General features: G+C 47.2%; 4 protein-coding genes across 5 annotated transcripts in view; 1 reads left to right on the plus strand and 3 right to left on the minus strand.

Moving 5' to 3' along the window:
* LOC144147030 (uncharacterized) overlaps positions 1–12 on the plus strand; it is a 3,048-nt gene extending 3,036 nt beyond the window's left edge. The window contains exon 3 of the mRNA XM_077679055.1: positions 1–12. This exon is cut by the window's left edge and continues 129 nt beyond it. The gene's annotated coding sequence lies outside the window, so the exon portion shown is untranslated.
* Positions 13–31,223: 31,211 nt separating this feature from the next.
* Positions 31,224–34,396, minus strand: LOC144147044 (uncharacterized). 2 transcript variants are annotated; one of them, XM_077679073.1, is made up of 4 exons: positions 34,316–34,396; positions 32,356–32,499; positions 31,866–32,310; positions 31,224–31,361 (listed from the first exon to the last, which is right to left on the minus strand). In XM_077679073.1, coding segments are annotated over exons 1-4 (594 nt in total). In that variant the 5' UTR covers positions 34,319–34,396; the 3' UTR covers positions 31,224–31,359. The 2 variants fall into 2 exon arrangements, with proteins under 2 accessions (XP_077535199.1, XP_077535198.1); XM_077679072.1 differs by having other exon boundaries at positions 32,341–32,499.
* Positions 34,397–44,516: 10,120 nt separating this feature from the next.
* Positions 44,517–46,232, minus strand: LOC144146545 (uncharacterized). Its single transcript, XM_077678488.1, has 3 exons — positions 46,213–46,232; positions 44,976–45,474; positions 44,517–44,569 (listed from the first exon to the last, which is right to left on the minus strand). The coding sequence occupies exons 1-3, from the start codon at positions 46,213–46,215 to the stop codon at positions 44,517–44,519; spliced, it is 555 nt and encodes a 184-aa protein (XP_077534614.1). The 5' UTR covers positions 46,216–46,232.
* A 5,581-nt stretch (positions 46,233–51,813) lies between these two features.
* LOC144147043 (uncharacterized) lies at positions 51,814–54,301 on the minus strand. The gene is made up of 3 exons (XM_077679071.1): positions 54,163–54,301; positions 52,393–53,017; positions 51,814–51,943 (listed from the first exon to the last, which is right to left on the minus strand). Coding segments are annotated over exons 1-3 (630 nt in total). The 5' UTR covers positions 54,166–54,301; the 3' UTR covers positions 51,814–51,941.
* Between the last annotated feature and the right edge of the window lie 17,283 nt (positions 54,302–71,584).

Below are 71,584 nucleotides of genomic sequence, written 5' to 3' on the forward strand. Positions count from 1 at the left end.
TTCCATATTTGATTTGTGGTTCTCATTTTTATTGTTGTATTGACGCTTGTATTTTTTTTTCAGAGCCACAGCGACACAAGAGAATTTTTATTAGTTCTCGAACAATGGGTGAAAATGCCGTTTTAGAACGTTGTTTTAATTTGTTCTGAATTTACGTCATTGTTTTTTCATGCAAGAAAATTGTTGTGACTTTGAATTGAGTTTAAATATATCAACATTAGCTCTATCAAATCCCTACGTCCGAATGTTTAGGGGTTATAGTACATAAGAGGAATGAGGCCTAATTTCGACACGAATGGCCCTGATCAACACAACCTAAGGCTGACATTTCAGCATCTAAGGAAAGCAAAACCCACAATTTTGTGCCCAATGTTTCCCGAATGGCTCGCCGTATAAAAGGTCTCCCCAGGAATGCTTGGATAGTTATTACACATCACAAAGTCGCTGCAATTAGCATCGAGAAGTTAAACATTGTTTTCAATCAAGGTTTATATTATTGTTGCGCTTGGTTGAAATGCCTTTGTGGTGGATATTTATTTAGTCTACACCCTTGCGATTCGGAGGCAATAAAAAAAGGTCCCATCTGGAAAGACAATTTTCTACTCAACTCCAGCAGATATTCCTAAATTTGTTACTACTGACGCTTATTAGCAAAATGAAAGTGAAGGTCTTTTAAACCATTTCCATTTGGCTTCAATTCATACAAAATTACCTGTTACAGTCTTGAAAAAGAAGCTATTACGAATGCTTGCTATATGTGTAGTACAGTGATTGCAGCTTTCGAGAACAGCTCCTGGTGATTGGGTAATGCATTCTTTGTGGTATAGGACAGTACAGATCGAGATAAGTACTAGCCTAGGGAGAGCCACGTTCACAGCAAAATTCATGAAAACGTGGAGGGGTGCAGAACAAAAAACGTTTAAGTACAAATCAGTGTAGGACAGCTATTTGAAACTGAAAGCCTGATGAAGAGTTTTGCCATCCTGTTAGGGGTTAGGTCGTCGGTGAGCCGAGCCAGCTGTTTTAAATTGTATCAGTAGTAGTAGCGTGCGTGAGACGAAGCGAGGATTCGTAACTTGTTTTGTCCTCAGCCGCAAATAGCTAGATGCTGTGCTCTCGTTATTTCATCTAAAAGATAACAAAAATACTCTACTCAGTCGAGCCGTTACTCAATTGATGAAAATCACGATGGCAGCTTTAGCCTCCTTAGGATGCACCGATTGCAAAATAATCAGTGCAGAATTAGTGAACCTGTCCCTTCAATATAATATCATCATTCCTTTCCCTTTGCGTCATTTTCCTATTTCCTCCGTATTATGACTTGGCACACAAGCGTGTTTGTATCGCCAAGCTGAGAGTAAGTTTCGCGCGAACGTGTTTTGCTACTCGCCTTGCATTCCTACACTCTCTTCAGATATTAACTCTGTGCAGCTTTTAGTCCTTTCGTTGCAGCGGGTAAATATTGCACGCGCTTTCCTGCAACGCCTAACCACTGCTAACTTCGAAACCCTTGCCCGGACGTCAACCCGAACATCATTGAAGTTTAAAATGTCCGCATTATTTAATTATCCTAGGATTGTAGAAAACATGTATATGATGATGTCGAGTTCATGAATTAGCATTCAGAAAGCCGTAAATTCACCAGCGCCCTTTAAAAATTGCCCGAATATTATCACCGACATGCCCATCGCCTGCTGCAAGTCGGGAGTGGGCAAACATTCTGCCCGCTGCGTACGAAGTTTAAATAGGACGGAAGCGTACATTTAGTAATTTCAGTCAACCCACCATAATTTGACAAGTAAAAAACTTTCAGGGCGCATCACCCTTACCAGCACCCATTGCCTCCAAATTTAATCTGGATGCACTTCTTCATTCTCGCAGTAATGCACAAAACATGCGGGTATAACGCTTTTCAGCACTGCAGTCACACTGGTAGCTTTCCTGTAAAGGAAACGCAAATTGTGAATGCACTTGGGGTCGACTTATGAGACAGTACATGTGAAGGCATGTGTCCAATTGGCGAACGCGTCGTGCCAATGCAATCATCATCGTTACTCTGTTACTACGACTGAGAGCTTTAGAAATTGCAGTCGCTAGTTCTGTATCAAGGGTTAACGTTATGTAACCGTAACGGTGCGCCACGCGACGGGCCAAACAATGTCAAACTCATCGTACGAAACGCTGCGCGCACCGGCTGACGTCGTTAGGGCTTAAAGCGTAACTCTAAGGCAAAAAAAAAAAAAAAAACTGGCTGCACATACCTGCCTTCACTAAGGATTCTGTAAGGCAGGGGCCTTAGCGTTCACACCGCTAGAGCGCCATCTATCGGGGCAGCGCCGTACGATTGAAGGTGACAGCGGATGCCGCATGGTGGCGCTACTAACACAAAGCCAGGGAATAGCCGCTTCCGTGTAGCCAAGCAAAAAGTGCTTTTATAAGGAACGTGCTTTGCTCCTTATCCGATTGCTGCTTCTGTGACATGCAAACTCAGATTACTCATGCAGGCGTCAGTAAATCTCTCCAACACAACTCTCTATGTCGAATGGCCGAGCGCATTCTGTAGGTCCCCTTTAGTCGGGCAGACCCATCGAACCGTCGTCCCATTGGGGATGCGCTCTCGCATCGCTTTTCGGAGCCCTTCGGTTAGATTCCCTTACAAACAAAATTCTTCCAGTTTTGTTAAACTCAATCCTTTCCCATTAATCATTCGGCGGCAAAGGAGGGATTTCACGTCCGAAATGGTTGGAGGAACATGGGGGAGTCCTTTGTCCTGCAGTGAACACAAAAGGGCTGATGATGTGGATAATGGGGCCCTTGAGAAGCTAAGATTAGATAAAAACTTACAAAAAAAATGAAACCTAATTAACACAAGGATAGCGACTCGGCCTAAGCATGGGCGGGAAGGGAGGGTGGTGTCAAATAGGTCGGGACAAGTTTACATTCTCAGATAAATGGCAGTAGCGAGAGCGCAGTCCCACAAGAAGGCAAACACCTGCTTGGCTGTGGCGGCGGGTGGATGAAGCCAGTCCAAAAAAATAAATGCAAACTACACGCCGAGGGCACAGTATATAAACGGTCGTACAGCTTTCTGCCAGAAGTAGACACCCTTCTAACGTGCTCCGTCCCACCGCGTACACGTCATCACCTGTCATACTGCAGCGTTAGAGAGGAATGCCCACTGCGTAGTTCGATCACAGCTTAAACTAGTTCTTGCTTCGAAAATTCCGACGGTAACACGAGAATATGGTGAGGTGCACAACTGAGAGGATTATCTCAAGGTCATAAAATATTTAACTTTTACACAAGATTTCTTACGGCTTCTAACTTGGTGCTCAAACATTAAAACCTCGATTGCAATAACAGACGGCAATGCGGGACGAGAAGCCACAGCTCAGTTCCATCTTGCCTGTAATGCTGCTGATTACGATGCTGATGGCTACAAGATTGCTAAGTCACTGAGGCAACGTATGAAGGTGAGAAGAAACGCGCGGACGGACAAAAGAGGAAGAAAAGAAAATCAGGAAGGAGATGCGGTGACTGCCCGTTCTGTCAGGTTCTTGTGCTTGTCGTCTTTACAATACATGTGTTTTTGCATTCCTGCCTTCGCAAAGAATGTCTATTTACAATCTTTTGGAGCTCAGGGCGTCTACAGTTTTTTTTTTGGAATTCACCAAACTATGAACTGCATCATACACCTATGTGGTTTGCACAACTGCCTATTTGGGAGGGGGGGGAGGGGGGGACGTGTCAGTTTTTTCCAATTACTACAAACATTAATTGTTCTATGTTGCCAGGCTGCGCAGACGAAAAGGGAACATAAAGTAGCTTCATAAAACAATACTTTAGCAAGGCCTGTTATTCTTTGTGGCACGGAATCAGTGCACAAAATATTAATATGAAAACATCAGCGCAAAAATTATCAGTGCGAAAATTGCGTAACCGGCGGAAATCTTTATATACTGTGTATGAAAGTTTCGTTTCGTCGATTTTAAAGCAGCTACTTGAGATATGCCATTTTCGTAAGAAGTGCAAGGCCTTTATACAACGGATGGCCTTCACGTATTCAAGTAACGGCGTCAAGGTCGGGGTGGCTCTCTGCGTCGTCCGTGGTTTCCTGGCGCATTAAGTTTGTGCGGCGATTTGCCCCCATTTATTATTCAGTCAGCGCGCAGGGCGCTGAAGCCAATGCTTCTAAAACATTTTGTGGTCCAAGCTCTTGCTCGAACACGTTCGTTCTCTATTTTTTCGCGTCATACGCTCGCGCTATCGTAAACAGAATACGAAAAATAAAATTATTAATAATATACTGCTATATTTTCTAATACTGGTGCAATGTGATGTTCAGGGAGCTCACATTATCAACATATTATTGTCGTTCAACTTTATGATCTCGGTGTTACACACAGCTGTTTGCCGTGGTTAAGCGGCGGTCCCGGGTTCGAATCCTGGAGCAGAACAAATTTTTCTTCAACTGGGAAGTTTCTGAGAAGGCTGTGCAGCTTTTCTTTGTAGCCGCACTGCTGCATTGAGGGGGATTTCAAGATTTTCTTCGCAGTAACTTACTCCTTTTTGGAGATTCCCCCTAAATCTGGTTGATTGATTGTATATACCTTAATGACAGAGTGTTCCTTGCTATTTGGGGGGCTGACGACCAGCACAACGCAGGAAACGTGACCGAGCGTCGAAGCTTAACCACGCAGAAAACTTGGCTGAGTTTCCAACCGCAAACTTAGCCGAACCAAGAATAAGCTTCGTGGGGACGCCAGATTCCGCGTTTTTCGTCTTCGCGCAGCTAGTGCGATGCTGTCCCGACTACCGCCCCAGCCAGAACCCTGCTACGCCCTGCATTTCTACGGAAATGCAGATTTGGCGCAGGTCACACCTGTAATCGTGATAATAGCGTCAATGGAGATAACTGGTGAGACAGAAATTTGAAAACCCAAAAAACAGTTCAGTTCAATTCAATTCTTCATTTATATTTCATAGACAATGAAAGAAAGGAGCAATCACAAAAAAGCTACTGCGGTTAGTAACTTGACGGGGTGACTGCCCCCTCAAAACGACACCAACGGTCAATGAGTAGGACGTAATATAATAATAACATAAAAACAACAAAAACAAAGACAAAACGCTGGGAAAAAATGAGCGAGAAAGCGAGGTCCACAATGAGTGGTACACAAAAGGGAAAGTAAAAGAAAAGGGAAAGGGAAAAATTAGAGAACCGTGTAACGCTCTGCATTTGCACAAAAATGCAGATTTGGCGGAAGTAACTCCTTGAATAGTTGTAATATCGTAGACGGAGATAATTGGTCGGTCAGAGTTTTCAAGGAAGCAAAAAATAGGAAACAGAAAAAATAGCGGAAATGGGGAACCATGTAACGCCCTTCATTAACGTGACAATGCAGATTTGGCACAAGTAACACTTGTACTAATCGTTATAATAGCGTAACTGGAGATGATTGGTCGAACAGAGGTTTGAAAAACCAATAAAAAATTGGCTGTAAAGAACTCAGACCCTATACAAATGGTATGAGAATGCCACGCATTAGTAGACAATTCTCTTGCTGCATATTTTTTTTTTTGCTGTATTGCTAGGCGAGCCTGCTCTGACCCTCCTCCTTGGCCAAGCCGTGCGCTTCTCCCAACTATTCTTCTGAGCACCGCTTCCCCCTCCCGCACCCAGGTATCCTTTCCTCCGGCCTTTCGCTACCTTCTCCCAGGTCGGCTGTAACCGATATTGTGTCGCGGATTTTACACAAGGGGCACTGATGTGCGCCCTAAAATGGAATAGAATTGTGCGTGAACTCGCAGTTGGACCATCCCCCGCTTAAAGAAACCGTAATTTCTTGCTCTCTTGCGAGTCGCCTGAATACAGCTGTACTAGGTTTCGTGAGAAGATACTGCTGTCAGAGTTGAACTTCGCTGCATGGTATTTGGTTGACCGCATCGTAGCGGACGAATATAGATATTCAAGCAGAAAGAACGTTTCGGGTAACAGAATTGGAATAAAGTACAGCTGCTTCTCTCGTGTCAGTGGTATAACGGATTGACATGGTTGAAAACTGAGCAGTTCGATTTTGTTGAGAAAGAAAATGAAGTCATCCGATTCCCCCACAAATTAACGTCCCCCTCACTGACACGTTAATAGAATCATGGCTACCTCTGCACGCCCCAGCCTTTCGTCGTCATCTTTTAGATAACGCTGCTGCATGAAACTCGATAACAAATCCCGCTCGGCTATTCTTAGTGCCCGAAATTGAGTTCAGAGACTATGGTTTCCAGAGACCTTTCCGTTGCCGACAGACGGGCCTGCATGAAAGGGCCTATGAGAAGTGCTGGGTGAACCAGAAGCTTGTGGCGCGCTGTGGAAACACGACGAGTGAATTAAGAACAGCAACTTCAGTTTCAAAAATCCAATGGAAGATGGCGGAAATAAGCGCAGTTCATGAAATATTTGTACTACCAGTCTCTACGATAAAATGACAGGCACTTCGTAGATCAATGCAGAGAACTTGATACAACTATTTGCGCCACAAACAGCCGAAACCCTTATGACGTAGCCCTCAAAAGTCTTGTCCACCAACTACAAGAAGATGAAGCCAAGCCGTACCGTTTGAACAAAGAGCCTGAACCGCACGCCGCCACCTATTCTCTCGACGAAGAGATTGCTATACGCTTTGAATGGGAAGAGATTATAATCGGCACAGGAACCAGAACATGATTCGAGTTAGAACGAGGAACCGAAACAGAATTCAACTGTACTACAGATGTATTATGCAGCGCCCCCATCCACCAGTCATAATGAAGTCCAAGAAGCAACTGCTATAAGGTCGAAGTCCACATCCGACACCCCTAAATTCTGACGCTGACCTTCTTGATGATAGAAACCCTTTATGAAGCCACTTGCGAGAAAGCTTCACCAGATCACTCCACAAAGCGAGGCCCAAATGCATTCGTCAGAAGCACTCAGAAAAGATGCCCAACGACAGTGACCAACAGCACAATCAGCTAACTTTAGCAGACCTTGGCTTGCAGATTCCACAAGACAGACTACAATGCGCTTCATCCTGCACATGTCACAAGAGGGGCAACCACAAAAGGGTGCCCACGCAAATAACCTCGCGAGCGTTGTCCTCCCCAAAAAGCCATGTGCAACCATCAAATAATCTTCTAGGGGCTTGGTTCATTTAACAGTTCAAGAAAGAAAGCACATATGTGCTCATATGTTTTACGGTGAACGGAAATTTAGTAGTCCACCGAAGCAGTTCTACGGAATTCTACCGAACAGACACAACTGCGAAGCGACAGAAGACTTGCCTGTTCAGGAAATACAGAATACGAAATATAAACAGCAAAACAAACAGGCGTGATCTAAACAAGTGCCGCCATAAATGGCTCAATGTGATCCCGAAGAAAATTGTTAATTCGCATCTGAAACGTATGTTCAGTGACAAACAAGCTGTGGTCTCGGTGTACAAGTCTGTGACCGGACACAAGCCTGCCTCCAGGAAGCACCACATACGCCGCAAACGTCGCTGGAAGATTAAGCTGCCCAGAACGAAATTGAAGGAACTTAGGAAGCGGCCGCGCCAGTGAAACGGACTACAGTGTCCGGCCAACTCGTTTACTTACTCTGTTGGGGAGAGGGGGAATGATGTCGAGGAACAAGACGAAGTCTTCGGATTTCGCGCATCTTTTACGTTAACGTTATCATCATCGACATGCAATAGAGTCTGCACGTCCAGGCCGCTTGTCTTCTGGTTATCCATAACGGGTGGGGCGTCTATGTGAATAGGTTGCGACTACAGCAATGACGCCGACGCGGCGTTTTGGCGCATTTCACGTGTTATGACGTGCGAATCGCGACTTTGCAAGCCTAATCGCACTTATCTTTTTGCTTTCACTAACGGAATGGGCTATATCTAAGCTTCTCAGTTACTGCAGGGCACATAGCAACCAGTTCATGAAATTCAAAGCTGCTCGTTTGAAAAGCTTAAAAAAATTTACGGCCCTTCCATTCTGTTAAGAGGGATGACCTGCAAAGCAGCATGTCCTCAACGGAGTGCATGAAACAAATCACGTTGTTTTGCAATTTGCGACTGAGCATAAATCCTAGCCAGTTAACTGAATGAAATCTGGAAAAGATCCGAGCTTTATCCTAGCGGACAACCGCAGAACTGTCTCCTTCCCTCCCGCGTCGTAAGCGTCTTACTGTTTGTGTAACCCGCCAACCCAATTCGCTCTACCACAGATGACACCGGATCGGTCGCATTGGGCTGTTTGACTGTCACGTTGAACCTCACGTAAACACAACGGACATGTCATCAATAAGGGTTATGAAACCTACATCTGCGTGTGCCTGCTCCCCCTTTTCATCCCTGCTCCCCTCGACCCATGCACGCATAAACCAGCAACCGGTCACGAGCGGGGGCTTAGCAGTGAAACAAACTGCCGAACATGTCGCTCTGAAAGCGCTTTAAGCTGAATGAGTGATATTGGCCCACGTCGGCGTTCCGAGCAAGCCAGTTGTTGTTCATCCGGGAGGGATTCGCAGCTACACGACCAGCTGGAACTTGAGGCGGCAACGAGGGCGGCAGCGGCTTTCCGTGGTTTTCGCGCCCATTCACGCGTATGTTCGGGCTCACGCTTAAGTTGCCACTCTTCTTCCTCCAAGTGAGTAACATTCATCCGTCCCATAGCGAGTCAACACCTCGATGGCTTCGACCTCTATACTGGTGGACACATACGTTGATGCTCCCTTTCGCTGCCCAGTCGTAGGCATCTCATTGTCTGTGCAGCACACCAACCCCAATCCAAGCCGCTCTATTGCGGAGGAGCGTTCACCTGGCGCATTGAGCCATGAGACTGCAACGTTTAAATTTCCCACCACCACAACGGGTACGTCATCGGTAGCGGCATTAGGCCCTGCTGTGCGTGCATCCCCCCCCCCCTCCCTTGACCACCAACTCGTGCACGGCTTAACCGGCAACAGGGGATCGGTGCCTAATTAGGCGTGAAATACACTGGCGAATGGAGAGAGAAATGCTTTATATGCGGCCAGACTAAGATATATTATTATTCTATCGCCAGAAAAATTATGACGACCTAATCAACGAGGGCACCCCACGCTCAATGTTGCTCGGAATGGCTTTCGAGCTAACGGAGAATAATGTTTTCTTTAAACCACTAAAAAATCGTCGACATATCTAAAAACACGCTGAACAACATCCTTGAGAAAACTTAAAAGCAAGTCCTGGTCGACACTCGCAAGAAAAATATTGCATAAGACCGGGGCAACACAGGTTCCGAAACAAATTCCGTTGTTTCTGAACGTACATGCGTCCTTCAAAAGAAACGAATGTTGCGTCCAGATAAAACTCCAATAAACAGTCCGCCGACATACGACAAGAATTCTGGAAATTGACCACACCGTTTAAGTCAGTGCATTGCCATTTTTACCCGCCCCGGGGGCTCAGTGGCTAAGGCGTTGCGCGCTGCTGAGCACGAGGTCGCGGGTTCGATTCGCGGCCGCGGTGGCCGCTTTTCTGATGGAGGCGAAAAGCAAAAACGCCCGTGTGTACGAGATTTCGGCGCACGTTAAAGATCCCCGGGTGGTCAAAATTAATCCGGAGCTCTCCACTACGGCGCGCCTCATCGCCTGCTTTGCATCGGCGTGTTAAACCCTACAATCAATCAATCGTTGTCATTTTTCTTGGCAGTGTCGATCGGGACCTGCTTTTAAGTTTTGACAAGAAGAATAATGTGCTCAGCCGACGCTTCAACGGGGCAAGTTGCTTAAAATCGGCAGGCGCGTGCAGCTAGTGAGCGAGGTGGAAGTTGAAGCGGCAACGGCCGCGTCTACATCCTCGGCCGCGGCGGTGGCAGCGGCTTTCGGGCGCCTTTGCACCCATTCGCACTGGTGTTGGTTCTCCGCAATCACCTCATAACGGCGCTACGGCCGCTGTAAGCCTACTGCGCAACTTTTGAAAGATGCATCAGTGGTGGCGAGGGGAGTAATCGTTGTGATAACCGTTGTAATAGAGGGGTGGGCGGTTACAAGGGGGAGCCCTGGAGCGGCGCAGAGTAAATCTGCTTCACCGGAATGAAAGCTTGGGGGCGAGACATATACTGACTTGCAGTGAAAAGCCCCAGGAAACTTAAACACTTGCTATACGTTGTGAGTGCAAAGGCATGGGTGTCAAGTTGACCGCTTGGCAGTCCTGATATCCACCTTGCTTTGTCAAAGGATTGATTGATTGTAGGGTTTAACGCGCCGACGCAGCGCAGGCGATGAGGCGCGCCGTAGTGGAGGGCTCCGGATTAATTTTGACCACCTGGGGATCTTTAACGTGCGCCGAAATCTCGTACACACGGGCGTTTTTGCTTTTCGCCTCCATCAGAAAAGCGGCCGCCGCGGCCGGGAATCGAACCCGCGACCTTGTGCTCAGCAGCGCAACGCCTTAGCCACTGAGCCACCGCGGCGGGTCTTTGTCAAAGGGCTTCGTAATCTCACCCCTTGTGACTTATGCTTTGCGATCCCAATTAGCGCTTTCAAATGTCTGTGATCTGTAGGCGACCTTAGGCGACGGCTCGTTTCTGCCGCCATGTGATGTGAGAGCTGATAATTATAGAACATTTTGCTGGCTGTACGTTAGCTCATTCGGCTGCGTTCTTCTGCTTCCTGCATGTGCGGTGCACTAGTGTGTTGCTACCTGTCGGCGTGGCTTACTTGAAGGCCGTGGTATTAAACACCTTGTAATATAGAACGTGTCCGAAAAAGCCGTTTTAGAGACGATAGTCTTTTTGTGCTACTTAAACGCGAGACGTTTGATCTGTCTATCTCTCTTGGTGTTTGTGTGTCAGACCGTCAATTCAGTCGCACGGATAGAATAAAAAGAGCTCTTGAACAAGACATATACATAGCCAAAATATTTCCAAACTGTTAAATATGGTGGAAATTGTCAGATTTGCCAACATTGTAGAGCGAAAGGATAACATTGGGCACATTTGAGGTAAGACATCAATACATATGTTACATTTGCATTGTTCTTTTAGTTAAAATACAATCCCGCTTGATTGTTGCGAAAGCAAATAAATAAACAAGCCGTGAAAAAATTGTTTTGACCTCAAAATACAATAACCGCTCCCGGTGCCCCTTGTGGCAGTGCTACAAGTTCAACATTAACAAAAGGTTCCAGTAGATGTACGCGAGCAGTGGAATGTGGCAAAATGTACTCGACTTGAGCACACCTCTACTGTGTCATGCGTGGGAGGAGCGAAACGGGAAAGAAAGAGTGTGATTGGTGAGAGGAAAACAGGAATGAGGCATTTACGGGGCAGAGGCCGCAGATGAAAATTCTCTTTCTGTGACATTTGCAGCGAAGTAAGCAGGCACGCGGACAATTTTGTAAAGTGTGGAGCACTTTATGGCTCGCCTTGTCGTCTTAGCTCTCTAACGGTAGATGCGACTGCTGGAATCAGGTGGCGCAGCGGGACAACTGACCGAAGCAGAGCCTTCTGTACCGGGGTCAGGAAGTCACACTGAGGCTTCGAAACCCACGCGGTTTCAATAGTCATAAGCATTCAAACCTCGTGAACTGCTGGCGCTTGTCATACATCTCCCCGTTATTTAGCGTGAAGAGAACTGCAGGTACATTTCATGCAAAATCTGTGTATATACCCGGCATCCCGCGCGTTCATTGAGTTTGGAACGCTGGTTGAGTTGGTTTTTACGATAGTAAGCGAAAAAAGTGGCCACGCAAGAAAGAAATGGCGCGTTTGAAATGACGCAGAAAGGCTCCAGCCGTGCAAGAAAAAAAATGGCGTGTTCGAAATGCCACAGAAAGGATACACCCGCGCAAGAAAAAAAAGGCGCGTTCGAAATGACGCAGAAACAATCCAGCCGCACAAGAAAAAAATTACGCGTTTGAAATCACGCAAAGTAGCTCCAGCATACGAAATTAAAGCAACCGCAAAAAGAACAGAAATCTCGCTGGCGCAGGTTCAGGCAGAGGGTGCGCGAGTACTGCGAAGGCGGGAAATTTGAAATGCATTGGGTGGCAGCAGGGAGCGGATAACGGTGTTGCAGCCCATTATGGCGAAAGTGCTCTGAACTTCCGACAGCTTTCACATTGAGTGGAACGGCTTTCATTTTTCACCACCTTCTGTCTGATATCGGCGCCTGCCTCGTCCTGGCTCAGGCCAGCAGTGAGTTCCCTAAATATGATGGTGTCAGGGGTTACTGTCTTGCTATTCTCTTGGCTATGGATACCTTGGCTACGGCAGTTGCGCCATTTGCCACTGCGGCTTGGCCAATAGACTGGGCTACTATGGTCTTTGTCTTCGCTACATCTACCTCGGCGCTACCCTAGGTGTTGCTAAAACGATGGCCACTTACCACATTCGACCGTGGTCCTCCATGACCCAGCGGTGGCTACCACGTCTCACGCTGCCATAGTCGGCTGCCCAAGCTGGTGTCCGGCGTTAATTATGCCACAGCGGTTGCTACCATTACTCTTGCCTACCCTGTTCTAGCAATCGGCTCCTATGGCAGCCACGCCACTCCAGTTTACAGCTATGGTGGCCGCTAGGGCTACTACATCTCCAACTTGCGGCGTCGGACACGGTCCTATCTTCTTCGGTTATAGATCTTCTTTCCCCCACGACGCACCCCATCGCAAAACGTGCGAGTACTTGCGAAGAGGCTTATTGGTCTTCTAACTGTAAACGCTCCCTTTATCTTGGGTGCATACGTTTACTCTGCGTGGGTTTAAGCTAATTCTAATACTGGAGCCCTGTTTTTTTTTCGGAAAGACATACTGTGTCGTGATTTGTTTTATATAAGAACTCGAATAAGGTATTTACGCAGCGAGCATTTGTCGATGTCATTAATAAAACATGGAATGGATGCTAGAATAAAATACCAGCCGTCCTTTTCAGTGCGTTCCAAATGTTTTTTTTTTATTTCTATGCGGCCTAATTCAGTGCTGTTGTAAATGCTGCCTGTCGCGGGAATGTTGCGCTCCACAGGCGTGCCGGTGATTAAAATGCAAGATGTTTAGCGCTACAGTCCTATATGCACGAAGGATTACCTATTCAGTATGGCTGGGGAACAGAGCTTTTATAGATCCTTGTCACGTTCATACACCGCAGGAATAGCAGTAAAAGCACGGTTCCCGTGCTCTTTGACATCGTCTTGCTCTTGAGGGACGGCACGTGTTGGGCGTATGCACCATTGACCTTCGGTTTTTTTGGCACACATTTCTTCACTGATTATCATGAAACGCCCACATTTCAAGCACAGCATATTCGTTCCTTTTCACTTTGCCTACTATCGCACCGGACAAACTTCCAACTCGGCAGTGAACGTTTTTATTGATCGAAAATAGCACCAGGGTTGCCAACTCTGACAGAGCGCATGATAAAAAAAAAGCAACCAAAAGGTAGCACTGATGTTACTGCATCATTTTTGGCTGATGGCAAGATGAAAATATCGGCGGAGTTATCGGAGAGCCCCCACCTATAAAGCACGAATAAAGTATACGAGTTGTTGAACACCAGCCCTGAATGTCAGAAGCAAAATGTCTTCTAACTTTTTAATTGTACCTCTCATCGTTGGGTGTGCATATCTAATTTAATGAAGGCGGATTTGATTGATTGATTGTGGGGTTTTAACGCGCCGACGCAACGCAGGCGATGAGGCGCGCCGTAGTGGAGGGCTCCGGATTAATTTTGACCACCTGGGGATCTTTAACGTGCGCCGAAATCTCGTACACACGGGCGTTTTTGCTTTTCGCCTCCATCAGAAAAGCGACCGCCGCGGCCGGGAATCGAACCCGCGACCTCGTGCTCAGCAGCGCAACGCAATGAAGGCGGAAGCACACGTCTATGTTTCTCTAAAATGCAGCACGTTTTGTCAATATTTAGTAGTAGGGCCCATCATTGGTGTGTGTTGCCGTGAGCGAGGTGTTGCCTGTATCACGGCGCATGCGCGGCCGAGCATATGCCCCAAGAAGCGATAGCTTTAACGCGGAGCTGTATCAGGCCAGGTTCCCATTCACTTTTTGGAGTTCTCATATCTAAAAATCCGACACTCCAAGTGTTTTTGAAGAGGAAGGCATTCGGTAGCGTAAGGTGTTCAGAGAAAGCCCTTGAACTCGGCAGCTGCCAAAGGAAACGTGCAATGGCTTAACGTGTGGGCGACAAATCGAAGCCATTTCAAACGTGAGGCGGAAGCGTATGCGAAGCAAATTGTTTCAAGCGGCAGTAGGAAGAAATCCGTCTTGGACGCAGGCGGTGAAAAGCCTCCCATGCCTTCAACTAGCCATTACATTTTCGCATTTTGAACGCTTAACCAGATCTTAGACATTATCGGACTGTCCTCGGAGCGAGGGTTAATGGCGATGACATCACCCTTGAGGTCGTTGTTGGTGATTTCAACGTGGATGTGTCGGGAATAAAAGACGGAGTCGTTGATGGATGCTTTTTTTTTTGTTGGAGATATTTGCCTTACGATGCTACTCTGATCCTACCCAGCCGACCACCCAGCGGTGTTCTGGCATCGATTTGGCAATATCCAAGAACGTGTTCACAGTTGCGAGTATGGGGATAAATGTATGTCAGTGCGACAGCAAATGTCGTTAATGAGTGACAATAGTCGTTAATGAGTGACAACGATCGATGCAATAAATTGTACAAGGTTTCTAACCATGACGTTTACAGCCCCTCTTGTTATTCCCATTTGTAGTGCAAATGGCACATAAGTTTTGACAGTTAGGCAGTTCTGTAGGCCGTCACAATGCCCCTGCGCGCAGGCACTGGGAATCATAACCAATCGACCACGAATCCTTGCTGAGAAAGAGTCACGGCAATTTTTAGGGGCAATATTATCATATTGTCCTGGGTGCTTCTTGTGCAAATGAAAACGACAACCACAAAAGTACTGTGTGACTTCACAGCTCGAAACCCACGCGGAAACTGGTACGACGCGGCGTATACTGGCAACCGGGGACCGAATAAAAGGGAAAGGTTCAACACTTCACTGTTAATATGGATGGTCATAAACACCAGGCTAGTACACACATATGACAAACTACCACGTTCCCGAGCTGTAGACATTTGGTCTAGTAGAGCCACAAATTTAGTGAGAAAACATTATCGTTGGAGCATCCCAGCTGTCGGTGAAGTGTTTATTCACTTGAATTTTAAACTGTTCTATGCCTGACCGATGCGACCGCCCCATCTCCAAAATGCTCTGCAGGGAAGTCAACGTTTCACAACGGTTTTCACAAAACAATGACGATGTTAAGCAATGGCCCATCAATTCGATTTCCGGCCGCCTTTCTGATGAAGCCGAAAAGCAAAAAAAAAAAAATGCCCGTGTGTTCGAGATTCCGGCGCACGTTAAGGATCCCCAGGGGGTCAAATTAATCTGGAGCCCTCCACTACGGCGTGCCTCATCCCCTCTGTAGTGTCGGCGCATTCAACCCTACAATTATGAAGGCACATCAAACGACTCAAGAAAAAAAAAACTTTCCCGTGGTTGGGATCGAAGACTAGCATATCGCGTTATGAAGCCGACGCCCATTCGATTGCGCTATTCCGACAAAGTCGAAGGAGCCTGGTTTTAAAATAAAGCTTTCTTGATATCACTGATGGCGACCGTCCGGTCACCAAAGCTCTGTAAACCCCCGCAACCCCAACGACATCGAACGAATCCATCACAAAAAAAGCTCAAGGTTCCAACCATTGTGTCCATAAGCAAAGGAGCGTTTGAATTTGTTGAGTTATTGTTTTTGGTGGTGGTTGTAAAACTTTATTTCCAAAAAGGGTCCTCAAGGACATGTAACAGGTGTCAATGTGTTGAAGACATCTCCCACGTCGGGAAGGGGGGTCCGATACTCTCCACCGCTGCGCGGGCCTTCTGGACAGTCCAGAGTTGATCTTGAAATTCACTGCTCCTGAGAGCACTGTCCCACTTGACCTTATCCTCCAGATAGGAAATTAGCGTAGCACAACAACACAGCATCTGACCAAAGCTTACACGCCTATCACACTTTGCACATGTAGCAGTTCCGTCGCAGTCCGGCTTGATGTGGCTAATCCTCCAAGGATTGCAGTATGAGTCCGTTTATGGCATGCGGAAAGTGACTGGCTACGCCCTGTTGAGTCCTTTGTTTGGGGGTGCAAATTTATGTAGATAAACGTAGACGTGCTTGGTGAGCTCTTTGTGGGTCTGAAGTTGATCCTTAAAATCCCTTTGGGGGGACGGGAATGGTTGGGAGGGAGCGCGGCTGATGAGTCCTCGCGCCGCCTTGTGTGTGGATTCATTGAAGTTCCGCTGTCCTCCCCCGAGGTCATCCATGTGGGCTGTGAACTAGTCTATGGAATGAGTACTAACGTATCTATTTCCAACGGCTTGAAGACGTTAGCATCAACCACTCTCCACGCAAAGGCTGAAGTGGCAGCCCTAGAGTCGCTATAAATTACCTTTGCTTAGGATCAAACAGGGCAAGTGCGACGGCCATTTGCTCAGCAATCTCCGGAACCTGGGTAAACACAAATTGCGTTGCACATCCTCTCTTGAGCGTTGATGGTCGCTAACGAGAAGACCTGTCTTCCATTTATCTGAGCAGCATCTGCACAAACTGACTCTGTAGTGCTCCCTAGAGCCGCAGGTAGAAGTGTCTTGCGAGGCGGTCTCCACCCTCGATTAAAGTCAGGGTGGACGTTTCTGGGGAAAGGACGGATCACGATCGAATCTCTGATTTCTCTGTTAAGGTGCCTGCCACTGTCTTTATTCTGTTCGGTAAAGATGCCCAGAGCGACCAGAATGTATCTGCCTGATGTAATGCCTACCAGTCGAACTACCTGCGCCGTGTGCCGGGCTTACGTGATTTCTGCTAACGTATTATGAACCCCCAGTTTCAGTAGGAGATCCGTGGATGCAATGATAAGAAGTCCCAAAGGTTCATTTTAAAACTCGATGAATCATAATTTCCCTGTTTTTTACTTCGGTTTTCTTGCAATTGAGCATAGCCGCAACGAAAGAAATGTGGCATAGGACGAAGGCGGGGTTAAGTCTGACGGCGCACTCCTCCCTTATACCCCTATTCGTGTTGAGAATGCGTTGAAACATGTGTACTTTGCCAATATTTTTCTGTTACATTGCATTATTGGATCCGCATCCTTCGATAATTAATCCCAGAACTCTGATAGAATTGACCTTCAGAATGCGATTGCCGTTTCCTTGATCTAAATAAACTTCCACGATCGAATACACAAGTGAACCTGCACTCCACGTTGGCATAACAAAGGAGTATTCGCTCTTATTTTTTTGTAACTTATCTAAATTAAAAGGGACTGGATAGGACCATTCTAAACATTAGTGGATATGAGTTCATGTCATCTACCTTTCTGTATGGGTCCCTTTAAAACCATTTCCTAAGCGAACCGCTCCTCCGTTCGCGCTACACGAAGGTCTCATTTTCAGGTCTATTTTGTTTAACACCAAGAGAGGAGCGACCGTTCCTTATTTAAAAAAACAATTAAAAACAATTTTAATTCATGGAAAACGTCGGCTCCATATTGCGGACCTTGACCGCAGTTGTAGTGTGGCTCCACCTGGGCTATTCAGAACAAAACACGTAACACGTGTCCGCGACAGCGATGGATGCGGCTTCTTGGGGTATTGTGTGTTTGGTAGCAAGCAGGACGAATCACGGAAGGCATCGCGAGCAGGACACCTTGTGCTCGGGTGGCCGCGCGTGACTTTTCCCGCCCCTTTATGGGACTCCTGAAACGAAGAATACAATGCATTGGCATGAAAAGTCTGGCTCGTTTGAAAGTAACGGCCATCGTTTTAGAGAATTCAGCCCCAAGTGTATCAAGGAAGAAAGAAGTGAAAGCGGTCTATGTTTCCATGATTATTTTATTACATACTGCTTTAAATCAATAGTAACCTCGGCTGACGCACGAAGCTTCGCAGGTCCCCTCGCCTATCATTCCCAAATTTTTATTCTCTTCAGGACCATCATGGCAATTAAAAACACGACGTGCGTTGAAACCCACGGAGTAAAATATTCTGGCTATATCAGAGATGGTTGTGGCTCTATTTTATATAGAACTCCTCAAGTACTTAATTTAAAACAACCATGCGTGGCTTCAATCTAAGTGGTTTGAAAGTTGGTTCGGTAAACTGCATGCCCACAAAAGGGAACATGGCATTGTCCGATAATTTCAATTGCTCGTGTCTAATTTAAGTACTTAACGTTGTGCAATTATTTGGTGAAAAAATCGGCTCATGTTTAAACGACCATTTTATGCGTGTCGTGAAAGAGATGTTCTCGGATTCCGCAAGCCTTGCCTTTGCTGAATTGCTCGTGGCTAACTTAAGTATTGAACGTTGTGCAATTACGCGGTGGAAAAAAGCGGCTCATGTACAAACGTATATTTTGGGCGCGTTGCGAAAAAGATTTTCTCGTATTTCGCAAACCTTGTCTTTGCTCTGCATGCGATTGGAATATCGATGCAGGGTTCGTTCTTAAAACGCCGTCGCATCAATAGCGCGTGGTTTGTATTCCTTGCGAGGCTAGTATTCTGCACCGGCCGCAGTGTCGTGGCTGCTGATGAGTGCAAGTTATCCTAGAAAAAAAAAAACTTGACAGAAAAATAATTCCCTGCTACTAATGCCGTGTTTCTACGAGTCCACATGTACGAAAACATTATCCTAGCTTTACTGACTGAACGTCGCGAAAGCTGATTGTCGCAACGAAGCTGCCTGACATACCTTAATCGGAAGGATAAGCTTCATAGAACTCCCCTAAGCCAATGGATCGATTCCCGTTTGCACCAATTGATTTTTGCCGTGTTCCACTGCTCAGGCTATTATCTACTAGAACCTTTTATTACTTATCAATCTGGAACCCTGTAACCAGGGCGCGCCGCGAGCGCTATCCGTTTTTTTGTATTTTGTATTTTTTTTTCTGGTACGCAAAATTCAAGAAGTCATGTATTTTGAATTAAATGAACAATGCAAAAGCACTTATGTATTCATGTCTTGCATTCAAATATGTGTAATGTTTGCTTCTTGCTCAACAATGTTGACAAGTGCAAATATTACCAGCAAATTTAGTTATTTAGAAGAGCTTTGCCTATATAACCGTCTCGTTCAGGCTTTCTTTGAACTTGCTTCATGTGTGCTTGGTGCTCGCTGTCTTCCTCGCTAGGCTACGCACTCTCCACATCGCTGCGACCGTGTTACCACATTTAGTTCAATAAATGCCTCGACCGTGAAAAGCCTCGCTGTTAAATGTACATGCAGGATAAAATTAGAGGAATGCTAAGGAACCCGTGTGATGCTAACTGCTCCGTTGCAGTTTACTATGCAGCGCGGCACACCTGCTTCGGGCAAGAGCTGTAATTTGAAACTCGGTTAAAGGGACACTGAATTGATATGTAAACATTGCGGGATTACTAGCGCAAATTGTAGTCCGGAGTCCCCAGGCCATGTTTCGACCACTCTGGGCGCGTTTACGCGATTTTATTTAGTAGAAAAATTAATTCGAAAATGCTGTCCTCCTCTCTTTACGCTCGCCCATTTTCTGTGGCGTTTTCGTGTGACGTCAGGAGGTGCCGAGCTCGCAATTGGCTGGGCTACTGCACGGCTCCCCGGCCTTCAGACAGAGTCAGTCGGCCCAGCGTTTCGTCCGCCGGCCGCCGACGGGTCGTCGCAATTCGTTCGCTCAGTTGAAACGAAGCCAGTACACGTTTGTGAATGAAAGAATGTGCCTTTCTTTACTTGGTTAGTTTGTACACTGTATGTAGCTCCAAGTCAAGGTCGCTTCACACAAGCGCTGCACAAGCGCTCATGCGACCCTTCGATGACTGGTACGCCAGTAGGAAAATATAAGGCCTCTTGAAGGCGGGAGAAGACCCAGCGAAGTCAATACAGGTACTAAGGAAATAAAATCAACTGATATTTTTACCGCACCGCGTAAAACTAGGGTGCGGGAAGCACTTTTTTGCGCTGGGCGAACAAGCGCAGCGGCCAGCAGCACGACTACGCATCCGCCGTGATCTGCGAACGCTTTTCCGTCTAAGAAATGCAATTGATAGACGTTAGATATTGTGGAAACTTGGGGGATGCTTACTGCACGAGCGCCAAACAACAAATAGTCACCTAAGCTGCTATTAATGCTAAAGCTAAATAAAAGTGTAAATTGGTTATACATTATATACTTTATATTTCTGAGACCAGCCGCGGTCGCCTGTGGCCGAGTGGTTTGGAGCGCTAGGAATGGTATCGCCGGCGTTTTGCAAGTCACAAGTTCGAATCCCCGCGGGTACATGCGTTTTTTTTTTAAGTTACCTTTTTCGTTTTCCGCCGATGTTTTCTATACTGCGTTCACCTTTTTTTGGGCCGCACCGTTCATTGCTTCACGAACTAGTTCACAGACGCGCGCAGGCTGGCACTGGCGCGCTAGCGAGTTCTCGTTGGCGTGCTGTTGGCATAAGCACCGACTGCTTGCGGGCAGTGGGCACGGGCCAGAATGAACAGACCCTTGGCCTGGTGCGAACACGCTTTTTACGGTACAGGCATGAGTGAGGCAAGGTCCAAATATGGGGGAAAAGCGCATGGTATTTGAGCGCCTGCGGGGACGCGGAGGGCGTTCATGCACTGCGTAGGCCTCGGCTAGTGAATGCTACGATTCCGAGCCATTCTGGGAGGCTTATCTTATTCATTTTACAGCCGACAACATGGCAGAAGCGCGGTACGATGATTACTGAGATATTGAGAATGCCCATCCAACAACGCCATCGGTTGTGTTTTACAAAACCGAAACTGAAACCGAAACTTGTTTGTTTGCTAACCTTGGGTATCGTCTAACCACGGTGCCCCTCCTCCCAACGTCACAGCCTTACTTGGTGCGGCCGCCGCAAACCGCGCATGGTAGTTTTTATTCTTTCGCGCTTTGTAAAATAATTACCGATTTGTCAACCGGATAAACGATGAAAAGTGTGCTAATTTGAGCCAGTCTACGCAGTGCAAGCAAAAACGGGAGCTTGACAAATTCACTTCAGTGTCCCTTTAAAGCTTTTCGGAGGACACAGAACACGCCTAGTGCGGCTGGAGCCTGGGTCAGTGGTATTTGTATGAAATACGTTTTGCACTAAATAGGCCCCAATGACGGCGATGAGTGTCATACGCGAGGGAGCTCTTGTAGGATTCTTAAAAACTTGCCCACTGGAGGCGAGAAACAACAGTTGGGCCTCTGCTGCCATGGGCATCTTCACTGAGCATGTTAGCCACCCTCCACGTTGTTTTGGGGTTATGAAGAGCCTCCAGGATGAATAAGTAAAATTTTGTTAGCATAAAGTGAATCCATGCTTCTTGCTAGCATTATAGAGGAGGCCGCAGGGTTATCCGGGCGGCGAAGTAGCAGTCTCGTTTACAATGTATTCCTCGTTTAGGAATACATTGTAAGGGGCATATGGATGACCCAGTGCAGTGACCATCGCTGCGAGGGAAGCTTTTGGTCTTCTCTACTGTTTCGTGCACCTTAGGATGATGTGGATAATGTGGGACAGAACAAGTACGTATTTCTCTCGCATGAATTTCACATGCGAAGGGTTGCAGTTGAACTTCACGCCCTCAGTTTCCATCAGTGTATTTTGCCCTGTCCATTTCGTTGAAATTTTGTTCGTTGTCTTGACTACCTCAACGCACCTGTGTTTTGGTTATATGTTGGAGCACTGAAATGTAATACCTTTTAGGGGTAATATAAAAAAGAAATGCGACCCGCCACGGTGGCTCAGTCGCAAAGGCGTTGTGCTGCTGAGCACAAGGACCGGAGTTTCGATTCCCGGCCGCTGCGACCGCTTTTATAATGGAGGGGAAAACCAAATTAAAGCCGTTTTACTCAGTGTGAAAGCTGTCGGAAGTGCAGAGCAGTAATTCGCCATAATGGGCTATACCGCCGTTATCCGCTTGCTGCTACCACCCCATGCAAATCGAATTTCCCGCCTTCGGAGTGCTCGCGCGCCCCCTGCCTGAAACTGCACCAGAGGGAGTTCTGTTCGAGGTTGACCAGTTTCGCGTAACTCCTGGAGAGCCGTGCTGCGCAAGCGCGAGGATGAGATTGGATTACATTGCATTGGATTGTATTGGATTTGGATTGGATGATAAGCAGCAGTAAGCATGATAATCAGCTAATCCTAGACAACCAGAAAAGCTAAGAATAAGCAGATTAACTTTAGCTCACGCTACGTGTATCCTGGCATAACCGAGCTAACCCACTGCTAATCGCCAGCGGTTCACGAGTTTTGAGCGCTTATGACTATATAAACCGCTTGGCTTTCGAAGCCTCTGGGTTTCGCCGCGGCGAAGGGGCCGTGACAGGCTACACCGTAACTCCGTTGCGATATGCTTGGTTCCAGCGAGCGAGCTAAAACGACAAGGGGGGCGCCTAAAGTTCTCTGCACTTAAAACGCCCATGTGTTCGAGATTTCGGAGCACGTTAAAAATCCCCAGGTGGTCAAAACTAGTTCGGAGACCTCCACTATGGCACGCCTCATCGCCTCCGTTGCGTCGGCGCGTTAAACCTTACAATCAAGCATAATATAACAAACAGACAAATAAATAAATAAATAAATAAATAAATAAATAAATAAATAAATAAATAAATAAATAAATAAATTCAAGGTGGGTATAGTGCCGGAAGGAATTTCAGTCTGGCCAATGCTTCAATGCTACCAATGCTTGACATGGTGAGGAAGACGAACAGTGCATGCAGGCAGAATCATCCTCACCAGCCAGTCTACGCCCAATGCACGGCAAAGGCCTCTCCCAATAATCTCCAATTATAACGGTCCTGTGCTAACTGCGACCAATTTTTCCCCGCAAACTTCTTGATCTCATCTGCCCATCTAACTTTCTGCCGCCCCCTGCAACGCTTGCCTTCTCTAGGGATCCACTCTGTTATCCTTAACGACCAACGGTTATCTTGCCTTCGCATTACTTGCCCTGCCCACGTCAATTTCTTCTTCTTAATTTCTACTGATATGTCTCTAACATGCGTTCGTTCCCTGACCCACTCCGCTCTCTTCTTGTCCCTTAATGTTACACCTATCATCTTCCGCTCCATTGCCCGCTGAGTCGTTCTCAATTTAAGTTTAACCCTCTTAGTGAGCCTCCTAGTTTCTGCCCCGTAGGTGAGTACCGGTAAGATGCAGCTGTCATACACTTCCTTCGTCAGGGCCGTGATTGTATAGTGCTAAGTACCTTGCGTTGTGCAGGCGGAATGATGGGTCGGCAAATCCCAAACCGAGACATATTCGTCGAAGAAAAAGCAGGTTGGCAACCACTGGCATAGAAAATAGCGTGAACGAAAAAAAGGGTGCGAAATAAACGCGAACTGCGGTTGTGTTCACTAGAGAGGGCGAAAAAGGTGCATGGGTGGCTTATATTTGCAAACGAAGTAAGCCGGTCACTTTGCTACGAACATCACGATGGTTCTGGAACTATTGAGCAGATGCGCTCGTAAGCTGATCAAGCACACTGTGCAGTTTGTGCCCGCTCATAGGAGGTGACATACAATGAACCGTGAAAACATGCTCTCCAGAGCATGTTTTCCCGGTTCATTGTATGTCACCTCCTTCATTGTATGTCACAGTGTTTGGTGCAGTGCAACCTGGGTTCCATAGAGGCTCGCGGCCTCCTGGGCATAGGAGGCTGAAAACCAACCCTCTCCCCGTACCACTCTGGAGAAACCAATGTTCACTTCTCTTCTTCTTCATATCAAAGCAATTGGGGCTTTCACTGGTGTTTACGTCAGGCAGCTCAATCCCAGTAAGGTCAGAAGTGATTTAAGCTCGCCCAAATGCATTTAGTGGATTAGAACAAGAGGTATGCGCCCATCGTTTAGCTCAGCTGTATACGCAAGTCTTCAGGAAGCGCAGGAATATCTGAAGAGCAGCGGATTTGTTTAGAAATCGTTAAAACAGTGTCTCTTCATTTTGCCAATGTAGCACAACGATTTTTTGTGGTCGATGAGGTATCGTTACTCGCCTTTGATAAAGATATGGGGACACAATGGTCCCATTTTGTGCCCGTCTAAAAACCTTATAACTCGCAATTTTTCTAATCGATACAGGAATAGGAGGTTACAATACTATTTGAAGTTTCTGTTTAACAATGCCAAAAAATATATGTTAACCGGGTGTGTAGGGATATGCGTCTCCTCTTGATAGCTATTGTATTATCTCAGGAGGGAATCTCAGAGCCAAGAAACTCCCAGACATTCCTAGTGTGTGTGGAAGACGCACAGACGCGGAATGGAGACACAGATACATAATCATTTATGGCAGAGGTTATCTCCAAACATAACAGGAACTGGGTACTCAACCAGAGCTTGAAATGGGGCTTGTTGGTTTTTTACTCGGAACATTGCAGGCGCTAGGGGGGCAAGGACGACGAATTACAAGAACAGTGGTAAAGGACAGTGTTAAGAGCAGTGGTAAAGGAGATTAACAAAGCAAAAAACCAAAGAAGCGGCCGATCGTTCTGCAGTACATCCACAAATTTTCCCACAGGTTAAAGCAGGTTGGCACGAGGCATGATGTTCCGGTTGTTTTTTCTGCTCCCCAAAAAAAACTAAAAATGCTGTGCAAGATGACTAACAAAACCAGAGATACTAAACAAACAGGGTGTGGCATTAAGCACACGAGTAAGTTTGTCGCATGCTGCTCCGGGGTTGTCTATAAGATACCTTTGTCATGCAGGAAGGCTTACATAGGCCAAACTGGACGCTGCGTTAACGAACGACTCAGAGAACACAAAAATATGTGCAAGAAAGTCTCAGTCCGAGGGCACTTGGCTGCCCACTGCGCCAGACATGGGTGCTCTGCGAAATTTGAAAGCACCACGATCCTCTTTAAATCTTCAGAAACGATCACCCGCGAGATATGGGAAGCCTACGCCATCCGAAAAGAAAAAGACTGTATCAGTTCGCCATCGATTGCACTGTCGACAACTGAGATGACACTACTTGACAGTTCGTAGGCAAGCGCATGCGCATGACAAATATTGTATACATTTTCAACGAAATCGATTAACTCCACCTTTCACGTCATCCGAATTTTTCCTTTATAAGTTGTGTTCGTTGTGATTAATAAACCAGTTGGTAGTGTGCGCTTCATTTGTGTGTAATTCATCGTCCTTGTCCCACCTAGCGCCAGCAATGTTCCGAGTGGGTACTCAAAACTTTGCCGTAAGCCAAGGTACATACATGGTATTCCCCGACAAGTTTAGCTGTCAACTTCTTCGCTTGGCAGCACTAGAAACGGCCATTCCCGTGCCGCTTCGTCACGGACACGGCGCGGTTAGTGCCACTGCGGCTGCACGTAGCAAAAAAAAAACCCGCCATCTCTACGAAGTGAATGATGATGAGAGGGGCGAAGCTAAAATGCCTATCGGTAAAACCATAAAACATTCGCCCACACATCATATGAAGACTCGACACGTCAAGCTTTGCAGCGCTCCGTTGACAAACCCGTCGACGACGTCGATGTTTGTGGTGATTACGTGGGGCTTATTTGGGACGATAAGAATCTCCATGCGTAAGTTGGCGAATTCGGTGTGTCACATTTTAGCCACCTTGGCCGTCGCCTTCTGCAGAGTGTCTTGTGTCGCGTACCCCCAGTACGTGTCTTCAGCTCGCAGGCGACAAACGACAACCTCTTGTTCTTCATCTCCTCCTTGTTGGGTAGTAAAGAACGCGTTGAACGCTTTGACATCTTCGGCCAATCGTTGGTTGGCCAATCCTTAGGGGGATCCTGCCGCAATCATTACCATTCCGCCTTGTATGGCAGCAACGAGGGACGGGACAGGGCCCGAGCAAGAGTCTTGAGCTCGCAGGCGAGGAACGACAAACTCTTCTTCCTCTCCTCCTTGTTGGGTAGCAGCGAACGCGTTGAACGCTTTGACATCTTCGGCCAATCGTTGGTTGGCCAATCCTTAGGGGGATCCTGCCGCAATCATTACCATTCCGCCTTGTATGGCAGCAACGAGGGACGGGACAGGGCCCGAGCAAGAGTCTTGAGCTCGCAGGCGAGGAACGACAAACTCTTCTTCCTCTCCTCCTTGTTGGGTAGCAACGAACGCGTTGAACGTTTTGACTTCTTCGGCCAATCTTTGGTAGGCCAATCCCTAGGGGGATCCTGCCACAATCATCATCGGTATGCCGTGTACGTCCGGGATCGGCCCGAGCAAGAGCAGCTTCGCCCCTAAAAAAACATAGGCGTACGTCGTCTGCACCGTGTCTGTTGACCCCACCGTTGAGTATCCGTTTGATATTCAACGGTGGTGTCAACAGTTATTTTGTTATTCGCACTCACATTAAAGTCGATGCGTTACTTTGCGTTCGGTAGAGTAACGTGTGGAACATCACACACACATCGTGAGCTTAGCACGGACACGTACCGCCATCTCGCGAAGCCGGACGTAAACATTGGTGGCGCACGCGCATGTTGCCCACATGCGTACCACTCCAGTTCACCAGTTAATAAACGAATGTAGAAGAATTACATTATGACGACGGGTATATATATATATATATATATATATATATATATATATATATATATATATATATATATATATATAGTTGCGAACAAGTGGACAATCCCCGATGTCCCACCATCGACGACGACGAGGGACTGGCTGACGCGCAGCCGGTGCGAGCTCGGCGATAGCTGCCATGTAAATAGTGTAAAATACATCCTCCGAATCTCATGATTCATGTCCTGTGCCACGCAACATGTTTGGAGGAGTGGGCGGGTTTCTCGCCGTCCTGGCACCGGTATCGCTCCGTCTCAGCACCGGCGCAAACATCGAGGGTACGCGGGCCGTTTCGGGCAGCCGCAGACCCGCCGCGACCAGCACGTGACGATGCCCCCACCCCGTATCCCCAGCCCGTGAGAAGCCTATCAAGAACAAAGACGCGACGAGATGTGACCAGCGACGACGTGTCGCCCATGCCATGTCCCCAGCATTTTCGTCCGGCGCGGTTCCCAGCACCTTGATCGGTTCGTCGTGGCCTAGTGGGCGTCGATGTTCGGTACCAGTCGCATTCGGAGACCGCCATCGTCATTCGCCGTGGAAAGGACTTCACTGTTTAAACACTTTGCATCTCATCCTCACCGCACCCATCCACTCACGGTGAGCGAGTGCGACCGGGACGGTCGTCTTTGGCCGGGGGGTGATGTTACGAACAAGTGGACAACTCCCGATGTCCCACCATCGGCGACGACGATGGAGTGGCTGACGCGCAGCCGGTGTGAGCTCGGCGATAGGCGCCATGTAAATAGTGTAAAATACATCATCCGAATCTGATGGTTCATGTCCTGTGTCACGTAACATGTTCCACCAAAATGAAAAAAGGTTTATTTGCTGGTCGATGCAGATGGTCGCAGAGGTCCAGAACCGCAGATAGAGATAGAGAGAGAGAGAGCCGACAAACGATCACACCCAAAGCCGCGCAGACCGAGCTTCGTCTTCGTTCACATGTGCGGCTGGTTGTCTGCTAGCAACCGTGCGATGTCTGATAGCAGATAGCCATTACGAGGGATTATCCGCAGTACCTCATCAATGCAGCTATTACAATATATATGACAGAAATAAGGGTTGACAGTCAAAGAAACCTCGGAAAGCAAAGGGGAGAATGCGGCAGGTCATAGAAACAAATGAAGAATACGTCCAGCCGGTAGCGTAGTGGTACTCGCTACAGACCGGTATTCTGGAGGTCATGGGTCCGGATCGCACCCGCCGGGTATTTTTTCACCACTTTCTTTCTGTCTCAAAAAATTCATCAGTTTCTATGACCTACCGCTCCGCATTCTCCCCTTTGCTTGTCGAGGTTTTCTTGACTGCCAACCCTTATTTCTGTCTTAATTCAACGAGCCCCTCATTTTCCTATTCTGATTCGCTATAGATATATATATATATATATATATATATATATATATATATATATATATATACGCATGTCTGCACGTGGCCGATATTTACAGACAACACATATCAATATCATATCCATGACGCAACACAAGCGCATGCACCGATACTATACCGTACAGCTCTTAACGCCGATGTCTGTCTCCACACCCGCCCACAGGAATGGGTGCCGGTTTTAGTCGCGTTCAAACATCTTCGTCACTTCAAAGCACTCTTGTAGAACAAAGAACTCTTTTTTCTGTTTTTCTGGCTACGTAGATAGTTTCACAGACGCAACAGTTTCCGCAAAGATAGCAATGCCCCAGGTAACAAGCTAAGCTTGTCACATTTTTTTTCTGTTAAGTTGCATAAAGACGGCACTTAAGCAGCAACAGACGCACAGCTTAAACTTGGTGGCACAAGCACAGCAGGTATCGTCAGCGAGGAGAATACAGTAAAAATATTTTTTTTTGCTGTAGGCCACGTCAAGAAGAAGCTGATATAGCAACGGGTGAACGAATGACCGAGATAGGACGCACATGGGTATGCATGAGACGGGTCAAATTGGTACAACAGCGATAAGCGATATTTAAGTGCCAACCTATCTTCCAATATAAAAATGGCAGCGTCTCCCCTCCATGGATGATGGAGTGGGTGCGGAGTACGGGGAATCGAAATGACATCGAAGTTGCTCCCCGAGTGACATCCGATTTGCGCCCCGACCGTCATTCGATTTGAGCCGTGAGTTGCACCTTGATCATTCCCTAAATGAACGGCAACTCACGACTCAAAGAGAATTTCGCTTTATTTTTGCATGATGGTGTGCGCACGGATGAACGCGGACGGACATAGGGAGGTGCGAAGGTACTCCGCACCGTTACAGGCGAGGGAGTAGGCCGTTTGACTCTCGGGTACTAACTCACGGTCGTATTCCACTGATGGGATCAGGTTCCTACCCATTGAGAGTGACAGCGGGGTACCATACGACCTCGTCATGGTCCTGGCCCTGCACGGCATTTGGAAGTCTCGTATGGCGATTCGTCATCGTGACATTGATGCTAAACGCTTGAAAGAGTATTTTGCTGATTCTATGCGAAGTATGACCGAAGTCTGGAGGGCTCAACCTGACCCTCCGGAGTGACTGTGCGTGATGGAGACTCTAACGGACCTCAAGCAATTTTAGCCGTTTTCTGCTAGCAGGGTTTTGGCTAGCAGTTTTTTATCATTGTTGTTTTTTCTTTCTTTGGTTCAAGTGCTGTGTAAAAGTATGACAATAAATAAAAAAAAACGGTCGTAGCCCAATGGGTAAGACGAGTGGCACTAACTCTGTCTGGCCTACCTGACATAGGCTCGAATCCTGCCGGTGCCTGTCTGATTTTTTGCGATTGTAATGCTATGGGCATGGACGCAGACGGGCATTGTGCGGTCCTAAGGTACTCCGCACCTAAACGTTTTGTGCGTCCTCGCTTGCAACATTACGCTTCGTAAAGGCGCTGTGCCAGATGTGGAATTTGAATGAGATTTGCAACTGGTTGGTCAGCTTGCGAATTTCAATTTATTCCAATGCGCCCCAAAATCCATGGAATTGTCTTCTCTTGGTTCTCTTATTTCAATTGCCATCACATAGCAGATGCATCTTACTAAGCGGTTGTGTGTAGTGCAAGCCGTAATGGGTTTTGTGGGATGAAGAGGTGCTTTTGTTTATGTAAATACTGCTCATTTAGTTAGTAAAGTCATAGTAGCGAAAACCTGGATTGCAAGGTATACATCATAAAGTTCTGCAGCCGTCGATGATGCGTAGTGTGAGAACTTGACCCACTGATAAACTTAAAGGCTCGGTATTGTGAAGGCAGACGGCGATGAGGGGCTGTAGACGATAATTCCGTGCATATAAGGACATAATGAGTATCATGTTCATGATTATAAGTGAGGGTCATCTGCATTGCTTCCAGTGTAAATTGAGATGATTGGTGTAGGCATTCCGGGATTTCGGCGTGGATGACAATGTAGGAAGCAGCCCATGGGAACAGTCCAGACACTAGAGGCAGGGCCATGACACCCCGAAGATGGCCTTATGGCACTATGAAGCTGCACGCTGTTGAAGCCGGGTAACAAATGAGTGCGACCAATGCGACGTGTTGAGACGCAGATAATGACGCCGTACCTCCTGCACTCACAAGGTATTTAGAGGGGGCTCTTTTGCTTCCGCGAGGACCATATTTTTTGTAGTCGGCCTGCGCCCGCTGAGGCAGTGGTAGAGGCTTCTGGCTACCAGTGCTTGCAGTCGCTTCTCTTGCCGGACGATTTGACAGAGCTTGGGGAACAGGTAGAAAATATGCTACCGCCTGAAAATAAAGTGCAACATGAAATGGAAGCATAGAAGTGGATTAACAACTCCAGCTAATTAGGAGTTAGGAGGATGAACAACTCCAGCTATAGGCCACCTGCGCGGTAGAGCAAAACGTGGACTAAATATGACGCCCGTTCAACCAAATATTCCATATATCGGTACCATTTGAGTGATAATGCATATTCCGTTGAAATTGTCACATTTGCCTTGAGCATGTGCTGCTGAGCGCCCATGGTGAGCCGTAATCTACGCCGCGTCTTTCGTGTGACCGAAGGAACAGCTGATCTAGCTAAAGAATCAACTATCACTTGGCCGCGTAGAAACGTTTCAGTGCTGTCAATGGCAGCTTGGAGACCAGCTTTCATCGACACGTAACAAGCGCTGACGCAGCTAATGGAAATATCCTCAGCGTAAATGGTCACATGCGGCTGCGGGGAAAGCAAGCCCGGTATTTTCTCCACACTTCCCTAAGGAACTACTCTTTCCACTGCATGATAGTGCTCAAATACTGTTGTGTTCTTCACGAATTTTCCTAGCCATCGAAGAATTTTCCGGCGAATTCCCATTTTTACGAGGCCGGCAAGGATGTGGAAATGACTTGTTGTGTAGAACGTTCGACTCATACTCGACTAATTGTAGACGTATTTCAGGTCTAAATAAAAGAAGCGACAAAAACGTGTTCGGAATAGCTATGAACAAGGACAGCCCCTCCCCACTTCATTGGCGTTGTGGTTATTACTGATTGATTGAAGCATCACACTACAGATCAGGGTGCATCCAAACGTCCCACGCAGCTGAAACGCAGCGAAAATTCTAAACGAAATATCCATTAAGGAGTGCAATTGGTTCACGTTCATCCACACGAAAACAGGGAACGGTACGGGGAAGTGAAAAGTCTCGTACTTTATTTTTGCATGAATCTTCTGTTTCGGTGACGAAACTATGAAGAACGAGTCCCGAAAATTTGTTTGATGTCCTAGGTTTTTTACATCACCGTAGTGATTTCTCTGTGAGAAATTTCTGAAAAGAAAAAAAAAGATAGGTGAGATGCGTAACATGCAATTTATAACCCTCCACATTCAACAATCTGTGTACAAAAAAGTTGCTTCCTCTGTTCACAGCTTGAGTAGCTCAATACCGCTTGTACTTGGTGATTGTTAACCTTTCTGTTCAAACCACTTGACGATGGCAAGGCACAAATTTCTTCACACAACAAAATGCGGTCTCCAAAAATATATTAGAAACTCAGAAATGCAGGTTTTACAAAGCCAATGCTCTCAGATAACGGAGACCTTTTTCTTCTGTAAACTTTTTTTGAAAATACATCACAAATAATAAAGAGCCTCCCCGCTAATGTACATCGGTTCATTAGGTTACCGAGATAAATACAGACATAATGAGCGAGTAGCCAGAGGCCAGTACCCATTACCAAACAACCTTTATAGCTAATATATGACGTGGCCACGAAGTTCTCTTATAACGTTTACACGATACCCGATTAGGCAACATTTGGGATGCACTTACACTTCTTCTTGCGGAGGAGCGTGGTGTAGTCGAATGGAGAGCCAAGGCCATAGCCGTAGTTCAGACCGTAGGAGCCGAGGCCATAGCCGAAGCCGTAGTGGCCAGCACCATAGCCGTAGTGGCCGACTCCGTAGCCGTAGACTGGAGCAGCGTGGGCGACGCCGTAGGAGGCGACGACTGGGGCGGCGTGAGCGACAGTGGCCACAGCTGGGGCGTGGTGGACGGCGGTGTAGCGGGCAACTGGGGCAGCGTGGTAAGTGGCCACGCGGGTGACAGCTGGAGCAACAGGGTAGGCGGCGACTGGGGCAGCGTGGTAGGTGGACACAGCCTTGGCGACGCGTGGGGTGTAGCTGTAGCCGAGGCCGAGACCAGAGTAGCCGACACCGTGGCCCAGGCCGTAGCTAGAAAGACCGTAGCCAGCATAGCCGAGGCCGGAGTAGCCAAGGCCACCATAGCCAAAGCCACCATAGCCAAGGCCACCATAGCCAAGGCCACCATAGCCCAGGCCGGAGTAGCCAAGGCCACCATAGCCAAGGCCACCATAGCCCAGGCCGTAGCCGAGACCGTAACCACCAAAGCCGGTGTAGCCAGCGAGGGCGCTGGTGGCCAGGGCCAGGACAATGCAGGCGCGGATCTGCGGACGAGTTTGGGGAAGCGTACGTTAGAAGCTTTGAAGGATGTTAAGTACCCTCCTAGGGAGAAATTATTGTCAAGTGAATAATTAAAAGCTTCAAGTGATTTTATAGCAACTTTTTTAAGGTCTGCTGGCCTTGCAAGACGGCATAGGCCATGCAAAAACTGTTTTGCAATAATATAGATTGAGTACTTGTATGAACGCTTCTTCAGACCTCTCAAAAGAAACTTGCCGGTGCCCTCCTTTCAAGCGAAGTAAACTCTGAAAACATTTTTAACAGCAAAGCTGTTCAGCAAATCGTAATTTTTTGTTTCCGCACTTAAAAATGCCAAGAAAATGCCGAGCGCGATCACGTGAGCATTTGCCGCGCGGCGACCGCCCACCTGTCAAAAAACCAATGAAAAGCCAGGCGCTCGCGTGTGCGTGCCTCTTGACGATCCCCCAGCGTCCACGGCGCCCGTTTGTCAAGTCAAGCATACCCACAATGGAAGATTGTCCAAAGTTGGCAAAAAAACGAAAAAGCTCTAGCGTTCGGCATAGTCGTGGCAACACTTGCTCGGAACGAGAAAGACACTGCATAGCGTACCCCCCTCCCCGGCGATGTCCAATAATTATCCCTTCAAAAAAATGAATGAAGCGCACACTTTTAGCAACAATAATGCAGCAAAGGTCGCTTCGGCAGCGAAGATGAAGCAAATAGGTTGTAATTGTGGGCTTAAACCGTCGTGATGTTCGTGAAGGTTGCGCACAGCTTCCCTAGCTTCAGTCTTACGCGTGAGTGTGAGCTTCAATCATTCTTTTTTTGTTGGGAATATTCCGTACCATTCTTATGGGAAGCCTTTCTAGATATGTATACTATGATTATACCTTACAGAGGGCACGTGTAGAACAGAGGATGTGTTAAGTTTATTTCGCTCATGATTGCTGTGTGAGATGAGAAACAGGACAGCTGCAGCCGAAAGATCTCACTGGTACTGGCACTAATATCTTCACTTAGGAGGACTACGCGAAGATACTTTTGGTACTTTCGAAGAACAAAGAAATGCTTGCATTGGAGCTACGATGTACGAATGTATTCTTGGGGATTTTTTTCGAAATGAGCAAAATCTAGTTACCGAAACTAAATGAGATAAAACTGCAGTGACAAGATAAACTCGGTAACCTTCCCCTAGAAAGCAGGTTGCAAGAAAGTACGTCAAACAACGTGTACGCGGATCGTATTTTGGATCCAGAATGAGCCAGATGCTGTTGTGGGACGAACCAAATGAGCCGAATAAATTTTCCAGACGGGAGTGTGCTTTTGGTGATATCATGTAACCAACATGGCAGCCTTCCTGTTAATTTGTAAACTAAGGAACTGTTTTAAGAGTCATTACATAATAATTATATACATAGAACAATTAACTAAACAGTTTCTTATTACTTGTGGCACTAAACGGCCCCCAGCGGACAAGTAAAACATCATATAATGGCATTGACAGCGTTGCATTCACGTCCCGTAACAAGGTATCACTGTTTGCTTCATTTGTGTTTGGGCTAAGTTCACTCATATAAAAAAAAAACTCCTCAATTGATGTTTTATTCCGATATAACTTTTTAACTACACGTATCACTTGCAGAAAATACAAAGTTAGCGGTAGAGACTACTCACGCCGATTTTAGAAAAAAAGTTCTTTCAGTGTGCACATCTAGATAAGATCGTTAGAAATGTCGCAAGAACAAGTACCGTACGACAAGATCGGCTATTCAGGCTTGGTTTTCCAAATGACTGAATAACGCCGCCGCAATGTATGATAATGTCACGAAGTATGCTCACCATCGTGTCTTTCGGCTGCTGTTGGTCCAACTGCTGATTCTAGTGCAGTCCTGGCCCCTTTTTATAATGGATCCAGGTTCGATGAAACAAGAGTTCTGTTCGCAAGGATCGAGAGTGAGCGAAAGGAGAGGAAGGAGGAATGGGCGTGTACGTACGTGTGCAGGACCACGAGGGAAATTTACGAGCGCTGCTGGTAGTGCGACGTGCACTGCCTGAATGACAAAAAGGAGCAAAGCATCGCAGAAAGGAATGTTTGTGGCGGCGCATCACAAAACGGAGATCCAGAGTTACCTTGCACCTGCCGTCCCCTGATTTGAGGCCTATATAAGATGCCACCGTGAATCGAATCGATCATTCAGGGACGTCATCCAAGAGAGATGATCGAAAAAATGGCATGGCTGACGCCTAGGAATTTCCTCAAATGATACAAATATTTGCTCATTGCACAGTTGCCGCTAGAATTTAAAATTTGCAAAGCCTGTGCTTTCCTATTTTGTATTGATTTTTTATAGTGAATCGGAATAAATGCAAGGTGAGCTACGAAGGAGGAAGGGCCTTTGTAAAGTGAAAAAACTGTAAGACAAAAAGTATTAGCGATGAGGCAGTACTAGAGAGCCCAGAGCGAAATGATGAAGTGCATACTGACAGCCGGATAGTTTTTCAAATAGTATATTACGGCCGTCAGGGAAGGGTAATGTCACGACGCACGGAATAACGTCGTTGCACCATGCTCAGTAGCCCTGTTACCAACGGTCATCGTGGTTTGTGCAAAGTTGCAGCACTTCAGATGGACAGTTAGGCCCGGTAAATATATATCTAGATATATATATATATGTGTGTGTGTGTGTGTGTGTGTGTGTGTGTGTGTGTGTGTGTGTGTGTGTGTGTGCGTGTGTGTGTGTGTGTGTGTGTGTCGCACAGAAAATTCTTCTCTACACTGAACGTGTTTTTTTAGCGTTCTTTCACATCGTTTGGTGGTTGGCGCGACTCTTTGTGGATTCATAATTTTCTTTTTTAGCTATTTTTGTTCAATTTGTATTTCGGGAAGCCTCATCGAGTGCTGCTGTGCTTGCGTTGATGTACTTTTGAGAAAGGGCTTAGGTCACGTGCCTTTTTATTAGTTTAGCTTTTACTCCGTAATTTTTGGGACATGGGAGCTGCTGAAAGTGCGCGTTTTGAAATTTTGTTCCACTTCTCGGTTGTGTTGCCCCTTTAGAGCTGGGGTTTCGCGAATAATACCATGTGATTGGAGTGTTCGAAATAGAAAAGAGGACCCTGCTTGATGCAACCTCTGCTCATATACTTATCTGATAGGCTATCTTATGGTGCGCAGTTGCAAATATCCGTCAACAAACCGTAAATCTTGGTGGAGACCTTCGTCTGTCACGTGCCATCGATCAATGAGCCAGTCACGTCGGTTGACATTCATCCCCGGACCCACATCATTGTCTTCATCGTACCCGAGTATAAATTCAAAGCCATTGAACTCAATTTTATTTTTCCAGGAAAAACGCTTCTTGCTGGGTTTGTTCCGAATAGCTTCATGGACTCACGACTTCCCACTGCCAAAGCAGGCTAAGAGTACCGTGAAGCTTCTAAGCAAACGTTTCTAACTGCACCTCATGATAAAGGGTCAGCATGTTATACAGTCAAATCCAGAAAAAAGAACAAAAATATAGTTTTATGCAGACCCTGTGAAACAAAAAGGACATTGCACTTTAAAGTTTGGAGTGTCTTCAGGTGGAAATGTCGAAATGTATGCAACCATAAAGCAGGGTTGTGCTATGCAACCTGACCCAGAAATTAAAGAGTGTACAACCAGTTATTGTTTTCGAACAAAAAAAAATCCTCGTCTTAGTTCGAGGAAGTTCCCAGTATATTGGTTTTTATGAGCTATTAATTAGAGGCTATATGCAATTATTCATTTTGTAGATATAAAAATGTGCGGTGAAGTTGAATGTCGCTGCTTCGCTGCGTTTGGTGGTTTTATTTAGGCGGTAACAAAGAATAACGAGTCAGAAAATTCTTGACAGCAAAACGAGAAAAAAAGAGTGCCGACCAGGAAAGCTACAAATTTATTGATTTGCTGTAATGATGTTGCGTTGCAAAAAATAATAATTCTTTGAGAGAAATATTAACTGTTCGCAGCGTAACACTGGCTGCCCCGTTGGCTTGTGAAAGCAAAACAATTGGGGGGACTAGTTAAAATTGGCGACTGGTTAATGCGAGTTCCGTACGAAACAAACTTTTCGGGCACATAAGTGTTGGATGGAATGCTTCGGGCGCTGCGCCGGTTGTGGCACAGAAGCTGCTGGAGTAGGTTGCGGAGATTTCCAGCGCTCGGGCGTTGCTTGCCGCGAGGGTAGGAAGGGGCCGCCATGGGGAATCCAGCAGCGTCGGTAGCTGGTTCAGAATCCGGTCTGGGATGCACTCGGGAGGGCTGTGCTCGATGTCCTGCTTCGACGGCGGGTTGTAACCCCAGATTTACCTTATTTCTTCGGGACTCAGATTGCACTCTCGAATCAGCTCGAGAAGATTTTCAAGCACATTCGCTGAAGCTCTGCCCTGCAATCTCCTCGTAGAGTGGAAGTGGTACCAGCACATTGTTGACTGACCGGAGCAAAGCAAGGTTGGTGTTGGCTACTTCCCCAAGTAGGGCTGTGCGTAGACCAGGTAGGATGTTGACGTTTTCACGCGTTCTCGGCGTTGAGCTTGAAATGAAGCCTTGTTAGTCCCGAGATGCGCAGAGTCGTTCCATCCGGACCCTGAAGCCTCCGGTCGGTGGGATTGAGAGCGACGCGCTTGAAGGGCTGTCGGAATTGTCGCTCCGCGATAAGTCTCCTCCACTCCTGTGTCGATTGCGAAGTCTAGGGTTTGTGACTCGACGAGTGGACAGACCTCCCACCTGGATGAAGCCGTCATCGCCATGAGGCCCAGGAAACCTGGCTCCTGCTCGATGTTTCGTAGCGTAGTTGATGAGCGGCAAACGGTTGAGAATTAGCCCTTTTCCTGTATTTCTGGCAGATGCAGTCTTTAGTAGGACATGCTGCCATCGCGTGACGTAGGTTGCCACACCAGCTAAATGATGTGACGTTGTTAAGTGCCATGCACTTCTTAAGCGACCCTGAACCTGCGTCCACCGGCGATGTCCGCGCACGTGGAGATGGGCGTGCGCAGCCTGGCCGCTGACATGGCACATACCCACGTGGGAGATTGGCCAGGAATCTCCTCGTTTCCTTGGCAACGGGGGGAGATGGGCGCGCGCTGCCTGGCCGCTGACATGGCACATACCCACGTGGGGGATTGGCCAAGAATCGGGCGTGAGAAGGGCTAATGCACCTGCTTAAAGGAGTACTGACACGAAATTTCAAAGCTGAGATCCGCTCTAGCAATCAAGTACAACGACAACACAAATAGGTGTCTGTGAATAAATGCATCTTTCTTTCTTTGTAGTTGTGTGTGTGTGTGTGATCTCTCTTTCGCGAACATTACCGAACCGCGCAAATTCAACTCGTGCATTCGCACTTTCACATTCTTCCCCTCGGGGAAATGCGGGGAATTTTCTTGGAGTCTCTCGTGTGGTGTGTGGTTGGAGGTAGCGTTGCAGCGTGGTCTTTAGCGGGTCTACTCTGTCGTATTTTTAGTGTATCGAGGTTGACTGTTTCCTGTGGTGTGGCGGAAAGGAGTTCTGCCTGCTGCTGTTGCACTGCCTCATTCTGACGAGCGGTGGTTAAAGCCTTCATGAGGTCTAAGCTGGGGTTAAGCTGCATAGTTTGCGACAGTTTTTGATTCTTGAGGTCCACGACTAGTCTGTCGTGGATTAGCTCTTCGCGGAGCTTCCCATAGTTACAGGACTCTGCTAGTGCGTGCAAGGCTGCGGCGAAATCTTCCACGGACTCACCATCCATCTGGACTCGGGTGTTGAATTTTGCCCGGTCGTAGATGATGTTTCGGGGAGGTATTAAGTAGCCCTCGAAGCCCTTTAGCACAACGTTGAAGTTTTCTGCTCATTAGGGTTCAACTTGAATGTATTAAAAATATATTCTGTCTGGGGTCCCATGAGGTAGACCAGTAGCCCTGAAGGTAGCCCTGAAGCAGCACGGTAGCGGAGAAAACGTCTTTTTTATTGGGGACAGTATGGCGGTGAGGGGAAGTTGAACGGGACAGGTGCCGCGATCTGGAACGAGACAGCGCCTTCGTTTTTGCTTGCCATCGAGGATGCGTCGCCCAAGAAGGTCTCAGGCTAATCGCTAGTCGAGATCAGGTTCGTAGACGAAGCAGAAGGGGCTGAATCAGCAGGTTAGCTGTGGCTTCAGGACGAGGGGTGGTTGGGTGTGCTGACGTGTCTTTCATGCGGAGAGCAGTGGCCAGCGTATCACACTTCTCCATCCAACAATAAGCACTTCTTACGACTGTTGAATGATAAAGCAAATTAAACAACACTGAATGCTGCTTAGGGTTGTGCGCCGTGAGTAATACCCGCTGTTGGGCCACTGTGCCAGGCCAGGGGAGGCGCACTTTATTTGCGACTGTTTCTCCCATCCAGGCACCACTTGTAGACTCCTGTTTTTCTTTAATGAAACATTTATTGCTTTAATTGGCACTAATAATAATAATGTTGTTTCCATAACTTTTTAAATATGATTGGTCAAAGCATGCGAGCGAAATCAAACTAAATTATGTTTATATTAGGCTACACGACACGAACTTTTTGTTGACTAGAGGGTCGCGACGTTTACAATAAACGAAAAACTGCGATTTTATGCCAGTGTCATAAACCTTCGTAGAAAAAGTATTTGCACCAAAACGTAGAAACCGACCATGTGAATTTAATAAGGGCGTCGGCAGAACTTGCGGGGTTTTTCCCTATTTTTTCAGCTTCACAGGTTTTGGCTGCAGGAGTAAAAAATAAAGGAAGCTCACACTAATGAGAAAAAATTGGTGGTAGTCAAGCTGTACGCACCCTCCACGACCACAACAAAAGTTTAGGTCCACGATTGCCGCCGATTTCCTTCCTCTTCGCTTCCGCAACGACCTTTACTCCATCTTTGTATCCATAAGAGTGAGATTCTTTCATTTCTCGAAGTATACGTGATAATCATTGCACCTCACCTTGGAAGGGGTGTACAATATGACGCGTCTTTCTCGTTCCGAGCAAGTGTTGCCACGATTAAGGCAAACGCTGCAGTCTTTTTCGTTCCGAGCAAGTGTGGTCACGATTATGGTGAACGGCTGGAATTTTTTTTTCGCCAAGAAGCTGCCCCCCAGGTTTTCTCCCTGCTTCGATATCCCTCTCTAAGCAGGGCGAAATCTTTGTTAACAAGGCATGCGCGGACGCGTCCTACACTCCGGACATTGTTCGCAAATAGTACCACGGCAGCACATCTCTTTCATCCGCACCTACGTGCAATTTATGCGGTGCTGCTAATACCCCACTAAACCTGTTTCACCTAATATGGTCTTGTCAGGTGTTCGAAAGTGGCCGAGAACAGCTGGTAGCCCACCACCACGCGTACGAATATGCAGCACCTGGAGCACCTGCGCTCCGATGCTACTCTTCTGGAACGCGTAGGAATTTATTCACTTGCCAGTGGTCTTTACAAAGCAGTGTAGAGCGGTCTGACAGCCCGAGTAGGGCCTACAAACGGAAAAGTTGTGTTTAATAGGGTACGTAAGACTTTAATTGAAGTTTTTGACTCCCATCTTCCCATCTTCGCTCATCTTCCAATAACCCCCCAGGGCCTCAGGCCTATTTTTAAATAAAATCGTATATTCATTCATTTAGCCAATCTCCTTAAGTGGGTATGCTTGGCTTGACAAACGTGCGCAGGGGACGCTGGGCGGTCGTTACGAGGCACGCACACACGAGCGCTACGCATTTTCTTGGTTTTGGTAAATGTCGGGGAGTCGCCTGCAGAGGGCGTGCTCACATGCGCGCCCTCTGCAGTTTCTTGGTATTTTTAACTGCGGGCACAAAAAATACGATTTGCTAACAGCTACTGTGTTAAAATTCGAATTTTAATCATCACGCAAGTAAACTGGTTCTAGGAACAGGTGTATCTTCCTTGTTACTTGGGCTGACATTGCGAGAAAAATAACAAAACTCGAAAGTTCACACCAAGCATCTATCACAAACCATAAAAACTTCACTTTCAGCCCGTCTGCTAAACATGGCTTTGGCTAATACTCTTGGTTCGGCCATGGCAACAGTGATTTTTGCTGCAGTGGTTACAGTGTTTCCAACCGTGTACAGGCCAATTCTGTCGTCTCAGCCGCACATGTACTACAGCTGCTGCGTAATCCGTCTATCCTACACTCTGCTGCCGTCATGACCACCGTTCACTGCCCACATATAGGCCGCTGCCACCGCTTATGCTGCAACTCCCTGCGACAACAGGTGCGATCATGCGCTGCTGAGCACGAGGTCGTGGGTTCGATTCCCGGCCGCGGCGGCCGCTTTTCTGATGGAGGCGAAAAGCAAAAACGCCCGTGTGTACGAGATTTCGGCGCACGATAAAGATCCCCAGGTGGTCAAAATTAATCCGGAGCCCTCCACTACGGCGCGCCTCATCGCCTGCGTTGCGTCGGCGCGTTAAACCCTACAATCAATCAACAGGTGCGATCACCACGGCAATTGCCCTCCATGGCATCCTGTATATGTATATGGCAACGAAAGTGGCCTCAGCTACGGCAACAAAATTGGCTTCCCTTTGACTACACCTTGCTCTTTCGCTCCAACTCGAAGTTATTTTGAAGATGTTTGTTGCTAGAGTGCGGCGTAGAATTTCAATACAAAGTAATGGCGCAAATGACGTAGGTCGTATTCAGAACACTACCATTTTTTAGCTCAACCATAGATAACACAGACTGCCAGGTTTCTGGGCTCTGATTTGGCTTCTTCACTTTTATCCCACCTATGAGCACCGCTTTTTTTGCGGTAGCTCTTTCTAGTGTAACTGACTTGGCATTATGTGGGAGCTTTGTTAGCGTCCGTGTCGTCAACTAAAAAAAAACACTGTAGGCGACGAAACCACGCGAAATATTATTTAGGCCTTTGTTTTTAACAATCCCCTCTAGAAAATAAGGGAGTGGCTCACTATTGCCTACTGGATAACGGCTGCCTCATGAAGCTGGCATGCAATTGGCAGGGGCTAGGAATTATCGCGAAAGTGAACCACTAAGTGACGTGCCATACAGAATCAGTTTATTTACGATGAGGCCAATGACTGGTAATCCAACTGATGTTTAGGTACTGATTTGCAGCATTGTGGGTGTTACTGAAAAGGGTAACCAAACGCGTTACTTGTTACCTTCAAGTGGAAGGAACGTTAAAGACCCCAGGTTATCACACTGAAAGAATGTGGCATGTTGCCTGTTACCGTTACGGAGAAGGTAACGCAAGTTACTTCGTCGTTGCTCTTTTCTTTCCATATATAGAAGCACCAGAGCTGTAACAATTAGCGGTACCCTATCAACGAATTGCATTTTTGCAAGAAGGAAACATCACGCGCATGCAGAAATTGAAGTTTTAACTTTAGATGTCGCCAGCAGAAGCAGAAATATGTATGGGTGTGTTCGTGTCCGCAACTTTGCCTGGTCTGACATCAAGAAAAGCGCAGTCTTATACTCACAGGAGCAATAGAGTACATGTTCTGTGGAACCAATTTCTCGCTTTTTATATTCAGCATACCGGGAGTGCGGGCGTGTGTGTGCGTGTGTTTGTGTGCACAAGCATGTGCGCATACACGCACACATTCGTACGCAAGTTCCTGCAGCATGGGGTCACAAAGATATTAGCTGGTATTCCGGGGGGAATGGGCTGCATGCGTGCGCGGGTGCGTGCGTGCACGCGTGTGCGTGTGTACTTAGTATTTTTACCACGTCTGAACACCTGTGTGTGCGCAAAGTTAAGGGACGTGTTTTAATCTCGACACTATTTCGTATTTTTGTTTTTTGTCGGTTCAGAGGAAGAAGGCCGACACTCCCGGTCGGGAGTTACGCTGTTGGCTACACGCGTACTGATCGTGGAGGAGAAAAATCAGTCATGGTTCGCCCCTACGTGCACATCGGTGTCACAAGTGTGCGGGACACAGACGGCCAGGTAACATCTTGGCGGCGTCCGGATTTCAGTGTTCAGGGGGTAATGTACATAGACGCGTATTTTTTCACGTGCGTGCCGTGAGCATTAGTCCATGCGAAGGTTGCGGCCTGCCAGAAGGCTTCGAATGTAAAACCCTTCAGCTGCCGTTGCAGCAGGCACTGTGCGGTGTTTTGAATTAGTTCAGTTTTAGCTTCCTAAAAGGTTTTTGAGTGGAGACGATGTAGTGACTTCCCCTTTTTCCTGCCCTTTTGTGATAGCCATGTTTCTGACATTCTTGTTTCATTCCGTAGGTTGTCGTGTTGTCATTTTTGACTGACATTCTAAGCAGCCAGCACAACAATGTGGATGTCTGACTTTTTATCTCCAAATATAATATAACGCCTGTCATTTTTATCATCACGCGCGAAACTCACCCGCACAACAATGTGGATGTCTGACTTTTTATCTCCAAATACAATATAACGCCTGTCATTTTTATCATCACGCGCGAAACTCAATGGAAACCTCGTCCGGAGGACCTGCATGACACTCGACTGTAAATCTTGTGCCATTTTTGAACTACTTGCGTTTACACCGAGCCTATTCGCCCCTGACAAATTTGTTAACCGCTGTACACGAATGGGATTTCATATTAAATGAAAGCAGAACGAGTGTCGTGGCAAATGGCTGCATGGTTCGTTATAGTGTTGTGTATTGAACATCAATTTATTCGACCGTGAAAGGAACGCTCAGTGCGTATCATCTCTGAAGATATTTTAGCAGGCACAAGGACAAGCCAGTGTAGTTAGTTATGGCGACTGTGGACGGTGATGGAGGTGGCGTGTGGTGGGCCATGCGTTTGGAGTGATTCTCTGGGGCATGCAGGGTGGAAGATGTGGCTGTTTATCTCCCAGCGATTTTAAATACGGGAAGGTGATTGAAGCATTCCGCTAGTAATGAGCACCTGCATTTAATCGCGTGCACAGTGTGCTGAAATCGCACCTTGAGTTAATGCCAATCTGTTCATTTTCAGTCTGCACTACAGCGAGTTTGTAGGTCCTGACATGGAAAGGACCAGAAACGGTGTGTGCAGCCAAAATGATGGGCGCAGAAGTTACGGAACCCGACATGTGCTCGCCAAGGCACGTACATATGACCAAATCCAGATGAGGCTTGCGTACATAGACAACAGTAACAGGGCTTATGAAAACGTGAATGGCACTGGTTCTCACTCGCAGACCGGAATAAAATAAAGTAGAACCTGCTCAACTTGCAATCAATGTAAGGGCGCCGCTCTGTTTTAGCAATTGCTTTGCTTCCTTAACTAGGGCCAAGACGACCAGACGTGCAATCGGGTGATTTACCGTCCTATGCGGTTATTGTCCACCTTGCTAGGGCAGCTTTCGAAGAGTGTCTTTTTATGTTAAAATAACAGAGACTCATGGTGACTGAGGCACGGGGCGTCATTTGGATCGGATGAGCAAGGACTTAATTCGACCCCAAACGTTTTACGGGATGTCAAGTGAGGCCATATGCGCAAACAAAAAGGTTGATGTGTTTCAGGGGTACTTAGAAAGCACAACCGCATGGCTGAAGAGCAGCGGTGTTTTTTCAAAATTTTAGCAGATTTATTCGTTAAAGGTAGCGGGATGCTTTTCACATCCCTTATAAGAGGCATGATGACACCAATGCTTCCCCGCCTTCTCTTTCTACGGAGCGGTAATCGCACACTTCTGCAACTAAAAATATTCTCCGTACGAGCCGGTAAATGCGCGGGTTCACGAACTTATTAATTATACATCAATATAATTTCAGTGAGTTGCATTTTTGTAAGGTGGGGCGTGCAGCAGATGCTACAAGGTGGGTAGAGGGGTAGGGTGTAACCGCAGCCATTTTTTAGTGAAATGCCGGAATAATTCGTTTCATACTTGTAAAAAATGCTTGAGGTTAGGGTTATAGTGATGGAATATATCAGCTTTACCCACTCTAACTATCTTGAACTTTGTTGACTTTTTCGAACTGAAGCAACTGGGAGCAGAGAACATGAATCTGAAGTGAGGAGTTTTGTAAGGTATTTTTACAAAATGTGTTATGTAGCAACAGATGAGGCGACTTTCACGTTTATTTGATGTCGTACGCTTTGTACATGACGGTTTCCACCTTCTGAGAAAGTTCTGAAAAGAGAAAACAACATTCAAGGGTTATATTCTACCTTTTGAAACGCGACCTCGTAAACAGCTCGGTAGCTAAAACTGAAGTCTCCGATAGCATTTTTCGCTTGAAGCATTTACATGAGGTGCCGGGCATCCCTTCGAGTAACTTACCGACTACAACGCTCACACAAGTCATACTTTTCGGCGACATACACGCGCATTTTTTCCAGAAGGTAGACACCTACAACAAAAAACTTTCCACACCGATCAGTACATTTCGTAAAACATAAAGTACAGAAATATTAAAAATGAACGTAAACAAAATGGTGCATCCCTCTTGCAGGAAATACTTTTGTAGCTATTCTAACACTGGAGCCAATAAAGTTCGCATCCCTGTCTACTTGCACTTTTGTTGACGTTTCATTACGGAAATATGGGAAGTACTTACACTTCTTGCGGAGAAGGTTGGAGTAGTCGAATGGAGAGCCGAGGCCGTAGGCGTAGTTGAGGCCATAGGCGCCGAGACCGTGGCCGAAACCGTAGTGGCCAACACCATAGCCGTAGCCGTAGTCTGGGGCGGCGTGGGCAACGGTGGCCACAGCTGGCGTGTGGGCAATGGTGGTGGCGGCAACGGCGGGGGTAGGGTGGACGGCAGCGTAGCTGGTGACTGGAGCAGCGTGAGCCACGGTGGTCACGGCTGGAGCAGCGTGGTAGGTGGACACAGTATTAGCGACACCTGGGGCGTAGCCATATCCGAGGCCCAGGCCAGGGTAGTCGACGCCATGGGGAAGCACATAATGAGAAAGACCAAAGCGGGCGTAGCCATAGGGACAACAAGCAAGGTTGTAGCCGGGACTGTAACCACCGAATCCTGTGTAGCCGGCCAAGGCGCTGGCAGCAAGAGCCAGAACAACGCAGGCGCGGATCTGCGGAGGAAGATGGGGAAGCGTGTGCTCGATTATTCAATTGATCTAAATTTAGACAATGCAGTTCAAACTTACTCGTCAGTGCTTTATCCTGAAAAGGTTGTTCCGTGCTTTATGTTTTTGAAAGGAATATCTTATCAAGTCACAATAAGAAGACAACTACGCCCCGGTAAGTAGTAAAAAGGTTCAGAACTGAAACAAAATTAACGTTAACACGACCGCTTCTTTAACCACTGTAAACAGAGTGGTGGCAATCCTTTTTTTTGAATAAACATAGCTGTGCGCAATGGTTTTTGTGGACTCTTTCATATTTAAAAAATTCGGAATAATAAATTGCGCGCGCACCTCCGGTCACTCAATTTAACCAGTACGTGACTATAGGCGCTGCATCGCGCACACTTTGTTGCCAAAGTAAATCAGGTTTGGAACGGAGAACAGGGTCAAACCCTGAAATATCAGGCCTCGCACAGCCACAATTACGTAAGATACTGGCTTTCCCATACTGTAATCTTATTAAAAGAGTACAGATGACTGGAAGAAAAAAACATATGCAAAGAATATAAAAAATGCAGGCCACTTTCAATACGTTCTCAGTGTATGCCCAGATGTCCGCATGTTCGCTCTGGAATCGTTCTGAGAATACGTACTAGAGAATGACATCGCTACAGCAAACATGTGGTCTTCACGCCGCACGCAGATATTGCTGTAACGTGCTAGAATCGTACAAGATGTGCTCACCATGGTGTCTTTAAGCTGGTGAAAATCCAACTGCGGATCGGGCTGCGGTTGTGGGGGCTTTTTATACAGGGCCAGGTGTCAATGACACCAGATGAAGGTCCTAGGCATCGAAAGAGAGATGCAAGATAAGAAAAAATGGGTGTTTACTCAAACGTGTGGTTGGACAACTAGGAACTTTATGATGACGGCGCGAGTGCCCTGTACACTGCCTGAATGCCAAAAGAGCAGCCAAGCACCGTAGAAAGCAATGTTTGACGCCGCACATCAGGTAACGGGCATACAACCCGACCTTGCTGCCGTTACTTGCGCACGTCAATGCCTTCACCTGCCTTGAACGCTGACGGTACTGCCGGAAATTAAATGTATCACTCGGTGGATCTATTACCCGTTTAAACCAAAACAGGCGTGTCAAAAGGCCGGCAATTTTCGCAACTTATATAAAGTGATTTTTTTCTTGCAGCGATGCCTACTACGCCGTAGCGTGCGAATAAGTGTCCACTATTATATTCTTGTCCTATTTTTAAACCTTATCAGGTTTAACAAAAGGACTACACAGGAGGAACTCCAGCTTAGATGGAAACAAAGAGATGAGAGCAGGAACTTCGCTTATCAGCAAAATTCCCCGCATTTCCCCGAGGGGAAGAATGTTAAAGTGCGAATGCACGAGTTGAATTTGCGCGGTTCGGTAATGTTCGCGAAAGAGAGATCGCACACACACACACAACTACAAAGAAAGAAAGATGCATTTATTCACAGACACCTATTTGTGTTGTCGTTGTACTTGATTGCTAGAGCGGATCTCAGCTTTGAAATTTCGTGTCAGTACTCCTTTAAGCGGGTGCATTAGCTCATCTCACGCCCGATTCTTGGCCAATCCCCCACGTGGGTATGTGCCATGTCAGCGGCCAGGCAGCGCGCGCCCATCTCCACGTGCGCGGACATCGCCGGTGGACGCAGGTTCAGGGTCGCTTAAGAAGTGCATTGCACTTAAAAAATGACTGGCGATTGTATTTCTGTTTGGCAGCGACAGGTCAACAATGTATATGACTTTGATGTCTGTCTCACCACTGCGATCAGCGAATTTGCTCTTTCACTGGGTAAAAAAAAATAAACGATGCATTAGTCAGTGGTGTAGGGGGCGGCCCTATTTGGAATCTTTAAGCTTTGTATACTTTTTTATTGTTTGGCTGTATATTTTTCCATTTTCTTACTTTTTTGTTCACGTTATCCCGTCTCTTTTTGTGTGGGCACCAGCTCTAGAAATGAACTGATGCGTGCATTATTGCGTGCATGATGCGTGCAAAGGAAAGAAAATAAAGATTTTTCGCAAATTTTCATTCATCTCGCTCGTTCGCGTAGATATACAACTGAATGTTTCTGACACAACAGGCCATTTAAAAATTCTAAAAAAGTACTTTGAGGGTGTCGCCCCAACGTCCTGTGGACAACGCAACCAATACCTATAGCGTAAATACGTGTTTGGGAGTAAATTAGGTGTTTTCAGAAATTCATAGGGCATGTTCGTACCATTGAAATGTACATCGAATTGTTTTTGGCGATAAACATTACTCATGCCTATGAGAAAAACCATATTTAAGGGTTTCGCCCCAGGGCGTCGTTAAAAGTTCGAGAGAAATTTCTTTAAATTTACGCCATAACCGAGAACAAATTGCAGAATCACCACTCCGTGAATCATTGCGAAGGTGCGGAGTACGGGGATTCGAAATGACATCCATGTTGCGCCCCGATGGACATCCGATTTGCACCCCTGCCGCCATTGGATTTGAGCCGTGAGTTGCACCTTGATTATTTCCTAAATAAAACTGAACTCATGGCTCAAATCTAATTTCGCTTGATTTTCGCTTGATGATGGTAAGCGCACGGATGCACGCGGACGGACATTGGGAGGTCCTAAGGTATTCCGTACCGTTACAGGCTAAGGAGTAAGCCGTTTGATTCTCTGGTACTAACTCACGGTCTTAGCCCAATGGGTACGACGATTGACATTAACTCTGTCTGGTCCATTAAACACAGGCTCGAATCCTGCATGTGCCCGTGTGATTTTGTGCGATTGTAAATGCTATGCGCACGGCCGCGGACGGAGATTGTGCGGTCCTACGGTACTCCGCACCTAAAAGCCTAACAAGTGATATCAACCAAGCCAATGTACTGAATATGAGTGCTTGAAAATCACGGAGTACAATCTTGTAATGCTGTGGGAGCACAATATGCTTGGATTTTTTGATAAAGCACGCTCCTGAAGCAACAAAAAGGACTCAACGTTATTTTTCTCCAAAAGTGGCTTAGTACATCCTAGTACCATTCAGGTATCTAAATGCTTTTTGCTGATGTAAATCATTCGTCAAACTTTTTAAAAGCAGTTTTACAGGATTTACGCTTGACCAATCGCCACAGGGGCGAAACAGGATCTGGGGTGAATTACGAGTTTTTAAAGGGTTTATGAAGAGAAAATACAACTTTGTTTAACTTTATAGAGTTAGGCTTCAGTACCTCACTCAGCTTCATTCCGGCCACGAAAGAAGTTTTTAACCGATAAAAACGCAAGAAATACTTAAGAACTTTAACATTTCGCGCCACAGTGACGTGTTATTGGCGCGAGTGACGCCATATGGGCCAGCACTAAAAACGTAATTTTCAGTGGGTTAGGTGTGTGTTATCATTCGAGGGATCCGATCAAACGGAACTAGCGGCCCCACTACAATCGTCCAGTTATGTGTCCTGGCGATCGATTAGTTCGGCGCCGGCAATCACCCAAACAAGATTCTGTGACGTCGTAGAAAAGTTGCAGGAAACTGGCTAGCGAGTCGCCACAGTTTCACACGTTTTCTTTTATATCTCCGTTATTTTTTGGAAAATTGCGATGAAATCGGTATCATTTTTATCAGAACAAAGCAGCCTTTCTAATTAACCTAGCTTGTATTTTGTCTTCATGGCTCCTTTAAAGATTTTTTTCATACGTGTCCAGCCCTTTCATACGTACAACTTTTTTTTTACTTAAACTGCGCACAAAATTCTGATAAAACAGTAATTCATTACTTATCCTAACAAAGAAATGAATGGGCGAGAGAGGATAATTGAAATTGCGCCTTTAACGAGGTGAACACGGGCGAGATTGGACAGCGACCTGCAGCCGATAGTTTTGAAGCCACAGTTTCAAACTTCGGTAGTACATTGTAATTAGGGTGTAGGTGCTCAATAAAAGGATCTTTATTGCGCTTTTACAAAAAGGAAACAAAGTGCCAATTAGATTGAGAGCATTCACGAGAATGTTGGTTGTACAGCAAAGTGTATTCCGTCTACTTTCGTCTGCGAACGCCGTAGATGAGTCAGGTTTTTTTTTAAGGGGGGGGGGGGTAATGCTATTGAGTTTTACTGTAAAAAACTAAGGGCTTTCGTTCGCAAATTTTAAATATGGAGCACGCCCGTTTACATAAAAAACTGCTCCTTTGCTCGTATATGTGCAACCCTTAGCAGTGACTACCAAATCATTTCTGTGTTTGTTGCGGAGAATACCTCATCCAGCAAATTTGAATTTGAGGTCAAATTGCACGTCGTACGGTTTACTGTGTACACTCTGCGCAATCCTGGTCCGCCCAGGAATCGTCGGGTACTTCTGCTAGTGAGCCGTAGTAGCGGTAGTATCCGGCGATACGTGGGCGATGCCAATCTGTGCACGAAATAAGTGTCAAGCTTATAAAACACCAATTGCTGTGCGGTGCCTGTAATCGTAGCTTTTTGTGACAAAATGAACAGTTCCAATCCGAAAACAACCTAGTAGCACTCGTCCTCAGTCATCTTACCGGCATGTCTGCGTAATATTTTTCATTTTGGGTGCTCTGTTGATTTTCAGTTGAGTATCTAGACCGACAAGACAAGCATTACGTTTGGCAGAGCCCACTATTTGTCTCATGCATATAATTCTGCTTACATCTATGTCGAAGGAGCTCTATATCCATTCACAGAAACCAAAATGAAAATGTGACCAGGCTGAACACCTGTAGTGATCCATGGGATCGCTCTCATGTTGTTTCCAGTTTTGTTAAATGGTCTCCGGATGCACTGCAAGCACATATAGTATACTGGCTGCTGGCTTCATACTTTATTGCCATTACCATGCTGAAGAACAGGACTTACATCACTCGGTAAATAGTAGTCATGCTTGGTTGTTTTAAAACAGACTTTAAATTCTACCGGGAAAACTAGTGCTGTAGTATTCGCTGCGTCCGGCACTTCCAGTCACGTGCCCAGCTGTTAGTGCGACGCAATAAGTTCTTTGAAACAAGTGATTGCCTGGCTGAAAAAGGCCTCAAATACGAGAAACTACGGTGAAGTATTGCTCTGTCAAAGACCGTTCCCTGTACACGGCCACATTTTTTTTGGTTCCAACAGCTCACGGGAACGCGTGCACATGAGTGTGTGTGTTCAGTCTGTGCACATTTTTAGTTTAATGAGTACCTGGCATGATAGCAGCTACAAGCATGCAACAAGCCGCAAACGCGTGTGCGCCATTCCCGGGCCAGAAAACGTCTAGCAAAATGACAATTTCGTGTTCGCAAATGCGGGCGATGTGTGCAAATGCTGGCACAGGCCACCTGTATTTCCCCATAACAGGAGGTGGTCAATCCCGAGGTTTTTGAGAAGTGCAAAATTGAAGAAATCGGTGGGTGGAAGGATATGCAATTGTGTGTGGTTTGTGCCAGATTCAATGACATCAAGCAGGAACGGCTTGTCAGAACAAATCAATAGTAGAATTCACCATTTATTGACGCGTGCATGTCCGTTAAAATAAAAAGAACAGAGGCTAATCTTCCCCGCAAATAATTGAACTGATGTGTTCATGTTAGCCCTACGAACATTGTGAACGAGTAATTGAATTTAGTTTTCCGGAAGCGTAATCCTTAGTTTAAAAGCACTAGCATTGCTACAAGCTTAATTAGATTCTTTTACTGAACATCTAAAGTGAGGGACAGCCTTTTTTAAGGTTGCGCTATGGTGTCACTAAGTTTTTCTCAACGAATATAAACGGACGAGGCTGAAACCTCACATTTTTACAGATAGAATTGAATGCGGACGGTTTCCGTTATTCCGAACAATTGAACTCTGAATGCTGCTCTGGAGGCCTGCACCAGCTGTTGTTATAGAGAAAAATATGTACAGCTAACAAAATAAACGCTATCTCAGTCGGAATGCGCATATATGATGTGGAGACACAAACTGCCAACCGCTCATTGTAGCAGCTCAGGGAGGACAAAAGTAAGGAATGTGAATGACAGGACGAGTCCTGTCTTGTCCGAATCGCGCAATGATGATAAACCTATGCAAACTTGCCCAATTTTAGGGCCTACCAACCGTAATCAGCATTATTGTAACAAACGCTCTTCTGTTGCTATGCCCACTATCTATCAATTTTGAAATTACTAGTACACGCTTGATGGCACACTGGGCTGATTAAATGGAGAGATGACTCCACAACCAGTAGAAAATTAGTTCCTATGCAGCCCTGCATGAATTCCACCTATGCTGGTTTCGTTAGCAATGGCAGTGGTTGATATTAGATGAGTGCGGAAGAACGAAAAGGCGTTTAAGTGTTAAATAAATTTTATTGCTACATATTATTTGTTTCGGTGATGAAACCGAAAATAAGTGCGTGAAATTTGTTCGGTGTCCTAGGTGTTGCAAGCGAATGCAGTCGCTCCTCGTTGATAAATTTCTGAAAAGAGAAAAAAAATCGCATGACACAAAACATCATTTTAAACTAAGTGTACACAAGACATGCTGTGCTTCTGATATTCACGGGAAGGGTCATTCAACAACAAATCGTGCAGAATATTGTCTCCATTTTTTCTGATACTGTGACCTCAAGCTACCGCTGAACTGATTTGTCAGTGGGGCGAGTTTTGTTTAGACGAAACCCTTAAATATGCAGAACTTACTCTTAGAGGAATATATTTGACAACTGATAGAAGGAGTTGCTATCAGAAAAAAAAATGCTGTTTCTCAATGTAACCCAAGACTTACATTTTGCTCCACAACAAACATCAAGAATAAAAAACATCTAAAGAGAAAGGAGGCTAACCTTTCAGTAGGCATTATTCACAAAACATCTTTCTGAAAAAGTCGATGCTATACTTGATTTCGGACCATGTGAGGTGTACTTACACTTCTTCTTGCGGAGGAGGGTGGTGTAGTCGAAGGGAGAGCCAAGGCCATAGCCGTAGTTCAGGCCGTAGGATCCGAGGCCATAGCCGAAGCCGTAGTGGCCAGCACCATAGCCGTAGTTGCCAACACCGTAGCCGTAGACTGGGGCGGCGTGGGCGAAACCGTAGGAACCGACGACTGGGGCAGCGTGGGCGACGGTGGCCACGGCTGGGGTGTGGTGGACGGCGGTGTAGCTGGCAACAGCTGGGGCGTGGTGGACGGCAGCGTAGCTGGCCACTGGGGCAGCGGCGTAGGTGGCCACTGGGGCGGCGTGGTAAGCGGCCACGCGGGTGACAGCTGGAGCGACAGCGTAGGTGGCGACTGGGGCAGCGGCGTAAGTGGCGACTGGAGCAGCGTGGTAGGTGGACACAGACTTGGCGACGCGTGGGGTGTAGCTGTAGCCGAGGCCAAGACCAGAGTATCCGACTCCGTGGCCCAGCCCGTAGTGGGAGAGACCGTATCCGGCGTAGCCAAGGCCGCCGTAGCCAAGGCCGTAGCCCAGGCCGTAGCCGAGACCGTAACCACCGAAGCCGGTGTAGCCAGCGAGGGCGCTGGTGGCCAGGGCCAGGACAATGCAGGCGCGGATCTGCAGACGATAATGGGAAAAGGTTTGTAAGAAGTTTCGATAGGCATAAAAATTTGTGTTTGGGAAAGGGGAGCAGAACGTAATCGGAAAGGCATTTTTTACCACCCAGTGCTTTTATGGTTGACTGTTCTTGCAGTAATTTTAAGGTTGCGGTTTGGTTGGTAGAATCAGGCATGGAAAACGTGTTTCGCGCTAAAAAGAATGCAATGCCCCTTTGCCGAAAGAAAGATGGGTGAAATGCGAAGATTTCACTAATACAAATGCAAAGTCCACAACCAATCAGCGAAAGTCCAAAGCTATTGCAACGCTAAACTAACCGAATGTGATGTTACGCATTTCTATTTATGCGTTTCTGATTGGGTAATACAAATGTGATTGTTCGGTTAGCTCAACGTTGTTGTTGATTTGAATTATGGCAGATTTTACTGCGGATTTTGCGTTTGCACCGGAGAAAGCTTCGCGTTTGATCCTCATCCTTGCGCTCCTCATCATCATCATCGCATGCCTTCTGATTGGAAAGCTGGCTTTCCTGCAGTGCATTTTGTCGACACTGTCAGAAGTGTCGAGTTAATTACCCTTTAAAAATAAGTTTCTTTGTACGCCCTTTAGCTTTGTCTAATCCTAGTTTTCGGACTTCGCGCTTCAAGAAGGTTTACATTTCAGGAAAACTCTTACTTTTTATGTCTCAAGTTACCAAAAAAGCGTTTCACGGCGAGGTTGTGTTATTATTTCATAGGCTGGTATGCGAAGTATTACAAGAATACGCGTTCACATAGGTCCCCCGTAGAAAAACAAAATGAAATGCAGAACCACCAAGACCAGACGCTCGGGCTTTCTCTGTTAATAACACTTGCAACAAATAGTTTAGTTGAGTATTCTCTCGTTGGTATACTCGTCCGAGGAAGATGTCGTTGATATTCAAAAATTGTCGGCGTTGCAATGTTATCTAGACTGTTGATAACAGAGTTTCGCCGAAAAAAAATCTACGCCCCTTTACTGAGAACATTTTTAAGCATATCTACAAAACACTTCAAGAATTATCCAGGGAATATACATTACACGCCAGATCACTTCATAAGCACGATACAGGAACGTTACGGCATAATGCAGCAGTCATTTGCAGGAATCTCACAAGTTATACTCACCATGGTGTCTTGTGCTGTTGACGGTCCAACTGCTGATTCCGCTGTTGTCCTGGCGCCTTTTTATATAGGGAGAAAATTGGATGATACTGTAGTGAAGTTCGTATGGTTCGAGAGTGGCATTAAAAAGAAGAGAAGAAATGGGCGTGGAAGTCCGTGCAGGAACGTCTGTGAGATTTTATGATCGCCGGCGCTGCCGCTCTTTACACCATCTGAATGATAAGAAGGACAAACGCCGCAAAAAAGAAGTACTTGTGGTGGCACATCACGAAACAGAGGTCTATCCTGACCTTCATGCTATTGCTTGTACCCGTGAAGGCCACGATTCATGGGGCCTCCCGGAGCCGACGAGAATTGAGTCTATATTGCGGCAACTTTAAACAGCGATGAAAGCTGTAAACAGAAGACAGTCCCTACTGTTAAGACGATGCGGCAAAAAGTTCATTTTTCTAAGTGGATTAAAGTTTCTTATTCAAGTAAACTGCTGTACCTAAAGCAACAACTGCTCGCTGTTTTTAAGTGCGTGTCACCGTGCCGTAGCCTTGACATCAGCTTTATCGTGCAGTTACGCAAATATTACCCGCCATGAATTACAACCATGTACATGCAGGAGCTACGGAGGTAGAGAAAAGGAAGAGGGGATCGAGTTAGCGCTCCGGCTGGACATCCGCCACCTCCGTACAGCTTTGGCGTGTTTGTGCCGTCCATACACACCGTAACTATTAGGAATAAATCATTTCCGTAACAGTGTGATGCCGATTCTTTGGGCAGTCCGGCTGGTGATTGAATGTAAGAACAAACGAGTACAGTAGGTGGAGAATAACATGTTATCGTACTTGACGAAGGTGTGTGGGGCATGTTGTTGTGCACGAGTATTTTATGGCGTCGCAGTCTACTAGAACACACAGGTCGAACACGAGGAAGATTATCGAGGTCTCCTCCGCACACCTTAAAGAAAGAATGAGCGTTGAGGACAAAAAAAGATATATATCGCACTGCCTGTATGAAGACTTCTTGAATTGTGGTTTGTTCTGCTTTTTGCAGATGTATGATGAATTTCTAAACGTTTCTGACATATTCCTTGACTTTCCTTACTTTGCGCTGTTGTTCACCAATTATCTAGTCTCGATGATCTAGCCCTATTTTGTCTAGCCCTCGTATGACTCCAGAAATATGAGATTCCTTTTTTTGCTAACCTATGCAGTTTAATGTGCGGTACTAAGCTCTGTAAATCTGGGACTAGGGTTGCCCTTCACTTCATGCCACCGACGTAAATTTGAGAGCGGGAGCTCCATAAGACGACAGCAAGTATTGCTTTTATGATAACGGCAAAAAAGGCAATGCCATCATATGAGTGTCGTTGCGAGCATTTCCCGGTTTCTACTTAAAAAAACCTTACGTTTTTCCCAATTTTGAACAAATAAAGTTTCGTCTTCTGCATTGGATCAGATGTAAACTCTGTTTTCCCTTTCTTTTTTCGCCTTCCTACTTCCTCTGGTCACTTCCGTGACTTAAGAGTAAAGAATTAATCGTTCTTGTTATACCATGACCATTCAACTGGTAGGACTTGTGTTTTCCCTTCATGGCATTTTTTACGACTGAGATCACCAAAGCGTGTTCTGGGATAACCTCTGCCATTGAGTAAACGCGTGTGATTACCGCATATTTTCGGCTGACACTTGCCACCCCATCTTTCACTATATGGAGAATCTAAAAACACCGCGCTATTACAGGTGTAAATGGGAAATTTGCCCTAGACGCCGCAGAAACAGGTGTTTTTTGCAGGTGCCGTTAATTCGTAGAGACAATGTAGCCTACACCGTGAAGCAGGAGAATTCTAATATAGACTAGTAAATTTGCACCAGCGAAAAGGTATAGCGACCAATTCAAATAAAACAGTGAAAAGGCAGGCGGTATAAGCGGTGAAGAGAGAAGGCTCTTTATTGAAAAAGCAGAGAGTTTTGCCGGCGTTTGCGATCGCCTACATGCTTCTCTGCTAGGGGTCATGGATGTAGGAAGAACAGGCCCTAGAGAGATGTGGGCAGAAAAAAAACGAAAGCAAACAAAAAACACTGGCGTGGCTTGGCGGGCTTGGCGGACTATTTTAAATGCGGAGCATTTCTTACGCTCGCGATGTCACTCGTCGATGTTGTCGGCGCCGTCCACACGTCGCGTCGAGGCGCAGGTGCGCGTCTCTCCCCCGTACCCTCCTCGCTCTCAACAACAGGTGCGACGGTGCGGGAGGAGCGCGTGTACCCCGTGCGCTCCGTCGCTCTCCACAACAGCTGCGGCGGTGCGGGGGGAGCGCGTCTGTGCGCGCATGCGTCGTAGCTACCCGTGCGCTGCGTCGCGCGTAACGGCGGCAGGGCGTGTACACGTGATAACGGCGTCGTGGGTGCGTGGAAAGTTCGCGCGCTTGTGTACGGAAGTGTGCGCATGCGCGTCTCTCCCCCGTACTCCTCTCCCTCGAACGCGAGCGGTGTGTATACAAGCGGCGGAGCGCGCGTTCGGAATTCAGTCAAGGGCGTCTTGGCTTGGCTTTCGCTTGACTTGACGCTTTGCTTGACGGCACCAAGCAATAAAGGCAGACTAAATTTACACTCCTTGCCTTCGCTTCTCCTTGATTAAATAAATAAGAATAATAAAGACGAAATAACAATTAAGCATTACCAAATCATACCCAATTACGCAACATTCACGCGATACCCCCCCCACTCTGCGACGCATTTACTCGAGTTCCCCCCGTAGGGAAGATGCGAGCGGGCTTTTTTTAGATTGTGTCACAGAATTTGTCATAAAACTTACGATTTTAAAATGTGGCCAATGTCCTCCAAATATGAAAACAAACTTTTTATGGCCTGACGCTGCTTCGAGGGGCAAGTCCATGGTCCTAAGATGGTCTTCAAAGTTACCGGCCCTTGATCTAGACGTTCAATATCTTCAAAAAAAAATACGGGATCTTGGTGCCAAGTAGGCCACACATTCTAATAAAATATGTTCGACGGTTTCTATGGAAGAACAGTTATCGCAGTACGGGTTGGTCGTCAGTCCGAGGTGAAAGAGGTAACTGTTGGTGTAGGCCGAGTTCAGTCGTAGGCGGTGATATAATGTCTCCAGCCTACAAGAAACTGTCTCGGAAGTCTTGATGTCAATTCAGGGTCAATCGCGTGCAAACATACTTCATCATTGGGTTCGTTGCTGCGCCATAGCCGGTTTCTTTCACTTACAGCAAAGCGATGGGCCATGGTGGAAGCGTCTGTTTTTGTATAGTACACTTTGCGGTATTTCCGGTGGTTAAGGCCCATACGGGCCGCTTTATCGGCTTTTTGATTTCCAATAATACCACTGTGGCCAGGTATCCATTGCCATTTTATAGTGTGTCCAGCAATGCAAGCGAGGTGGTGAAGATAGGAGATATCGGCGGCTGCGGTATGGTGAGGGGAAGACCTGCTCCTCCTTGACAGAATTTGCAGAGCTGCCTTGGAGTCTGTATAGATGCTCCACTGACGCGGCTGGTGGCGTAGGACGTAAACAATCGCTTCTTTAAAGGCATATAGCTCAGCCGCTGTAGATGATGTTGGTCGCTCCAGAAGAAATGAAAACATTTCACCTGTAAGTGGCACGTACAATCCAGATGAAGAGCTTTGCGGGGATGTAGTATTTCAATATGAGACATTGTCTTCTTGGGGCCAATTCCAGGGATGCAACATTGAATCTGTAAAGGAGTAACGTTCCAAGGAGGGAAATTTCGAGGCATTATTTGTTTTGGTTGGCTCGGAATTAACAGGGATATTCTGCCAATTGCTTGGGCGAATCCAGAGCTCGAGCAGCTTGAGGATACGCGACTTAAAAAGTGATTTCTTGAGTGAAGCCGATGCCTCAGGTGCACACGGAAAGTCTCCTGTTTTCTAGTCACGTCAAAAGGCAGGAAACGTGCCTCCGCAAGGGTTCCGACGCTCGAAGATCCCTTCGGAAGCCCAAGACAGATGCGTAAATTGTTGTTCCTTGCGGCCTCAAGACTCTTTATGCTTGTGTCTGATATTAGTTGTAGGACTGGGAGGCTGTACCTCAGCACACCATCCCCATAACCGTTGTGCTGCATGACCATGGAATGACAATCGCTGCCCCAGCGCAAACCCGCAAAACATTTCAAAACCTGAGTGGCTGAAGAAATGCGGGCCCGTAACCGTTTAACCTCGGGGGACCAGGTCAAGTTGCGATATATTAGAATTCCCAGAAATCTCTGAACTCGTGCATATGAGAGTGCGCGGCCGCCTAGAATCAGAGGATAACAATCCATCTTTTTTCGTGTGAAGGCCATGGCGACACTCTTATCGGGGTACAGCTTAAGGCCACGGGCTGCGAGGTAGCGAGAGATGTATGGAGGGCTTGCTGTAGGCGTTGCTGCGTAGATCGTCGAGAACGTGAGGCACACCGGATACAGATGTCATCTGCATATAGTGTGATCTTCACTCCACGGGGCAGGACTCTCTGGAGTGAAATAAGGGCTAGGTTGAATAGCAGTGGACTTAATACAGCACCTTGTGGCACACCTTTTTGCACAGCGTAGTAAGATGTGAGGCCGCTTGGAGTAGACATAAAAAGCTGCCGTCCATCAAGGTAGTCCGCTATCCATGCGTATATTCTACCTCTGAGACCATGTTCTTCAAGAGCGGCAAGGATTGCTGCGTGAGAGACCGAGTCGAAGGCAGCTTTGATGTCCAGGAAAATGGCGGTTGGTGTACAGCCGGAATTGAGTGACTCTTCAATAGAATACACTAAAGCGATAATGTTATCTATCGAAGATCTGTTTTGACGGAAGACATTTATTTCTTGAGGGAAGGTTTTACTGTTCTCGAGATACCAGATCATCCTTGAATGCATCATTTTTTCCATTAACTTTCCAACACAACTGAGCAAAGCAATAGGCCGGAAGGATGCGTAACTTGTTGGCGCTTTCCCAGGTTATAAAAGTGGTATTATTTTTGCAAGCTTTCACTCCAGAGGCACTTTCCCTCTTTGCCATATTGAATTATAAGATTCCAAAAGGCGCAGCTGAGAAGGCCGTGACAAATGACCTATGGCCTCATAGCTGACGCCGTCATGGCCTGGTTTGGAGCGCTTGTTCACATCGAAGATGGCCGAAGAAAGCTCTTCAATTGTAAAAGGAAGGTCAAGGGCTGGTTCCGACACTCCAGAGTACGTAGAGCAAGACACATGCATAAGTCGTGGTGAAGGCGTTGATGACGTTGAGAGAAGTCTGCAATATTCCTCTGAGACTTCTTTTAAGGGTGCGTGCTCAGAGGGCCGTGAACGAATGTAGCTGCTGGCTGCGTTTGCGCATTCCATTAAAAACACGCCATATGCGTGTCAAAGGTTGCCTCGCATTCAACGAAGCACAGAAGCTCCTCCAACGTTGCTGACGTAACTTGTTTAGGTGCCGCCTTACATGTCTTTGCGCTCGTCGGGAAGCTCGCAAGTCTTCCATACTTTTGGTTCGCAACGCCTTTCGCTCCACTCGTCTTCGTATCGCGCACAGCCTTTGATACTCGGGGTCATTTTTGGGTATATCGCGGCGCTTGCTTAGGCTCCGGGTCGTTTCCCGCAAACAAGATGCAATCGTGTTGACGAGTTCGCCGTCACCAGTCTGAGCTGTCACACATGTACTAGTAGCGCTAGTAAATGCGTCCCAGTTCGTGCAGCTCACCTTCTCAAGGCGCCTTGATTGCGAAGCGTCGAGGGTGGTTATCAAAATTGGGTAATGATCACTTCCTCTTGTTTCTATGTCAGTGATCTATGTAAACCACCCAGCAAACTGAGATGAAACGCATGACAGGTCAATGCAGCTGGTGACGTTCGGGGACTTGAGGTAAGTTATACTGTCGTCATTCAATGGCTCAACACCATGGCTAATGAACAGATCAGCCAGTTTCCTCCCACTTGCGTTTGTGTGCGTGCTCCCCATAGTATATTATGGGCATTGAAATAACCACAAATTATGTGGGGTGCCGAAGTAGTCCTACTAAGATTATCTAGCAGTGAAACGTCGAATACAGCGCCTGGTTCGAGGTAGGCGGATATAAAAGTGAAAGGTTGGCGGCCGATAACAGTAGTGCCACAAACATATTCGTTCGTATCATGTGGTGTGACGGCAGTTTCAACGAATGGCATGCCATCGCGAAAGGCCACAAATAGTCTACTTGGTTTGTTAAATCGCCGCGAATGCAGTATTTGGTAGCCATTTATTCGAAACTCCTTACCCACATGCGATTCAGAGATGGTAATGAAAAAGAAGCGGTAAGTGTTCACAAGATAGCGAAAGTCCGCAAGCTTTGAACACAATCCACGCGCATTCCACTGGAAAATGGTAGAGTTCCTGTAATGATTGTGAAGCAGCAGTCCGAGTCCTGCAGCTTGAGTTGTCATGACGTGCCTCTCGATGAACTTTTCAGCGTTGGGTACGAGGCGTTCACCAATGGCTTCAAAAGTCAAGACACCTTCGACCTCGGGAAGGCTTCCGGAAGACGGAAGCGCACGGAGAATTGCCTTGATAGCGGCGAAGAGCATAGGTATCAGAACCTGTCCGAGGTCAGCAGTGGTGAAGCTGCTGGTCTTGTTTAGATGGGTGTTCCGTGGTCGCGAGGTCTGGGAGGTGCTGGCATGCTCAGGGTGAGCGGTGGGCTTGCATTGGTTGTATTTTGGCGACAGCGACTTGTGATTCTCCCGAACAGACATTGCGTAGGACTTGTTAGGGGGCGTCTTGATTTGCGACGACATGTCTGTTTGGGGACTGTTGGTTGACTTGTTAGGTGCTGCCGTTTTGGTCTGCGTAGACTCATCTGCCTGGATGGCGTTGGTTGGCGTAAATACCATTTCCGGGTTAGGGGGTGGATCCTGCCGCCTCGGATTTGTGCTTTGCACTTGCTGTATGGCCCGAGCGAGGGTGGCAGCTTTTTTTTTGGACATAATCCGTACGATGCCAGGTGCGAGCCATCACAATTGGCGCATCGCGGATGGGACCATGATGTACATTCCTTGTCGCAATGTGACCCAGCACAAACTTTGCACCGCACAGGACCATTACAGTGCTTGGCAATGTGCCCTTGTCGTTGGCATTTGAAGCACTGCGTAGCTGCACCCATAAATTCCTGTATGGGGTAGCTACAAATCCCAAGGTACGCCCGCTTAGACAAGGGGTAGTCATTCGGAAACTCCAAAATCACTGATCCACGTCGCGACTCTGTGACTGTCCCGTTTTCATCGGGAACGTAAGAGACCTGTCGTCTCACAGATATTACATCTTGGTCCCAAGATACTCGAGCAGTTTACTATCGGTGTACTCTAGAGGCACGCCGAGAATCTTCCCGAAATTCGCTGAGTAGGCGTGCGGAACAGAAGCTCGGATGGCCATACCAGCGATTTCTGTGACCTCAAGAAGGCGATTGGCTGCAGCACGTGTTGACACCGTAACGATGAGGGTTCCATCCTTGTTCATGCGATGTGTCAGCACTTTTTCTTGAGCGGACGTCACGACTGCTGCGGCTAGGAGGTTCCGATTCAGTCTCCACAAGGAACATCCTTGTTGCGTTGGCTGAAACTTCACTGGTAGTCCAGCCGGTCGCTTTTTCTCGTATTTGACTACTGTAAACGTAGACTCGTCCATCGTTTCGAGTTCATCGGGCATCGTTGCGGCGTTCTCTTGCTCCTCGGTGACAGCGCGCACCTTCGGGGGTGGCTCTTGCGACATTTCGGAAGCCTCTTCACCTGGCAGGGCTTGCGGGACGTGTCGTTGACCATTTGCGGACGTCATCTTCAAGGCGAGGGCGTCCTTAAAGGCACCATGAAGCAAATACGACGGTAGGCACCCACCGGACCGTGGGGCCCGTAAGCCGTGCACAAATAGGATAACACCCTAGGAAACACGTAGAAGCAGATTTCGTGTACTTCCGGGTTGCCTTCGCTTGAACAAAATGTTGCCCGCGTTGAACAATGTTGAAAAAAATGTTGAACAAAATGTTGAACAAAATTTCAGTTCATTGCAACTGTCGACGATATACGATAGTCGACTGGCGCCCCTGCCAAGTAAATGACTACCTTAACTTTCCCGGTCACCTCTCATGCTAGTCCTGTCCCGTCTCGCTCCACTCACTACAACACGCTACAGGTTTGCTCAAGTAAATTTAAATTTACCGCTTCTACTGTTCACCGTCGGGTGCATCCATGCCAGCGCTGCCGTACGCGGAGCCGCGCGTGAGTCGAGGCAACATACTCCGCGTGCGTTCCAAGCGCCATCAAACCCTTCCTTGCTGCTTCCGTTTGATTTTTTAAAGGGCGCTAGGGAAACCATGGGTGACCGCTTTTGTATTTTGTTGGACGTAGTTTTCATTAAATCAAACATGCGCGTTTGAGTAAAGAACACTGCTAATATCACTTATGTACTGATGTCTTGTTTCAGTTATGCGTAATATTTTGTTTTGGCTCAAGAATGTTGAGAAATATGAACATTGCCACGGTACTTAGATGGTCAGATTTGGCTGGGGGCATATAAACGTATTGTTCAGCATCTGGGGTGCTAATCCAGAAGGCCTTAGTTTGAGCAAACCTTCGGGCAACGTGTAGCTGTGGTGATAATAATAAGGTCATGATATTATTTCGGGGCAGGGTTAAAATGCTTTAAAAATGAGATTTATGCTATTTGCTGATTATTGAGGGGACGCGATCGGTCCAGGGTAGCGCGCTCCAAAGATGCGCCAGTGGAGCGTGGCGCACCTTTAAGTGCGTTCTCTCGTTCCACTGTTGCACTGCTGCACTGGTGGCTGCTGGGGGTAAGCAAATCCAACTAATTTAGTTTATTGTACTTTTACTTTATTAATCTGTATTTCACTACAAAGTTCAATTTATTTTTTTTTCATTCCCGGCGCTCATATCAGCATTTTGTTTGAAATTTTTCGTCCAAGAAGCCGCTTATGCCGTCGGTGCAGAAAGTGAAATCACGTGTCCATCGGCGACTGGCAAAAAAAAATCCCGCCATCTCCACGAATTGAATGATGATGAGAGGGGCGAAGCCAAAATGCTTATCGGTAAAACCATCAAACATTCGCCCACACATCATAAAAATACTCGACACGTCAAGCTTTCCACCGCTCCGTTGACAAGCCCGTCAACGACGTCGATGTTTGTGGTGATTATGTAGGGCTTGGTTGGGACGATGAGAATCTCCATGGGTAAGTTGGCGAATTTGGTGTGCGACATTTTAGCCACCTTGGCCGTCGCCTTCTGCAGAGCGTCTTGTGTCGCATACCCCCGGTACGTGTCTTCAGCTCGCAGGCAACGAACGACGACCTCTTCTTTTTCCTCTCCTCCTTGTTGGGTAGCAACGAATGCGTTGAACGTTTTGACCTCTTCGGCCACTCTTTGGACGGCCGATCCCTACGGGGATCCTGCACAATCATCCTGATTCCGCCGTGTATGGTAGCAACGAGGGACGGGACAGGCCCGAGCAAGAGTCTTGAGCTCGCTGGCGACGAACGACAACCTCTTCTTCCTCTCCTCCTTGTTTGGTAGAAACGAACGCGTTGAACGTTATGAACTCTTCGGCCATTCTTTGTTTGGCTAATTCCTAGGGGGATCCTGCCACAATCATCATCAATGTGCCGTGTACAATGTGCCGTGTACGGCCAGGACAGGGCCCGAGCATGAGGAGCTTCGCTCCTAAAAAAAAGCGGGTGATGGAAGCGTGCCACATTCAAAACAGTTGCTGATAGTATTACGTTATCGAATCCCCCCCGCTCTTCGACACAAAATTTCCTCGGGGCACTCAAGTCTGGTTACGTGCTTTTAAGGCGAAAGCCTGGCGATACGTGTTAGTAATGTCTTTTCTGATACATTTTACTTACGCCTTTTTTTCGCTTTTGCTTCTTTGTCTTTGGCACGGATTACAGCAAACGGCTTCTTCTCTGCTATTACGTGTTTCCGTCAGCTTCTTCTCTTTCATTTGTTCGTCTTAGTGTGCGGATTAGGTCAGCAAGTCGGCTGGAGCACGCCACGGCCTCCCTAAAATCGGGGTTCTGCGTAGGTGGTGTACACCTGTCCTGCTCCCGTGACATCACGTTCAGGCTTCACGCTGCATGTAATATTCCACAACTGTCACTTTTAAAATTCACAGTGTCATGAATGATGCGAACCGGGCACGTTAGTTTCTCAAAGCTTCCGATTGCGGGCCCACCCCCCAAGTTATCATGTGCTTCGAAAGAAGGAATAGCAACAACGGCAACTTTTCAGATTTGTTTGCTTTATTTGATTTTGCACCTCACCGCTCTTGTTCGACGAAGCTCTCCACAGTTGTGTTTTTATAGAGCTCAACCCCTCATAACCCTCTCTTCTTTGGCGCCCTTCCCCCTCTCTCCTACCCTCCCTCTGGCGTCACGTGGTTACTTTAATTCTTAGCTCTCCCCTTCACTCGATTTCCATGCTCTGCTTCCTGCCATGCGACAGTGACACTGAAAAAGCCCGTTGAAATGTGTAAAGGTCGCCTCTGACAATGGGCACACGCCGTTGATATTATTCAAGTGAGGATAATCAACAGATGCAACAGGCCATCAAGCAATCGGGGTATGCGCCAAACCAGCAACAACCATGTGAAAGAGGAAGGTAGGATTATGGGCAATCCAGACGCAAGGATATGGCCAAAGACGTGTCAAGGGAAGAAGATGTCAGGTGCATGCGCGAGAAAGAAGCTGGGTTAGCTCAATGATCGGACTTGCGTTTCTATCGCTGCACCCTTGCGAATAAACCACCTCAACCAGCCATTGGTGCGTAGACTGTCTCGTTGACAGTATAAAAAATACGTATAAACTGTCCTGCCAGTAACCTTTCCACAAGAAATACGCGTTACGCAGCCCCTCGAGGGAAACTGCCTGCCGCGCTGATGATAAACAAAACGCATGGTCATGCAACGCCTCGTTCAAAACTGTTTGGCGAGCAGGCGATAATTGAGGCACACGCACCGGCTGCCCTCGTATCGACGCGCGGTGGGAACGTGCGGAAGCCATGTCCGCCAAACCACCTAAAAGAAAGGAGGTCTGCGAAACACGTCTACACTGATCATATTGCGCACACCACCTGAAGATCGACTGGTGCCGCTTGATGGTGCGGCCGCTACCATAGCTTCTGGAGAAGCTGCCCGTCGCGTAAAACCGCAGGGCACACAACACTTGCTCCTGGACGATCATGGAGCGAAGGCTGCCTTTAAGTCGTCGCAAACGGGGGTCTGTCACCAGACGATTGCTCAAACAGTGAACAGCACTTTTCGAGATATAAAACCGAGCTCGAAATTCCTCCTTCGTTTAAAAAACCTGTCGGGGTAGAGGTGTGCCTGTTACGGCGACCATAAAAATAAACCACTCTGCAGCAGCCGCCACCACAGGGCGTCCCGAGTTCAGCTCGGCCGTTCAAAACCATGACCGAGTTTCCTCCGAGTCCTAATGTCAGTCAAACACACCCAGCCCATTCGTGGGCGCGGCGTAAGAACAGAAGCTACACCCACTCACGGCGTCCACTTTCTACGGCACAGCGCCGTAGCCACGAAGTCGTAATTTGATACCCGCTAGCAGCGACAAGAACTAAGCACAAATAAAAATTAAGTCCCCCGGCCACAGACAGCCAATGGTGCCCCAGTCGCGGGGGTGGTCACTCCGAACTGGAGTTCACTAGTGTCCGAGCCGATAGGAGAGGCCAACACGACACAATTGTCCCACGGGAGCCTTCTTCATACACCGTGAAAACACAGTCGACGACAAGTGACACAACTGCAACGTTTCAACATTTAAAACGCAATCGCCAATGCTCAAAACGCTCTTGACACGGGACAATTTCTGATAAGCGCCTTCCGTGTACACTCAACCAAGCCGTAAACAAAAGCTATATTTGATGATCGGGAGAGGGGGCGTTCCGTTCGCTGCAGTGAGCCCCTTTGCTTACTTGGTTTGTGCTTGCGGAGAGCTGCACTGGGTCTACCGTCAAGCCACGTAGCAAACATATTTGAGTGGAAGAAAAGAACACAGAGAAAAAAAATCGCGCCAATCCACCCCGTGAATGTGGTTGGAAAGCAAAGCTGTAAACGTCACCCATAACGATTACCCATGCGACGTCACTTAAATTCACTCACATCGCTCTACAAATAGTAAAACCAGACAGAAGTGAATTGCACTTAACCACACCATTTAATACTTCAAAGAGATATTATTGGTAAGGTTAAATCAATGCATGATGCATGAATGGTGTTTGGTTGAGTTGTATTGGTGTAGCACAAGAGTGGAAACTTTTTTTATATAATTAAATTAAGCTCCAACCCGGTGTTAGACGATCTGACTTCTCCGTCTCTGCGCCGCGGACGGAGGCGACGAGATTTGTGGCGGAGAAGGAGCAGGAGGAGGAAGAAATACTTCTGTTCAGATTTCTGAACGGCCCAGAGCGCAGCCCTGGGGAGTGATTCCTTCTTCTGTGGGGCCCATATGCAGTCCGCGCGGCCTGTGTTCTGTGCACCCGCTGAAGCTCGGTACGTAGAGAGGGCCTGGACAGCAGCATCCCCCATTGCTTTGTTGGGTAGTTGACGGAAAGAGAGAAGGGTGCTCAGGGCTGAAGTCGCACACCACGATTACGGGGCGGAGTTTTCTTACTTCTAAGCAAAATTTACATTCAGCGTCGTAGCGATTCGGATGCATTAAGTGAAGACGCGTAGGCTGTGGGAAGGAGCCCGAATTATACGAGCCGTAGGGTAGTTTGTTGTTCTCTGGAAAGGTCAGGGTAAGGCGAAGGTACGGTATGTCTCAGAAGCCGATAATGCTGGGTTATCTCCCTGAACGTGACGAGCGGGTGACTGTCCTCGTGCAGCTCCATAGCACGGGAGGTAAAAGCGCAGGCTTGTTGGGTGGGCGTATTTGTTGCCCTTCATTGAAGCATGAGGGGGTGTCCAGATGAGCTGAATGGAATCGTTTGGGGAGCGGGTTTTTAGCACGCGCAGGGCAGATCAGGACACCCAACCCTACTGGTAATTCCAGTAGGCTTGCGGGAAACCGATGACTACCCTCCGAACCCCTGGTTGAGCGAGAGCCAAGGTGATGGCTGCCTCTTCTGCTGCCGTCATTTCTTGGGTCCTAAGCGAGGTACACGCAAGGAGGTTGGTTCTGGAGGTAGCCACGATGATGGCGTATAGCTGCCCTCGATGTTTGGAGGCGTCTGTGTAGATAACTGCATGATCCCCACCGAGGGTGGTGTTTAGCGCTTGAGCCCGTGCTTTTTGGTGACCCTCGTCATGTGAGGGGTTCATATTTCTAAGCAAATGGAGCATCTTTAGTTTTAGTCGCCAAGAGTCTGGGAGTAGGTCAAGCGGAATAACATTTTGGGCTGCCCAGCCAATCTGGTAAAGCATGCGGTTACCCATCGCAGTTCTGAGTCGGACCTTCTGGTTAGAAAGATGGCCTCCTATCAGCTCTTCCACCGTGTTGTGGAGCCCCGTGCTAAGCAGCCTGTGTGTGGACGCACTCATGAGAAGACCAATGGCCTGCTCGACCGCCTTTCTAATCATTATATAACGCATCTCTATGTCTTCTTTGTCGAGAAGAAGACAGGGGGTTGACGTAAGTAACTCTCGAGAGGACAAAAGCTTCAATTAATCGAAAGGTACCGGATTCCTTTAGGCCTCGCTTCTTGGTGGTAACTCGCCTGATCATGTGTATGATTTGATTAATGCTGTTTTTGAGGCGCTGCAAGGAGACGTCACTCTTGGTGTTAGCCTCGAGATGTAGGCCCAGGATCTTGATGCTGGGGCTTGGAGTGATGGCCTGGCCATCAAGGAGTATTTGAATGTATTCCTTGGTTTGGCGTGAGGGCGGACGACAAGGAGCTGTGATTGTTTACGTGAACACTGGAGGCCACAGGCTTTAGCACATTGGCGTACTAGAAGTGAGATGTCATGCATTGGTGTGAGCTTCCTTTAATTTTTGTAGCTTCTAGCACATGAGCAAGGTGCGCACAGGGCCGCTAGACGGGCGTGAGTGGTCACGTGATGCTTTCACGTGGCATTCAGCGAGAACGCAGGGGGTAAACCCGTAGATGTGCTTGGTGAGTACACCACCTGTCTTCCCAGTCTTCGCGTGGGCTCGTAGCTAAATCGGCAACACAACGGGCTCTCGCTTTCTCAGTCTATTAGTTCCAGGTTCGATTCCGGGTGGTGCGAGTAAATTCTTTTATTTGTTCGCTGGTGTTTTCTGGTGACACCAACGGTCGCGAAAGAACCCTTGGGGGGTAGAGGTAAAAAGCTTTGCTTTAAATGGACCGCCCTGCGTTGGGTGTAGCCAATAGGCAGGCTGGGGATTTCAAAGGAGCAGTGGGGTTATCTAGTTTATGCCAGGGAATGAGTAGTGCAGATCGATTTTAGATGGGGCTGCATGCGGAAGATAGCAAAAGCCGTACTTTATCAACGTAAGCGGCCCCAATACAGCACGCTAAAGAGGCCAGGCATGCTTCGCGCGATTCCCGCGGTTCGCTCGATGTGTATCGAATGCTCCACTATCACTACTATAACCCAAGAAGCTCGGGAGTAGGCAGAACTCGGGCCTTCTGGAATAGCGCCCCTGCTTTGACTTTGGCCGGGCAGCTGAGGCGAGGGAGAGACAGGCAGACAGATCAAAATTTCTGCGTTCTAGTAGCTCAAAAAAGGCTATCGTTTGTCAAGAATTACAGCGTGTTTGCCCAGAGGGCGAACTATAAAGTTGCGCTCTATGCGGTAACGTTTGCTGTGCTGGGACTACGGCCATCATAAGTATTTGTATAAAAAAAATAGAACTTTCCAGTTCAGTGCGTCAGAAAGAGCCGATCATTATTCCAGGTGCCACAATACGCGGAAAATTTCAGTTTCTACAGGTGTTGTGTTCGAAACGTCTGGGAAAGGAAAGTGTGTCAAGACTCAAGGTGACAATGGGTGGTTTGGTTTGGCGCTCACTCAATAGTTGAATGTGGCAAAGTAGAGGAGACTTTACTCATGCTTCGTCACCGCGTCTATTATACCGGGTATGACAGCAATAAATGAGTGTTTTTAAAAATGCTCTTGAGTAAACCGCTTTTTTTTTCGCCTTTAAACTCGTAAATGAGTTCGCACTCTGCGTTCTATTTTGTTTAACATAAAGAAGGTCGAAGGCATTTACCCTATTCTTTGTAAAATAAGTAAAAACAATTTTCGCCTATTCGAGAGTAGCCACCAACTTGGCCTTTCATGACCAACTCTAGAATTCATCTATATAGAGGAACACTAACCAACTCGGAAGGGCGGCGCCACCTGCTGAGCACAAACAAAACTCCCCATGCGAGTTCGCGAGAGGGTGCAGCCAAACGTGGCAGAAGGTCATGAACTTCTTTTTGTGGCTTTTAGGTGCGGAGTACCTTAGGACATGACAACGTCCGTCCGCGTCCGTGCACATAGCATTTACAATTGCAAAAAATCACACAGGGCAGGGAACCGGCAGGATTCGAGCCTGTGTCTGGTAGACATGACAAAACTAGTGTCAGTTGTCTTACCCACTGGGCTACGACCGTGAGTTACTACCCGAGAATCAAACGGCTTACTCCCTCGCCTGTAACGGTGCGGAGTAGATTAGGACCTCCATATTCCCGTCCGCGTCCATCCGTGCGCACACCACCATCAAGCGATTTCGGGAGTGATCATGGCGCAACTCACGGCTGAAATCGAATGACGGTCGGGGCGCAAATCGGATGTCCCTCGGGGCACAACCTGGATGTTATTTCGGGTCCCCGTACTCCGCACCCTCGCCATCATCTAGGGACTGGAGATGCTGCCATTTTTAATGTTTATCACAGTTACACACGAGTCGATACGAATCCCAAAATTATTTGCAAGGTTCATCACCAGCGGTATAAACGCATGTTTTTAGGGCGCAGCGCTTTGGCGGCCGTCTCCGGGCTGAGCTGCGTCGTGGCCGTAACCGAGTGAACGATGGCAGGACCAAATACTGAAAGAAAGCAAAGGAGGAGAGTGCCGCGAAGATCGAATAGTAAAAGAAAACAAAGCAAGAGAGTGTCGAGAAATTTTGAGGAGAGGGTGGTTCGCCATGGCGGCGCGAGCGCTTTCTGAAAGTGTGCGGTGGAGGAGGGGGAGGGGGGGGCAGTATGCTGTGCCCGCACAACACGCTCGTCTGCACGACGCTGGCGAAACCGCGAGGGGGCGTGCACGTGACGATGGTGTGCGTTCCCTGCCTAAGACGCGGGTGGCGGTCCCTTCATGAGACGCAATTCGCGCCGGCGACGCAGCGGCTCATCATCGCTCCCGCCGAGAGAACCCACGAGTGAGTGCTGCCCCAGCGCCGAAATATCGATACTATGGAAATCGTTGTGACTTAAGTGAAGGGAACCCAGCATACTATCGTCACTTGCACGTGAAATATTCTTTGCGTTCACAATTTTAGACAAAGAACAATGGACACAGTGCTAAAGTAACATGAAAAATAACCCCCTTCGTGGTCAGACAAACCAGGCTCAACAGATTCAGTATAATCCTCAGTTGAGCGGCTTATAAACAAACATTGGCGAAGCTTGCAGAATTGGTGCAAGGCTGGAGAAACAGCACAGCTGCCGGCCCCTCTCCTTTCGTTTGTCGGAAACCCGGCTGTTGCATATAACATGGATTTCCGAACTTGCCGCTGAAAGTTCTTCATGACTGACAGACTCGGACAGTTTTGTGCGCAGGCTTTCACATCTCTCCCAAAGTGGACCGCGCTAGCCCGCACTAGAACCAGCGGCAACCGGCTTCGCGAACTAGGCGTATGCAGCACGAGCTCGGCGTCTGTGTTTCCAACTTGAGAGAGAGAGAATACTTTACTGGACACTGAAGAAGTTAGCCCCACAAAATGCGGGGCTTGCTACTTCAGATGGGGGTGAACATAGTGAGGCGAAAAAAAAAAAGAGGGGTGAACAAGTACACAGCAACAATGAATAATGGGGAGAAGAAAATAAGATCAGTTCGGAACGGAGAAAAATTGACAGCACTAGGAGAAAAAATCTGAGGATCCCAAGGTTAAAGAACCTCGATTAATCCCGCGTCAGACAAGAACGTTAACGGAGCCTTTGTCCCTCGCGCCGCGTCAGCGTGAATGTGCCAAGGACCAAAACGTGATGCGGCTCTAAAGAGTTTCCGCGTAGGAGCCGCACAAAAGTTCTTTTCAGTACTTCGCGATGAGTTCTATGCTGCGGGCAGTAACATAAGACGTGCAGCATGTCTTCCCTCACAGAGCACACAGAGCACAATGGCGAGTCCGCCCAGCCTATTTTAAAAAGAAAGCTACCAGTGAAGGCAACATTCAGGCGTAGTCGGTGAAGAACACCCTCTGTTTGATTTTGTAGGCCTCGCGGAAAC

This window comes from Haemaphysalis longicornis, unplaced genomic scaffold, assembly GCF_048455015.1.
Source record: "Haemaphysalis longicornis isolate Haplotype H1 unplaced genomic scaffold, Haemaphysalis longicornis Haplotype H1 scaffold_7, whole genome shotgun sequence".
In the NCBI taxonomy this organism is placed as follows: domain Eukaryota; kingdom Metazoa; phylum Arthropoda; class Arachnida; order Ixodida; family Ixodidae; genus Haemaphysalis; species Haemaphysalis longicornis.

Coding starts and splice junctions, on each gene's coding strand:
- LOC144147044 (XM_077679072.1), bottom strand. Junction 32,311..32,340: donor GTGGCCTTGGCTATGGTGGC/CTTGGCTATGGT, acceptor GGCTATGGTGGC/CTTGGCTACTCCGGCCTCGG.
- LOC144146545 (XM_077678488.1), bottom strand. Junction 44,570..44,975: donor TAAGTACTTCCCATATTTCC/GTAATGAAACGT, acceptor TTCTCTTTTCAG/AACTTTCTCAGAAGGTGGAA.